The sequence below is a fragment of the Triticum urartu genome, chromosome 5A, assembly GCF_056163025.1.
Source record: "Triticum urartu cultivar PI428250 chromosome 5A, HENAU_Tu73, whole genome shotgun sequence".
Lineage (NCBI taxonomy): Eukaryota > Viridiplantae > Streptophyta > Magnoliopsida > Poales > Poaceae > Triticum > Triticum urartu.
The window spans coordinates 86,491,744-86,563,252 of NC_141877.1; the positions used below are offsets into that span (position 1 = coordinate 86,491,744).

Here is a 71,509-nt window from a genome sequence, read left to right on the forward strand (position 1 = left end):
ACTAAAGTGGCTCACTTTCTGCCTATCAAAGAGTCAATCACTGCAGCTCAATTGGCGGAGCTCTATACCTCTCGGATTGTCTCTCTGCATGGTATTCCACAGGTGATCTCTTCAGACCGTGGCAGCATCTTTACCTCCAAGTTTTGGGAGTCTTTTCAGAAGGCCATGGGCACCAACATCCGCTTCAGCACAGCTTTCCATCCTCAAACTAGCGGTCAAGTCGAGCGTGTCAATCAGATTCTTGAAGATATGCTCAGGGCTTGTGTGATCTCCTTCGGCATGAAGTGGGAAGATTGTCTTCCATATGCTGAATTCTCCTACAACAACAGTTTTCAAGCAAGTTCGGGCAAGGCCCCATTTGAAATTCTCTATGGCAGGAAGTGCCGTACCCCTCTCAACTGGTCTGAAACCAGCGAACGTAAACTTTTTGGAAATGACTTAATCACAGAGGCAGAGGAAATGTGCAAAGTCATTCGTGATAACCTCAAAGCAGCGCAATCGCACCAGAAGAGCTACTATGATAGTAAGCACCGTGATTTGGCTTTCGAGATCGGAGATCATGTGTACCTCCGCGTCTCTCCAATGAAAGGTACTCGTCGCTTTGGTATCAAAGGGAAGCTTGCCCCTAGATACGTGGGTCCTTTCAAGATCGTCAGCAAGAGAGGCGATCTCGTCTATCAACTCGAGCTTCCTTCAAACTTTGCAAATGTGCACGACGTGTTCCATGTCTCTCAGCTCCGCAAGTGCTTCAAGACTCCTGACCGCACCGTCAACTTTGAAGACATTGAGCTCCAAGAAGATCTCTCTTATCATGAGCACCCCGTTGCTATTCTTGAAGAGACTGAACGCAAGACTCATAATAAGTCAATCAAATTCCTCAAAGTCAAGTGGTCACACCATTCCGACCGTGAAGCCACCTGGGAACGCGAGGATCACCTCCGTTCTGAGTACCCGGCGTTGTTCCAGTCCTAGATCTCGGGACGAGATCCTTTCGTAGTGGTGGAGTGTTGTAACACCCCGGATATGATTTACCTAATATGTAATCCAACTCTTGCCGTTTCCGGCGTTAAGTTATTTTATTTTCTCGGGTTCGGGTTTTTGTCTCCGTGTGTTGTTGTTGTTGTCATGCATCTCATATCATGTCATCATGTGCATTACATTTGCATACGTGTTCGTCTCATGCATCCGAGCATTTTCCCCGTTGTCCGTTTTGCATTCCGGCGCTTCGTTCTCCTCCGGTGGTCTTTTCTACCTTTCTTTCGTGTGTGGGGATTAAACATTTCCGGATTGGACCGAGACTTGCCAAGCGGCCTTGGTTTACTACCGGTAGACCGTCTGTCAAGTTTCGTACCATTTGGACTTCATTTGAGGCTCCAACGGTTAACCGAGGGACCGAGAAGGCCTCGTGTGTGTTGCATCCCAATACCCTTCCATTTTGGCTCAAAACCCACCAAAACCCTCCCCATCATCTAGAGCGTTCGATCACGATCGCGTGGCCGAAAACCGCACCTTATTTGGACTCTCCTAGCTCCTCCTATGCCTATATATAGTACCCCCTCCGAAATTCCCGGTGAAACCCTAACCCCCCTTCTCCCACCGCGCGTCGGACAACGTCCGCCGGCGCCGGACGTGTCCGACCCGCCCGCCAGCGCCACATGGCGTCTCCCCATTCACCGAACCGCCGCGCCCACATCGCCGCGGATCCCGCCGGCCCGCGGAGCCCGTCCCGCGCCGCCCCCGCGCCCTCGCCTCCATCTCCGGCGCGCCCCACCGCCGCGCGTAGTTCTCCGGCGAGCTCCGACGCTTCCTCCGGCCGGCGCCGCACCAAGCCGCCGCGGCCATCGCCGACCCGCGCCGCGGACGCCACCGCCGCCACAGTCCTCGCCCGGGGCCCGGCGAGCCCTTCCCCTCCTCCGGCGAGCTCCGGCAGCCGCTTCCCCGACGGACTCCGGCGAGGCCCCCGGTGAACCTCGATCCACGCGCCGGATCCAGATCTGGGAATTAGGGTTGACCTAATTTTTTTCCCTAAGTCTGCAGATTATATTGCCATGTTCATCGCATCGTAACTTTGCATCCGTAGATCCGTTTTGGGCATATAGCATATCAAAATGTTCATCTCAGAGAGCACATCATTTCATCTCATTGCATCATTTTCATTTGAGTTCATCTTGATGCCCGAAATGCTGTTGGAAAAGTGCTATTTGAGATAATTGTCAGATCTGCTGCTCCAAATAGCTATTTGTCATTTTTGCCATGATTATTGTGTGCATGATATGCCCCTGAGCTCTACATGAGTTTTGTTATATGCTTTTTCATCTTTCCAGAGGTGTTATCCATGTATTTTTGTGTTATGTGTGGTGACTAGCACAAGCTTGCAAAGTGGTGCATTTGTTAATGCCGATTTCAGGGACTTAGCAATTCCACTAAGTCCTTGATCTGTTTTTATCAATATGCCATATGTTCATGTTGTTTCCTAGTGATCTGTGCCTCTTTTGAGGATGATCAGTAAGGGTGATTTGTTAATCTTGTAGTGCTCTATCCATCCATGTCTTTGTTTGCAATTATGGAGCAACCTAGCTTGAGTCAATCGAGCTCTACTTTTGCTATTTCGTGAATCTGGGCAGATTGTCTACTTGTTAGCGATTTTGCCGAGGATGTTGTAGTTGATCCGTGCATGATATGTTATTGTTCTTGTCATGTCTAGCTTTTATAATGTGTATTCTTGATGGGTGTATGCTTAGATTGTCATGACATGCTCTGTAGTGAGTGCATCGAGCTCGTAAATATGCCTACTTGATATCTGATTTGCATGCTCCAGTTTTTCACTAAGTCTGAGATCTGATTATGTTTTTGCCATGTTCACATGCTTTCAATTGTATTTTCTGATCCCTTTTGGCTCAAGGTCACTAAGGGACTTTTGTTAAGCTCTTTGAGTAGCTGCATGTTATGTCTTGCTTTGACATGTTAAGTTCCTGTAGCATCTAGTTTTCATGCTCCAAAGTGTGCTACCTGATCTGAAATTCCAGACAAGTGTTAATTTCACTAAGTCTGAAATCTGTTTACCAATTGCACTTTTGCCATGCTTGTTTGAACCTGTTAATGGATGATTTGGCCGTAGCTCAGTGTTCATATTTTGTTAAGCATTATGAATGGATCCCCGCCATGTATTTTTTTGTCATGTTTGGGTGCTGTAGCATGCTTAACTTGTTGCATTTAGATGGCTACTTGCTGTATATCGCAGACCGGTGCCATATTTGAATTGCTTGCCATTTCCAAACCGTGTCTCCGATTCCGGTGTTCTTTATATCGGTTTCAACCGAAATCACCTCACCTTTCCAGTGGCACACTTGGATTTCCAAGTTGAGTCCAGGTTCAATTATTCCTTGTCAAATCTTGTATATGCATCACATATCGCATCCCGCATAGCATACCATGTTTGCATCTTGTTGCTTGGGTTGTGCACGTGGTTGATTGTGTTCTTTTTGCTTGTTTTTCTTGTTTGGGTAGAGCCGGGAGACGAGTTTGCTAACGAGGATCCCGTTGAGTTTGCTTTCGAGGATCTAGTCAACTCTGACAACTTTGCAGGCAAGATGATCATACCCTCGAAATCACTTCTATCTTTGCTTTGCTAGATGCTCGCTCTTTTGCTATGCCTATTCTACGATGCCTACCACTTGCTTATCATGCCTCCCAGATTGCCATGTCAAACCTCTAACCCACCATGTCCTAGCAAACCGTTGATTGACTATGTTGCCGCTTTGCTCAGCCCCTCTTATAGCGTTGCTAGTTGCAGGTGAAGATTGGAGACCGTTCCTTGTTGGAACATTATTTACTTGTTGGGATATCACTATATTATCTTGTTATCTTAATGCATCTATATACTTGGTAAAGGGTGGAAGGCTCGGCCTTTTTCCTAGTGTTTTGTTCCACTCTTGCTGCCCTAGTTTCCGTCATATCGGTGTTATGTTCCCGGATTTTGCGTTCCTTACGCAGTTGGGTGATAATGGGAACCCCTTGACAGTTCGCCTTGAATAAAGCTTTTTCAGCAATGCCCAACCTTGGTTTTACCATTTGCCACCTAGCCTCTTTTTCCCTTGGGTTTCCGGAGCCCAAGGGTCATCTTATTTAAACCCCCCCCCCCCGGGCCAGTGCTCCTCTGAGTGTTGGTCCACCTCGTCAGCCGCTGGTGGCCACCAGGGGCAACTCTGGGCTGGCCTACCGGAAGTTTGGACAATCTGAGTGTGCCCTGAGAACGAGATATGTGCAGCTCCTATCGGGATTTGTCGGCACATTCGGGCGGTGTTGCTGGATTTGTTTTAACTTGTCGAAGTGTCTTGTAGAACCGGGATACCGAGTCTGATCGGAATGTCTCGGGAGAAGGTATATCCTTCGTTGACCGTGAGAGCTTGTCATGGGCTAAGTTGGGACTCCCCTGCAGGGATTTGAACTTTCAAAAGCCATGCCCGCGGTTATGGGCAGATGGGAATTTGTTAATGTCCGGTTGTAGATAACTTGAACCTGAACTTAATTAAAATGAATCAACTGTGTGAGTTACCGTGATGGTCTCTTCTCGGCGGAGTCCGGGAAGTGAACACGGTGTTGGAGTAATGCTTGCCACAGGTTGTTATCTAGTTATTCGTTCGCGCTTTGCCTTCTCTTCTCACTCTCTCTTGCGTACTGGTTAGCCACCATATATGCTAGTCGCTTGCTGCAGCTCCACCTATTACCTTGCCTTACCTATAAGCTTAAATAGTTTTGATCGCGAGGGTGCGAGATTGCTGAGTCCCTGTGGCTCACAGATTACTTCCAAACCAGATGCAGGGCCTGATGACTCCGTACCAGATGACGCGCTTGAGCTCAAGTGGGAGTTCGACGAGGACTCACGCCGTTACTACGTGTCTTTCCCTGATGATCAGTAGTGGTGCCCAGTTGGGACGATCGGGACCGTGTCGCATGTTGGGTTGATCTTTTATTTTGGTACCGTAGTCGGACCATGAGTGATTGGATGGTGTAATGCTATTTATGTACTTTGTTTGACGTGGCGAGTGTAAGCCAACTATGTACCTTCCCTTTTATTATCTATTTACATGGGATGTTGTGAAGATTGCCTTACTTGCGACATTGCTTTTAATGCGGTTATGCCTCTAAGTCGTGCTTCGACACATGGGAGATATAGCCGCATCGAGGGCGTTACACAACACCCCCGGTACTAATACGAGGTTTGATACAAAGAGTGAACACAAGAGATGAACTAGGGTTTTATAGATGAGAGGGTGATGGTGAAGATGTTGATAAAGATGATACATCCCACGATGAAAGGGTCATTGGTGATGGTGAGGGCTTCGATTCCCCCCTCCTGGAGGAAAGTTTCCCCAGCATAATCGCTCCGCCGAAGGCAGTTGAATAAAGCCTGCATTTTCTGAGTGGACGTGTCTGAAAGGTTATGGTGCAACTGAATATCCCATTATCCATCAACAAACAGTGTAGCCACGGTGCATGATTTATCTTTAGTGAAGGTATAAAGTGCAGGAAAAAATGGAGAAGTCTGCCTCTACCTAACCAACCATCAAGCCAAAAGGAGGTCCTGCTGCCATCATCTACACTAAATTTGCTTGCTTGGATGAGCAAAGGGATTGTGCGTTTTATGCATCGCCATATATCGGTGTCATCAGTGCACGCTTTCAGAGGAATTGTCTGCTAGCAATAAAGATGGTTGTTTGCCGCTAGTTTGACATTGCACAATTATGTTTGCTTCCATGATGGAGAAGATATTTACTTTGTCGACATGGACCTGGACTACGTGCCAACAATTCTGGAAAGATAAAGGAAATATGTTGCTCCTTCACATGCAACTATAATAGGTAATGGTCATGACATGGATGCATTTAGGCAATAATTAGCTACCACCATTGCTCTAAGTTGGTACGTCATTGTTGATGTTAGAGACATGCATGTGCCCTTTTGGTGGGATGTCTGTTTTGGCTCTAGAAGCGTACGCTCCCAAATAAATAGTAAATTTAAAACATAGCAAATACAATTTTTTTAGATGTTTATGTTAGTGTAACAAGTATGTTTAAAAATTTCCATGCAAAACGGGAGAGCATGCTTCATTGGTAAAAAAAGATTAAGTGTAACATTTAGAGGTAACATTTGGCGTTTGACTTGTTGTTGTTTTTTTTTGCATAGGTGAAAATATTTAAGCTTTCCCCTTAAAAATTTGCAGGTAACATTTTGATGTGACACATATTTTTTTGTCATTTGGAAAATCTATATTTGGTGCACAAGAGCATATGGTTCCAAGAGCTGAATTGGATTTGCGCCTTTTGGTTTGCAAACTTATGCAAATGCGAGGATTGGTTGGTGGTACACATACGAGGCTTTTATTCTGCGCAAAATGTCCAAAATTTGACCTAAATCATGCTATATATTTTTCATGTTACTTTCTAATTTAGATCATTCTAAATTTATGCCGTAACTATTTTCTGTGCAAGAACACAAAATTTTCACAGAAAACGCTCTCTGTACACTGCTAAATCGGAGAAGAAAAGAAAAGCAAATACATAGTTTTTTTTAGTCTGCATCCTCTCTCCCAGCTGGCTTCCCACGGGCTGCAACGGTCGCTTCACCAGCTGAATGGGCTGAGACAAAAAAAAAAGGATTGCGCGGCCCGTCCAGCGACCTGGGCGAGAAGCGAGGCTGCCGAACGAAAAGCCAGAAGGTGAGTCCCTCCTCCCGCTCCCTGGTGGTCATCGACGGCGGCGGCTGCATCCCGGCCAGGAGGTGAGTCCCTCTCTCCCGCTCCCCTCTCCGACCACCTAGGATTTTAGGGGTTACCAGCGCGCGGAGCGGCGGCGACTTGCTCTGCCGCCGGCTAGTCTGTGCCTGTGATGGTCGCTGACCCAGCTGCTGTGTGCTGCCGCCGACGCCGCTGCGTGGTGTTGATCCACCTGAAGGCCTGCTGTTGTGGCTGCTATTTGACTGTTGCTTGCTGCTGGAGATCTGATGATTGTTTGCTTGATTGCTTGCTGTTGCAGACCGAACACGCCCAAGTCTCCTAACCCTAAACGGATAAACCTCTCGTCCCTCCCCATGGCGTCACCACCACCGAAGCTTCCGATCCCCGGCCGCCGCAACATACTCATCACCAGCGCGTTGCCCTATGTCAACAACGTCCCACACCTGGGGAACATCATCGGATGTGAGCACCCCCTTCTGCTGTGCTATCTCCTCCCCCAATTTTGTTGCCTCGAATTCTCGCTGTTCCCCGCCCTTTTGTTTTTCTGATGGTTTCGGTTTTGGTCGTCACCTGCAGGCGTGCTCAGCGCCGACGTGTTCGCGCGGTACTGTCGGCTGCGAGGGTACAACGCGATCTACATATGCGGCACCGACGAGTACGGGACGGCCACCGAGACCAAGGCCTTGGAGGAGAAGTGCTCGCCCAAGGAGATCTGTGACAAGTGAGAGAGCCTTTACTTCTCGATGCTTTTTTAGTTAAGTTTTGGTTTGTTTGTTACAGGATTCGGAAATTGACTGTTATGAAATCTATCCAACACTGCTTTGAATTGCGCTACACACACATATGCACAAAAGTTTCAGTTATCAACCTGTGATATGCTTACACACCTGGCTAGTAAATTTTTGATAGTAAATATGAATAATGAAAGCATTTTATTCATAGTAAGCTTTCCCGGCTGAAAATGTAGGTACCATGTTATCCATGACGAGGTTTACAAGTGGTTTGACATAAAGTTTGACAAGTTTGGGCGGACATCCGCTCCTGAACAGACAGAAGTCTGCCAGGCAATTTTCCATAAACTGATGGAGAACAAATGGCTCACGGAGAATACCATGCAGCAGGTGCAGCTAATTCCTAGCCTGGTCTTGCATATATTCATCTCTGCATGCTGTTTCTGTTATATAATATCTTCTGCTTTGCAGCTTTATTGTGACACGTGTGAACGATTCTTAGCCGATAGGCTCGTGGAGGGGAAATGTCCGACTGAGGGCTGTAACTATGAAGCGGCAAGAGGCGATCAATGTGAAAACTGCAGCAAATTGTTGAACCCAACCGAGTTAATTGATCCAAAGTGCAAGGTAAGCATGCACAATACTTATTGTAATATATTTAGTTGTGTTCAGCGTACCATTATGATTTACCTGAGCGCACAAGGTGTGTACTCGTGAAACTGCGTATGATAACCTTCCTGTTCTGTTTCTGTTTTTTAGGTCTGTAAGAATGCTCCACGTATTCGTGACACAGATCACTTATTTTTGGAGCTTCCTCTATTGAGTGATAAGCTGGTAAACTATATTAACAACACTTCAGTAGCTGGTATGTGGAGTCAAAATGCTATTCAAGCAACAAACGCATGGTTGAAGGAAGGGTTAAAGCAACGTTGTATCACCAGAGATCTTAAATGGGGAGTTCCTGTTCCACATGAGAAGTATAAAGACAAGGTTTGGGCATATCAGATATCAAGATATTCTGCTGTTATGCATTTATCTTATTTCTCATTTATGATTGTTTGCAGGTGTTCTATGTCTGGTTTGATGCACCAATTGGGTACATATCTATCACAGCATCATATACGCCTGATTGGGAGAAGTGGTGGAAGGATCCTGATAATGTAGAGTTGTTCCAGTTCATGGGTAAAGATAATGTGCCATTTCACACGGTATGATGTCTATGATATGGTGAACACCTTCTTTAGTTATTCAAGCTTGTTTTGGCATGAATTTAGTAGTTATTTGGCTTCATTTCGCTAGCCAAAATTTTGGTCAATATGGCAAGAAAGATGAACTAGAGTTGCCAAAGAGGCATTGGCAAGCCAAAAATCCCGTCAACCATCCAACAAAATAACAAAATTTTGGACACGACCAAATATTTGTAGGGTGAGTTTTGGATACCATCCAAACATACCTATGTTAGCGCATATATTTGTAAATTAAGTTTTGTTCAACTGGTAATTCAGGACAATAGTATTCCCAGCCAGTGGGTTTGTTTTCACCACAAAATAGGACTGTAAAAAAATGCAAATTATGATTTCTTGCTGAATATTTGACCCTCTATTCAGTGGAGTACTGTGATTGTTCGGCATTATTTTTATAAGGATTTTTTTATAATATTGATTTTTTTTATAAGTAATAGTTAAATCACGCAAAAGCTGCAAACACACAAACAGTATTCAAGGGTCAGTTGCATTTGGTGTGCTTTAGCCAATTCTGGCATGAATTTTCTGTTATAGCTCGAAAAAGTTTGCTTTCGTTGCAAGTAATTAGTACTTTTAGAAATTGAAAAATTATCCTTTAAGAAGCCAGTCTAATGCGAGCTGTATTGAAATGTATGGATAGCATGTGTATACTGGCTTTTCGTTTAATGCCTGTACTTCTTTTCCATGAGTTACTTATTTGTTAAAATGTAATTTTCAGGTCATGTTCCCTTCAACACTACTGGGAACTGGTGAAAACTGGACAATGATGAAAACCATAAGCGTTACTGAATATTTGAACTATGAAGCAGGTACGTTCCACATTTTTGTTTGAACCTAACACTTGATTGTCGCACACAGTTCATGCTAGTCATTCATATTTGGTTAACACTTTCCTGTTTACCTGAGCTGAAAGTCCTATTGACTTTCAAGAGATTTATCAGTCAAGCTGTTATGACCGGTTTACAATACAACCGGAGGAGGCCCGCTAGGCAGTAGATTAAGGGCTTGGCCCACAAGTTATCTTAGGCTAGTCGTTTTTAGGTTATAAATATTAGATTGTAAGATACCTTTTGGAATTAAGCAATAAAGATAGTTCTATCCTATTGCCCGGCTCCAGAGGAGTCGGAAACCCTAGCCGCACCTTGCCCTAGCCGCGCCGCCCTCTTCTTCCTCGCGACGGCGCCCACGCGCCGGAGCCGCCGCCCTCGCCCCCAACCCTCGCTGTTCTGCCCGTATAACCTACGGAGTAGAGCCGGTAGGAACCCTAGCCCTACCAATTTGGTATCAGGTAACCGGGTTTCGACCATGTCTCCGCCAATTCCACCGCCCCCACCACCGCTGCCCGCCAACTCCTCCACCACCGCCGCCTCTGCGCCGGGCGTCATGGCCTTGCTCTCGGCGGGCACCACGACGTTGCTCTCAGCGCCGGCCCTAACGGCACCCGGCACCACGCCGGGCCAAGGGCAGCCACCGGCCCTCATCCAACACTCGCCGCCGCCGTCACCTCCCTCGCAGCCGCAACAGTTCACGCCGGAGGCCATGGCGGGCGTCCTCAACGACCTCGTCACCGCGGTTCAAGGGATCCGCCTCTACCTGGCAGGTCCGTACGGGCCTCCCCCACCACTCCATCCAGCCATGGCCGCGGGTCAGCAGGCGCTTCCGTGGTACTCGGCACCGGGGGCCATCACCGGAGGCTACCCGGCGCTTCCCGCCCCAGCGGCCGCACCGCCGCCTTGGCCGCAGTGGCCGCCGCAGATCGCGTCGGCAGCCCCGCCACTCGTCGCCACCACGGGGCCGCAGTGGCCCACCTGGACCGCGTCGGCCGCGCCGTCCTTCGTCGCGCCCTACCTTCCAGCGGCCTCGGAGCAGGGTCCTCCACCGGCCCCGCCCAGCCCTAACCTGGGCAGGTCTTCGCCGAGCGGGCTCCCAATACAGGAGGTCCGCTTTCCGCCGTCCCCATCGTCACTCCTCGGCTGGCTCAACGGGCAGCCATCGGCCTACCTGGAGGCCCGTCCATCGTCCGGTTTTCCGCTGCAGCCCGCGGTGTCGGGCGCCGCTGGGAACTACGCCGGGCCTTCCACCATGGCCTGTGCGCCATCATCCGCCCTCCGCACCGCCGAGGCAGTGGGCCAGGGCGCGCCACACCAGCAGCCACCCCGGTTCGCCAAGATCGACTTCGCCACGTACGACGGCTTCGACGACCCGCTTAACTGGCTCAACCAGTGTGACCAGTTCTTTCATGGCCAGCGCACGCCCGCGTCGGAACGGACCTGGCTGGCATCCTACCATCTCCGCGGGGCCGCCCAGACATGGTACTACGCCCTCGAACAGGACGAGGGCGGCATGCCCCCGTGGGATCGTTTCCGAGAGCTGTGCCTTCTGCATTTTGGGCCACCGGCACGCGGGAGCCGCTTGGCCGAGTTGGGCCGTCTGCCGTTCACCTCCACGGTGCAGGACTTCGCCGATCGCTTCCAGGCCCTGGCGTGCCACGCACCCGGTGTGACGGCCTTACAGCGGGCGGAACTTTTCATCGGCGGTCTCCCCGACCACATCCGCGTGGACGTCGAGATGAAGGGGCCCCAAGACCTTCAGACGGCCATGTACTATGCCCGGGCGTTCGAGCAGCGCGCCCAGGCCGTGACGCGTCCATCTGCGCCACGTGGGGGCCGACAGCTTCCCCGGCCGTCTCCGGCGGCACCGGCGTCCCCTGCAGCTGTTCCGGCAGCCGCCCCGGCACCGACGCGGCCATTCAGGCGCCTCACCCAGGCGGAACAGTTGGAACGCCAGCGACTGGGCTTGTGCTTAAACTGTGATGCGCCCTATGCACCAGGTCATGTCTGTCCCTGCCTCTTCTACTTGGAGACGACAGACGAGTCTGAGGAGGAGCCACTGGAGGATGGCCTCGGCGCCCCAGCCCTTGCGGAGCCCGCAGCGGCACCCGCACCCGCGCCCGCCCCGGCCACCGCCCTTGTGGTGTCCCTACACGCGCTGGCCGGCATTCGTGATGAACGGACGATGCTCTTACTGGTCATGATCCAGGGTGAGCGCCTGGTGGCCCTAGTGGACACAGGGTCCACACATAACTTCCTGCCGGAGACCACCATGCGGTGCCTGGCATTACAGCCGACGGGCGGTGAACAGTTGTGAGTCACCGTCGCTAATGGTGACCGTCTCCGCTGCCACGGGCTCGCCTGCGACGTGCCCATCACTATTGGCGATGAGCAATTCTCCATCACCTGCGCCGGCATCGACTTGGGCTGCTTCGACTTCATCCTCGGCGTCGACTTCTTGCGCACTCTTGGTCCTATTCTCTGGGATTTCGACGCGCTGACGATGACCTTCTGGCAGTTAGGCCGCCGCATTCGGTGGGCCGGCATTGGGGGTGCCGCACCCACCCCTCCACTCCAGCTCGCCGCGACCACGGCCGAGCACCCACTATTGGAGAGCCTCCTACAGCAGCACGGCGACATCTTCACCGAGCCACAGGGGCTGCCGCCCGCCCGCGCGTACGATCACCGTATACATCTTCTGCCAGGCTCTGCACCGGTGGCGGTACGGCCTTACCGCTATCCGCAGTTGCAGAAGGATGAGTTGGAGCGGCAATGTGCACTCATGCTCGCGGCGGGCATCATCCGGCTATCCACTTCGCCGTTTACCGCACCGGTGCTTCTCATCCGCAAGTCAGACGGCACATGGCGTTTCTACATCGACTACCGTGCCCTTAATGCTGTCACACTCAAGGATAAGTTCCCTATTCCGGTGGTTGACGAGCTCTTCGATGAGCTCCACGGGGCGCGCTTCTTCACCAAACTCGACCTCCGGTCGGGGTACCACCAGGTGCGCATGCACCCTGATGACATCGCCAAGACGGCGTTTCGGGCTCATCACGGCCACTTCGAGTTCTTAGTGATGCCCTTTGGCCTCACCAACGCCCCGGCAACTTTCCAGGCTCTGATGAACGACGTCCTCCGACCCTACTTACGCCGGTTTGTGCTCGTTTTCTTTGATGATATTCTGATCTACAGTGCATCTTGGGCAGAGCACCTACAGCACGTCACCATCGTCTTCAACGAGCTTCGGGCGCACCATCTCCATCTTAAGCGCTCGAAGTGCTCGTTCGGGACGCCTTCGGTGGCCTACTTGGGCCACGTCATCTCGGCCGACGGGGTCGCTATGGACGCCGACAAGGTGGCCGCCGTCGCTGCCTGGCCGACGCCCCAGTCTCCGCGGGCTCTTCGCGGGTTTCTCGGCCTTGCGGGCTACTACCGGAAGTTCATCCGGGAGTTTGGTGTCATCGCTTCTCCACTCACGTGGTTGTTGCGCCGTGACGCGTTCGCCTGGGATGCGGAGGCGACGACAGCCTTCGAGGCCCTCAAGGGGGCCCTCACGACGGGGCCCGTTCTTCAGATGCCGGACTTCGACCGGCCGTTCATTGTGGACTGTGACGCCTCAGGTGTGGGGTTCGGCGCTGTGCTTCATCAGGGCGACGGGCCTCTTGCTTTCTTCAGCCGGCCCTTCGCCCCGCGCCATCTCAAGCTCGCGGCGTACGAGCGGGAGCTCATTGGCTTGGTGCAGGCGGTGCGCCATTGGCGGCCCTATCTGTGGGGCCGGTCTTTTCAGATTCGCACGGACCACTACAGCCTCAAGTTCTTGCTAGATCAGAGGCTCTCCACCGTGCCCCAGCATCAGTGGATTAGCAAGCTCTTCGGCTTCGATTTCTCCGTCGAGTATCGCCCGGGTCGTCTTAACACCGTGGCCGATGCCTTATCCCGCCGCGATGCTGACCTCGACTCCGTCACCGGTGACTCCGAGGGGCAGGCCCTCTGCATCCGCTCAGGGCTGACTTTCGGCCTCTTCGATGACATTCGCCGGGCCACCGCGACCGCCGCCGATGCGGTTCTCCTGCAGCAGCAGCTGGCGGCCGGCGACCTGGAGGAGCCATGGCGCCTCTCCGACGGCCTGCTGGTCCATGGGCGCCGTGTCTTCGTTCCCGCTCATGATGATCTCCGTCACCAGGTCTTGCTGCTAGCCCACTCGGCTGGCCATGAGGGTGTGCAGAAAACCCTCCATCGTCTCCGTGCCGACTTCTACATTCCTGGTGATCGTGCCCTCGTTCGCGATTGGGTGCGATCTTGTGCGACGTGTCAGCGCAACAAGACGGAGACGCTACGGCCAGCTGGTCTTCTTCAACCCCTGGATGTGCCTTCTCAGGTTTGGGCCGATATCTCCATGGACTTCATCGAGGGGCTTCCCAAGGTAGGAGGCAAGTCGGTCATTCTCACGGTGGTCGACCGCTTTTCTAAATATGCTCACTTCATCGCGCTGGGGCATCCTTACACCGCCGCGTCCGTGGCTCGTGCCTTCTTCGACGGTATTGTCCGTCTGCACGGATTTCCTGCTTCGATCGTCAGTGATCGCGACACGGTGTTCACAGGCCATGTCTGGCGCGATCTCTTCAGGATGGCGGGCGTTAAGCTCCGCTTCAGCACGGCCTTCCACCCCCAGACGGACGGCCAATCAGAGGTGGTTAACAAGGTGATCGCCATGTATTTACGCTGTGTTACAGGTGATCGGCCTCGTGCTTTTGGGTGGATTGGCTCGCATGGGCGGAGTACTGCTACAACACCTCCTACCACTCTGCCTGCGTGCGACACCATTTGAGGTGGTCTACGGGCGGCCACCTCCGCCGATCTTGCCGATGGACCCGGCTACGGCGAGGACGGAGGCCGCGGGCGACCTTATTCGCACCCGTGACGAGATGCTTGCGGAGGTCCGTCAGCGTCTCCTTCAGGCTCAGCAGCTGGCGCAACATTACTACAACAACCACCATCGCGAGGCGGAGTTCGCGGTGGGTGATTGGGTGTGGCTGCGTCTTCTTCACCGCTCTACGCAGTCACTCGACCCGCGCGCGAAGCGCAAGCTCGGGCCTCGCTACGCGGGACCCTTTGCCATCTTGGAGCGCATTGGGCAGGTGGCCTATCGTCTTCAGCTGCCGGCCGGCGCTCGCATCCACGATGTGTTTCATGTGGGGCTGCTCAAGCCTTTTCATGGAGAGCCACCGGCGGCTCCACCAGCGCTTCCCCCGACCGTCAATGGACGTCTTCTTCCGGAGCCAGAGAAGGTGTTGAAGGCGCAACTTCGTCGCGGGGTATGGTTCATCTTGATCCAGTGGGCGGGTCTTCCTGTGGAGGAAGCTACTTGGGAGCCACGTGAGGATTTCCGCCAACACTATCCAGACTTTCAGCTCGAGGACGAGCTGTTTGTGCAGGCGGGGAGAGATGTTATGACCGGTTTACAATACAACCGGAGGAGGCCCGCTGGGCAGTAGATTAAGGGCTTGGCCCACAAGTTATCTTAGGCTAGTCGTTTTCAGGTTATAAATATTAGATTGTAAGATACCTTTTGGAATTAAGCAATAAAGATAGTTCTATCCTATTGCCCGGCTCCAGAGGAGCCGGAAACCCTAGCCGCACCTTGCCCTAGCCGCGCCGCCCTCTTCTTCCTCGCGACGGCGCCCACGCGCCGGAGCCGCCGCCCTCGCCCCCAACCCTCGCTGTTCTGCCCGTATAACCTACGGAGTAGAGCCGGTAGGAACCCTAGCCCTACCACAAGCATATCCAGCTGCATTTGTTTACACCATAGAAATACATGTTCCGTTTACTCCCCTGCAATTGCAGAGGCTCTTGGACCTGGGCTTCCCGAAGCGCAATTTCTTTTTCCAGAGCATATTGCCCGGTACTTGGCCCATGTTTGCACTGTGAGCTGTGGTGCATTGTGATGCACTTCATGCTGCAGAAGTAATCGACACCTTCCTCAACCTAAACATGCCTCTTTCTTTTCCGGTCCCAGAATGACTAGCTGTATAGGTTTGTGTACTTATATTGTTGCTTGGTATTATTAAGCAGTGGGCCATGTTTTCATTACGGGTCATGCTTCACGACCGCTCCCTTGTTCTCCTGCCACCAGAGTATTATCATGAAATTGGATGAATGGTTTGAAGACATCGGGTTATGCCGTTATGGCATCTCTTATCCTTTTTGTTTGGCTAAACAGCATATATGGACTAAGATATGGTCCAGCATGATCGAGACACTGTTTTGCATGGACCTGATTCAAAAATTACCCCGAAGTAGATTCATATATAATATGGCACATTATGTATGTTTATTCCCTTGATAATAGCTAAATATTCCTCACATCTATAGGAAAATTTTCCAAGAGTCATGGTATTGGTGTCTTTGGCAACGATGCGAAGGTTACTAATATTCCGTCTGAAGTATGGCGATACTACTTGCTTATGAACCGCCCTGAGGTTTGTATAGACATTTTGTTTAATGGATTTGAAATATCTAATAATGACTTTCATTGCAATATTTTAATTTGACTTCTGTTTTGGGTGTTCAGGTATCAGATACACTGTTCACTTGGGCTGATTTACAAGCTAAATTGAACAGCGAGTTGCTGAACAACCTGGGAAACTTCATCAACCGTGTGTTAAGCTTTGTTGCAAAACCAGCTGGTTAGTCATGGGAGAATCTTGCACCTGCCATCTAACTGTCTAGAAGTATTATCAGTTGATTTTTGTATTTTCTCTTCCAATTTATCTTGATTATCTGTGATTTACTACCATACTACATCCTCATCCGGTTATCCCCTTTCTGTGGCACTTCCGTTAAGTTGATTTTTGATCTTCTTTTCTGGTAGGAGCTGGATACGACTCCATCATACCTGATGCTCCTAATGCCGAGTCACATACATTGACCAACGCGCTTGCAGAAAAAACTAATAAATGGGTTGAACAATATCTTGAAGCAATGGAGAAGGTCATTAATTTACTTGAACCATGTGAAATGGCACAATTTCCTGCTTCCTGTCTAGTTTTGTGTTGTTTCATTGTGCCAGCTACTAGGATCTGAAACAGAATGCTCACTCCTTTTGCTACAGGTTAAATTGAAACAAGGACTTAAGAGTGCAATGGCGATTTCTAGTGATGGAAATGCATATTTGCAAGTAAATACATTTCTTTGTCTTGGTTTCCATTTGTGTTTCTAAATAGCACTGTTATATCTTTGACTTGCTAATTGTTGAATACAGGAGAGCCAATTTTGGAGGCTTTATAAGGAAGATCCAGCAGCCTGTGCCATCGTAATGAAAACTTCAGTTGGTGTTGTCTATCTCCTTGCCTGTCTGCTGGAGCCTTTTATGCCTTCCTTTTCTAGAGAAGTATAATCCTCTTTTTCATGTTTAAGAGTTTCTGTTAATAGACCCCCTTTGCCTGAACTCACTCTTATGTTTGTTTCTTTATAAGGTGCTGCGACAATTAAATATGTCCCCAGATGAAGATCTGTCATTCTGTGATGATAAAGGAGAAACTGCCAAGGCTAAAAGACCCTGGGATTTTATATCAGCAGGACACAAAATAGGAAAGCCAGTTCCTCTATTTAAGGAACTGGTGCGTATTTGCATTTTTTTAAAAGAAATTTATTAGTTGGCCCTGCTTTTATATCTCGTAACTTGAAATAATGCAGAAAGATGAAGAAGTTGAGGCGTTTAGGATCAAATTCGCTGGCAGCCAAGCTGAAAGGATCTCAAAGGCACAATCTGACGCCGAGGCCAAGAAAGTTGCTGATAAGCTCAAGGGCACAAAATTATCTGGTACTTGTGAAATTCTTACTATATGTTTTTTTGTGTGTGAATTACATGGGAGAACAGTTTTCTCCTGTGGCAATCTAGAAACAGGATTTTCTTTGTGGCTCACTTTTATGCAATTTGTATGTTCTCTTGAAAACACCGGTGCATAGTGCGGCATTTTTCTTACGCTTGAAGTGCTCTTGAGTTATCTTCTGCTGAACCAATTTCATAATTCGAGAAATTCATTCTCAAATTTCCTTGTCTCGCTTTCGTATCCAGAGGGAAGTTCAAAGAAGAAACAATCTGGTGGTTCGAAATCAAAGACAGCAGAGGATGCCTCAGTTGCCAAGCTGGATATTCGGGTAGGGCTTATCAGAAAAGCAGAGAAGCATCCAGATGCCGATTCACTTTACGTAGAAGAGATCGATGTTGGAGAAGAGGCACCAAGAACAGTGGTTAGCGGCCTTGTCAAATTCATCCCTCTTGAGGAAATGCAGGTCTGTCTTTCTGAGAATCATTTCTAGTCACGACATTGGTCTATGCCATGGTGGTCTTGCCTCCCTAATTTTGCAATTTCTGGTACGAATGAGCAGAACCGGAAAGTGTGTGTGCTCTGCAATCTTAAACCGGTGGCAATGCGTGGTATAAAGTCACTTGCTATGGTTTTGGCTGCATCAAGCGAGGACCACTCAAAGGTAAGGAACGTTTGCCTCTCATGCGCTCTCTGTTTGATAAAGCATCATGAAAGTACAGTGGCAGCAGCCAGTTTGGTTGGTGGAAACTGAAATTTGAAAGTTTAGGTTGAGTTGGTTGAGCCTCCAGAATCCGCTGTTGTCGGGGAGAAGGTGACCTTTGCCGGGTTCTCTGGTGAACCTGAGGCTTCTCTTAACGCCAAAAGCAAAACCTGGGAGAAGTTATCCGCTGATCTGCACAGCAACGGTGAGCTTGTGGCGTGCTACAAAGATGTTCCGTTCACAACTTCGGCTGGGGTATGCAAGGTCAAGACCATAGTGAATGGGGACATCCGCTAGGCATAGTGTCCAATCTGCAGTCTGACTGAGTCGCTGTCTGATTTCATTGAAAGTCAATATTGCTGATTTACTCTTTTTGGGGGAATTTTTGATGTGTCTTTCGGGTACTGCTCTGCACACGATTGTGATTGAAAACATACATTTTTTTGGTATGTTTGTCTCAGTCTCTCTTTCCTCTTGTTCTTTTGCTTTTTTTCTTTTCTTTTTCTGAGTGTATGTTTGGCTCAATCTCAGGAGCAATCTCTTATATAGGTACGTTTCCAGCTGAACTTAAAAGCCCCCAGCTGTTGGGAGGCCCATACTCCCTCCGTTCCTAAATATAAGTCTTTTTAGACATTTCAATATGGACTTCGTATGTATGTATATAGACACTTTTAAGAGTTTAGATTCACTCATTCTGCTCCGTATGTAGTTCATATTGGAATCTCTAAAAATACTTATATTTAGGAACGGAGGGAGTACAAGTCTAGCTCTAGCATATCTCTCTGGTCTCTGGAGCCCATTTGAGCTTGGGATCAGAATAGGACTTTTGTCTCTGGAGCCCATTTAAGCAGAATGGGACTTTCGGCTCTGGAGCTTTGCTTTCTCTAGAAAAAAAAAGTCTTATCTTTGCTGCTTAGAAGGCCAGGTTAGATGAGCAGTAGCCGTTTGGCTCTAATCCATTTTCCATGGAACCGTGCAGCCATATACTGTGTGGTACTGTGGTTCTACCCTATTAACCCTATATGGAAAAGACATGATTGGTTGGTACCGCCTCCCTCCCGTAATAGATGACCTTTTTTGACACTACAGTAGCTTCAAAAAGCTACATTATGGGACGGAGGGAGTGGTTGCATGTTGCTCGTACTGTAAAGCTGCAGAGGTTGCGATGTTTACAGTGCAGTGCGTAGTGTTGGGTACTCCCTCTACGCTGGTGCTGTGGTGCACTAGATGTTAACAGTCAACCCTCGTCTCCCTTGCCTCCGTGCTAAACACTGCAATCTCGCTCTACCAGGGAAGTACGATGCTAGGAAATGGATGTAACAATTGTTTTTTTTTTTTTTGAAATGGAGGCAAAAGCTTTTCCTTTCATTAACTAAGAAGAAGATAGTTGCTCGATTACCTATACATTGATAATACATGATACTAGTAGCAAAAATCAGCTTTTAGTCATTTTTGCGTCCTTCACTGATGATCCTTTTACTAGAAAAAAGCAAATCACCTTTTATACTCCCTTCATTTTGTATACAAGGCCACAAACTTATATTACAGGTACCAAGGTAGAAATTAATGCCTACTTAAGCCCATATTGCAAGCTACTTGTCTTTTTTTCTCGCTTGACGTGTTAATTAATGTGCATTTTCTCTTCAACACACAACAAGACAACCCTCGCACTTCTCATTGGTTGATTAATGTGATACATGAAAACCAATCTTCTCACTCCCACATGCATGCAGGGGATATTAATGTCCTCGGTTGCTAGTACGAGGCAAACTTCATCAATTTTACCTCGATTGATGTTAGTGACCTTGTATAGATGCTAATTGTAATTTTGATAGTGGCCTTATATAAAAAATGAAGGGAGTATTTATGATGATGAAGAAAAAACATTACGCGACGCACCACGAAAAACCTGATGCGTGAGACGTAGGTGCCGGTAGTTTATTTCGCAAAAAAAATATTAAAAGGTACCAGTAATTTGATCCCCGGTTCCAGCTCGAGACATTTTCCCGCCTTTCCCCACCATCTTCTTCTCCACACGCTACAGACACGTGATACCGACGCTTGTGCCCCACCATGACAGCCCGCGTCCGGGCCCGCGCTCCAGTTACCTTGCCAATTCAAAGCCGCGAGTGGATTTCCTGGACCGCTTCAATGATATAGGTGGGTCCCCCAGTCAGGTGAGCCTATGATAGAATGTCAAAGGGAAAAAAAGGTGAGCCTCGGATAAGCACGCCCCATGACGTCATCCCCCTCTCTTCTTGTATTCGTAGACAGTGGCGGCAATAAGAATTAAGAAGAAAAGCGCGCGGCCAGAGAGTTAGGAAGAAAGGTTCGGCAGCGAGCGCGCGAGCGAGAGAGATAAGGAGAGAGGGCGCGCGCGGGGATCTCCGTGTCTTGGTCGGCGGTGAAGTCGTCGGCGCGGGGGCGATGGAGAGGGGGCCGGCGGGGACGCTGAGTGATGTGCCGGTGATGCTGGACGGCGACCGGTACGAGCTGGTCCGCAGCATCGGGTCCGGCAACTTCGGCGTCGCCCGCCTCATGCGCAACCGCGCCTCCGGCGAGCTCGTCGCCGTCAAGTACATCGACCGCGGCGAGAAGGTACCACCACCCGCGCCACCACACTTCGATTGTTTATTCATTCCCGGTTTCCCACGCGCACACTTGGCACCAGACCAGAGCCACGGCCTTTGGTATTTACAAGTTTGATGATGCGTGCGTGTGCGCGCGCGCGCAGATCGATGAGAACGTGCAGAGGGAGATCATCAACCACAGGTCGCTGCGGCACCCCAACATCATCCGCTTCAAGGAGGTGAGTGAAAATTACTACGAATGAAGACACGATCTTTTTGCTTGCAGTATCGCCGTCTTCGATGGTTATGTCGTGGAATGATGCAAAGAACGAGTTCTGCCTTGCCTTTTGTTTGCGGTTCTTCAGGTTATTCTGACGCCGACGCATCTCGCCATCGTCATGGAGTACGCCTCCGGCGGGGAGCTCTTCGAGCGCATCTGCACCGCCGGTCGATTCAGCGTCGACGAGGTATATCTCTTGACTCATAGTTCTGCCGTATAGTCTTTTTTTTTTCTTATCAAGAGTTGTACGATTGTGCAATTTGGTTAACTCAGTCACTAACTCAGTTTATATGTGTGTTCATTTTTCAGGCTCGGTTCTTTTTCCAGCAGCTGATATCTGGAGTCAGCTACTGCCACTCCATGGTATCAATCTGTTATCTGCTCCCCAAATTATACTGCTACTACTTGATTTTACCTTTCAATGTAGTTTCCTATGCAATTGACAACATGAGTTTGTTGTATTCGTCAAGCAAGTATGCCATCGTGACTTAAAGCTCGAGAACACTCTGCTGGATGGAAGCACCACCCCTCGCCTCAAGATATGCGACTTTGGTTATTCCAAGGTATTCTGTGCTATTAATCTGCTTATATGTCAACTATCTTACACCAGAAACTTGTGCTGGATACCAGATTTTTAAATGATCTGCACACACGTTCTTCTCTAATTTACAGTCATCGGTTCTTCACTCTCAACCCAAGTCAACTGTTGGAACGCCGGCATATATTGCCCCTGAAGTTCTGCTCAAGAAGGAATACGATGGCAAGGTATGCATCCACCTTGGCGCTTTCAAGTTTAAACCGTCTCATGCATACTCTGCCACCATCTGCTGCCTAATTTGAATCATTTTGCTCGGCCATAAAAGCTTTACTTGCTTTATGAATATTCCATCCACCTTTCGTTGGCATGAGTGGTGCATGGTATTGAGGAGCAACCATTTAAAGTACTTCTCTCTAAAAAAACATCTAAAGTATTTCATGTTTTTTGCTCAAGCACTAATAATTTATCTCTGAATGGAGATTGCCGATGTGTGGTCATGTGGCGTAACGCTTTACGTGATGTTGGTCGGCGCCTACCCTTTCGAGGATCCGGAAAATCCCAAGAATTTCAAAATGACAATCCAGGTATGCCGCCAGCCGTTCAGCTTAGCAATTCCACAAGTTGCAGTTATAGCCAAACATCTAAATACCGAGCTCAACTTTTTCAGAAAATATTAGGTGTTCAGTACTCGATTCCGGACTACATTCACATACCAATGGACTGCCGAAACCTTCTCTCAAGGATCTTTGTTGCCAACCCAGCTACGGTGAGTACTCACTCCATCGACACACGCACGGTTTCGCTTGTTCGGCCCTCAGGATAACGCCTGTGCCATTTGAGCTTGCAGAGGATCACCATACCTGAGATAAAGAACCACCCATGGTTCCTCAAGAACCTCCCAGCCGACCTCATGGACGGTCCCACAGTGAGCAACCAGTATGAGGAGCCTGACCAGCCGATGCAGAACATGAACGAGATCATGCAGATAATGGCAGAGGCGACCATACCGGCGGCCGGCGCCCTCGGAATCAACAAGTTCCTGCCTGACGGCCTTGACCTCGACGACGACATGGATGACCTGGACTCGGACCTCGACATCGACATGGACAGCAGCGGGGAGATAGTATACGCCATGTAGTGAACCTGTGAATATCTGTATGTGCATGCAGAAGCGGTGTTTGTGGTCTTCCACCTTGTTTGCTTCTTGAACACGAACCAGATTGAGTGCCGTTTTGTGTTCAGAAGAAGAGTGTAGAAATGTACATCGAGAGGATTGTATTCAGGCTACTCTTGAGTCTGAAATTGGTGTTGCTGCTGATAGTGTAGCGTGTGTTGTCTAACAAAATACAGTATGTTGGAGTTTTCTGATGATGTTGATAAAAGGAGTGTTTACCCGAAATCGCTGGATGAACAATGTTGTATTATGTGTGTATCATGTAGGCGCAAAGCTGGTTTGTGATGCAACGCCAGCTCTGCCTGCGGCCCCTGAGACTGCACTCCACCTATTCAATGCAAGGACTACCCTACCACGGCCCGACACCTGGTCCTTTGTTGATCAATTGCTAACAACCGAACAGAGTATCGACCGCTGTTCGAGGTGATGTGTATCAGTGTATGCGATTAGAGGGGTGGCTGGAAAGGTTGATCGGTCTACCTCTTCATAGTTTTGGTCTCATATGGCTTTACTGTTGCCAAGACGTCGTTTTTATACTTTGTAAAAAAAAATCAATTGCGAACAATCCCTGAAAGAAGGGATCGACATGTTGTGGAGGTGGTCGGTGATGTCGGGGAAGTAGCCGTGTCATATGTTGTAGCCTGACTTGGCTCGCTCACGAAACACGGGCGATGGAGGTGTGTGTGTGCGCCCTCTCTTCAAAATTTTAGTAGTGTGTGGAAGAGCCAACCTTATATGTTGGTACAATACATCCTTCACTACCAGGGTGGGATTAAACTTTCCATGCCCCCTTGTCATGAATGGAGCATATGAGCCTCTAGGATTCAAGAATTATTGGAAATAATAAATGGGCTAAAAGCCTAATAATTTCAACAATCCCCTATAAGATCCCAAAGGCAGATAAAGTTTGCTTATGGTTCCATAACATTGTTTATATAATGATATTTTGGTGAAGACTGTGAAGTTGAACTTTCACCTAGAGCTTCACACTACACTCATTCACAACTTGAACAAAGGACTATGACTTGAACTGCAAGTGATGTGCAAATAAGTTTCTGGTAAAGCCTTGACTGATATTAGGCTGCCGAATGACTTTCCGGTAGATAGGAGATTATACGTCATACTCTGAGGCCTCTTCATAGTTTACTAGAAAGCACTCAACTCTTATAGGATACAACATTTAATTGTCTAACTCATTAGGTGTGTTCATAAAGATGTTATGTAGGACCTTGGCTTACGTCATAATGGAGTTTGTCTTTATTAAATAAACACTCCTCCCTCAGTTAACCATGTCTGACTCATCAATTCTACTTCACGAGATCTCTGGTCACATAGAGTGGGTTCTACTTCGTGGATAACTTATGCAGTGGGTCTCAAGCCCATTTCACACGATGCACTGCCTATCACGTTTCGTGATAAACTTTTTTGTGAAGGGATCTTTCAGATTCTTGAAATCAAGTATGTATGACAAAAATACCATGTCTAGCTTAAGGGATCTTCCAGATTCTTCAAATCAGGTATGTATGATAAAAATACCATGTCTAGCTTAATTTCCAGTATTACATATCCAGAAACAATCCATGGCGGAAGGGATAAGAGAACTAATGGTGCGAAGAACCTAATCGCTCCTCTCATGTACACGATCAGAATAGGTGGAGTTTCAGAGGTCTGTTGTCTCACTTCACTGTGTACGTCGAGAAGCAAGATTGGAAAGCCATAAGCGGCACAAACTCACTCACGAAATATGATGCACATGGCGAGGCGGGTAACGGAGGGGAGCATGCATGTATGTGCCCTCTTCTCAAGCTTCTAGTGACGTGCAAAGAAGCCAATCTTATATGTTGGTTCAGCGCACCCTCCACAGCCGGAGTGCGACTAAACTTTCTACACTCCGTTGTCACGCATGAATGGGCCTACGTGAGTTTCAATAAACATTAAAATTATAAAATGAGCTAAAAGCCCAATAATTCGTACACTTTCTTGGATGGATGACCACGTCCCTCCAAACGAAGCTTTCACCAACCCTAAAACGAGGCATGTATAAGAACCACAAGTGGAGGCGTAGCGGACACCTGATCTACATCATGTGAAATGCCCAAAAAGAAAGAGAAGAGCCGCCGGATTTTTAATGGCACGAGGCTAACATACATGAGTAATTTATGACCGCATGCATCTCCCCCAAGAGTTAACCACAACCATGAGTAATTTGCATGATGTGTTGGAGCTCCGACATATGCCTGTTTTTCCAGTCATGTTCATTTTGTACATACTCTGCTCCTTAATAAAAAGGCAGCTTTCCTGCCGGTTGTTCGGAGAGAAAAATGGTCTGTGCCAATAGAAATTCTCTGTTAGCTTGCCCAATATAAACTCTTGTGTGCATTTCTACTCGAAAGACCATGACTTCAAGATAAGTCAGCTACTGGAGTCAACTACATGAACACTGAACATGTCAAAACTGAACAGTGTATTGACTACCCATCCTGCATTCGAACAGGGAAACATATACACATCATTTGTACATGGTGAGCCCGGAGTGCAGAGAGCATCCAGAACATCAGTCTACAAGCCAGTCCAGGTTGTAACACTCTTCTGCTACCTGCACACGGAGGTCCGGGATGACCTGCTCGGCCTCCCTCCACAGCATCGCCGTCTCCTCGTCGCACACGACGTGCCCGAGGGACTTCAGCGACGAGGAGGACCTCGGGAGGCTCCTCAACCGCGAGCATTCCCGCATGTCGATCTTCTCTAGGTTTGTCAGGTGGCCAAGCTCTTCTGGAAGGTCTGTGAGGTTAATGCACTGCGATATGTCCAGGTATTTCAGCCTCTTCAGGCTGCATACCGACGGCGGAAGCTTCCACAGCGCCGGGCAGGCGTACACCCGCAGGATGCTCAGGCAGTGCAGCTTGCCCAGCTCATATGGCAGCTCTGTGAGGTCATGGCAGTTTGACAAGGAGATGCTCTCCAGCGAGCTGATTTCACACACACTAGGTGGCAGCTCCTTCAGATCTACGCAATGGTCGATGGTGAGGTTGGATAGGCGCGGAAACGTCATGGAGAGATCCATCGTCGATCCTCTTAGGCTGTTGTTCAGCTCACAAAGGACGAGGGAGATCTTGCGCAGGTTCTTCAGTGGGATTGTGCTTTTCGGCAGTGGCGGGAGCGTAATCTTTTCAAGCCAAAGACTCCTCAGGTCACTTAGTGTGGTGAAGGCAGACAAATTATCAAGGGCTGCACTGGTGGTACCATAGTTGATCAGCACCAGGGCCTTCAGGTTCTGCATTGTTGCAATGAACGACGGGAGGTAGTATACACTCGAGGCGAAGTTGAGGATAAGAACTTCTGCCTTGGGGAAGCTCATCTGGAACCAGTCAGATTCTTTCATCTCACCTGAAATTTGAAATCAATTGATCAGACCATTTTGTACTTCTAGAGAGAACTCAATGAGGGCAATATTCGACAAGATATTGCGAATGCATGTTACTGTAAGGCTTGCTGAAACAAATTATTTTCCGTGAAGAAATAATACTGAAGTAAAATTGTGTTATACAGTACTAATTAAGTTCAGTTTGCTAAAGAACTAAAGATCAGTTTAGTACAATAGCAGGTGATTTAATAAAGGAGTTAAAGATCTGAAGTTCCAAGTCAAAACCATGCAATTTCATTTGAGGAAGACCACTACACTATTCAACATTTTTTCTTCAATTACATCTCAAATTCTGCAAGAGCAGCTTTCAGACTGGACTCGCAGAAGATACTGCACGGCAAATAACATGCAAGAAAAAACCAAGTTCATGAACAGATAATCACCTGTATGAATAGAAACAATCTGAGCTTCAAAAGGAAGGTCCTTATTCCTCTGCCAATCTCTCGGAAGCGATTCTTCTCTTCTTGGCATCACTAACCGCCTCCGTTTGTTCAGAGAATCACGGCCACTCATGTGAAGTGCCAGATCACGCAACACATCATGTTGCGTCACTGAGTAGTCATGATAGTTACTGTATAAATCTCCAGCTTTATTCCTGCATAAAGAGCAACAAAGAGTCAAAGCTGTTTCTTACAGTATATGAATTCTCAGATGATTTGAAGAAAAAATGTGCAATACGTACTGTGCATCATTAACTAGGGTAAGCAGGTTCTTGTTCGATAGCTCCATGAGGATGGCAAAAGCATCTGGCTTGTCAAGATCATGTATCTCCATCCAAATATTGATCAACACATCAAGAGGGATCTTCTTATCCTCTGGGAAGCAGCCCAGGTCAAGGAAACATTCCCTGACCTTTCCCGACAAGCACTCGACACTTGCTGCCATTCTCTCGAGGAGTTTGGTCTCATGTGAGTCCGATATAGACTCTCCTCGTGATAAGCGGTTCTTCGCGCTCAACCATATCATAGGAGGCTGATCACGCAAGGATGCGCCGATAACCTTGAGAGCTAGAGGAAGCCCTCTGCACTCGGCAGCAACCTGCTTAACCAGTTTCTTGTCAGCAGTCTGAGGAACAGACTCCTGATTGAAGGCAGCACTGCAGAAGACAGACAAAGCCTCCTCATCGCCGAGTAATTTCATTTCGTATGTCCGGGAGACTAACGTAGGGAACTTCAACCTTGATACGACAAGAGTCTTGCAGCCAGGGAACTTGAAGACCAGCTCCTCGAGCTGTGAGAGAGACCACACATCATCAAGTATAACAAGAACTGGTCCTCGGTCCCTCGGCCCTAACTTGAGCTGCCATTCCGGGATCTGGTTATATGCACCAAGCACAATATTGCTGCTGATCTGCTCCCACAGCTTCATCTTGATGGTCTCCAGATTTGCGGACTGCGAGACCGTCTCAAAGAAGACCCTGTTGTTGAAGTAGCCTAAACAAAGAAAGAAACATATATTAGCACTATGTAGAGAAGAAAGATCGCTACGTTTAGAGACCAATTATGAAACAAGATTAAATGGAAATCGACTTTTGGCATATGCCTAATCTTGAGAACAGATCTTGATGAGATGATGCTGAAGTAGTGAGATTCGAATCAATTTACATGTATAGCACCCCTAAAAGGATTAGCTTCACAAGCATCACTAATTCCAAGTGCCTTTGTAACTACTAACGACAGATCTGTATACCAAATTATTTTGGATTGGCAATCGGTGTTAAACTATTCATCAAACGATAAGTGTGTGTGCTAGTATCATTCATTCAGTTGTTTAGGGGTCACCACTAATTAACTCAATAGTTATTAAGTGGTGCAATCATGTCTTGATTCAAAACAAAAGTGTTGCCATCATGAACAAAATTTTCAGTGTCTGCTAAGTTAGGCAGGCGGGAGTTGGTGTGCTCCCATCAGCAACCCAATCCCACCAGAGCCATACGCACGCTCCGCACTAAGCTGGTCAAAGCGCCAATTTTGACCAAACAAGTGGTGATGAGCTAAACGTAAGCATCAGCCTCGACTTTAAGTATAAGTAATTAAATCATATGATGACACGCAAATCAACCGCCAAAGATTCCCCAAATTTTCAATCTTTGTTCGTGGTAGCGCCCCATATAATTCAATAAGAGACGGTGCGATTTTCGCACCCAGAGAAAGGATGATTATGAACACAGATGTGATTAATTTCTGCAGATGATTCGGAGAACGGGATAAAAGGTTTAAGAAAGAATACGTGTGAGACGAGATGGTTGGGATCTGATCCTTTGTTACCTTGGATCTTTTGATCCTTATAGATCTCCATGGCGAGCGTGGTCTTGCCGCTGCCGCCCATGCCGCAGATGCCGACGACCTCCCAGCCGCCGCCGCTGCTCATCACCATCTCCTTCACTCTCTCCTTGCCCACCTTGACGCCGCTTCCCACCAAGCCGCCGCCCTTGCTCTCCTCCTCGCACGGGAGGTCGAAATCCATCGGAATCCCCATGCCCTTGGTCGGCGGCGCCACCTCCATCGGCATGCCCATGCCCTTGGTCGGCGGCGCCACCTCCACCGCCATCGCCATGCCCTTGGAGGGCGGCGGCGGTAGCGCGACGGGGAGGGACATGGCGGGCGGGATCGTGGGGGGCGCCTGCATCGCGGCGACCTCCTCGACGCGGCGCTCCAGGCGGCCGATGCGCGCCTCGGCCTCGTCGCGGAGGCGGCGCACGCCGTCGAGCACGTGCGCGGGTGCGTGGCGCGCCAGCCAGCGCTCGATGCCCTTGTCGGCGGCCTCCATCCTGCGCGCCAGCTGCGCGGTGCGGTAGACGTTCCAGCGCGGGGCGGCGGCGGCGCGGCGCGCGAGGTCGAGCGCCTCCCTGAGCTGCACGGCGAGCTCGCCCAGCTCGGCGTTGCTGCGGAGCGCGTGGCGGCCGTTCTGCTGCACGAGGGGCAGCAGCGGCTCGACGTTCCGGCGCAGGCGCTCGGCGGTGGAGCGGCACAGGAAGGTGCCCTGCACCGCGCGCAGCAGCTCCCGCACGGCGTCCCCGGCCAGCTCCTCGAACAGGAACTTCTCCATGGTCGACCCCGGGGTGCCGGACGGCTGGCCGGCGGCTCTCGGCGCGCTCTTCCTTGTCTTCTTGACCGCTTTGTCCGGGCTCTCAGTGGGCTCTGGGTGCGCGCTTGCGTGAGCTTTGCTTGTTTGCTTAGTCGGGCAAGTGAGAGGTCGCCATCGCCATGGAGGTCTGGGGGAGGGGGAGAGGGTGGAGGAGGGGGGCGGCGTTTGGTCGGGGAGACGGAGGAGGAGGAGGAGAGTTTATAGCCGGCGGGAGAGTGCGGCACGGCAGCTTTTGAGTGGAGGGGAGGGGAGGGGAGGGTCAACCGTTTGCGGTGAGGGGTCGCCGGTTATCTCAGTGACACGGCCGGGGGCAAGGTGGGACCCAGGGAGGGACTGTGCCGTGTTTACACGAACACGGTGGATGACAGCAAAAGCGAGTCGCCACCGGAGTAGACCTCACCCAATTAAGAGCAACTTTAGCAGAATTGATTGATATATCGGCTCCATCGCCGTAATAATCATCATTACATTGGTTTTGATTAAAAAGTTTTCGGCCCTATTTGAAAATGGTCTGCTCCTAGAATCTGCAGAGTGGCTAAATAGCAATTCCACTATTTTAAACTACAGCTCCGCCAATTCTGTTCCCGGAGTTGGGGAGCGTTGCCGAACAGCCCTTCATGTCAGATTTTTGGCAATTCAGAGCGAACGTCCCACGTACGTAGGATCCTCGCGCATGAATCCTAAAGCATTCGCTCCCACACACCTCTTCAAGGGAACTACAGGCGACGATAGTATACGGTTTGCTCGGATGGCAATCTAAACAAGCATACTTTGGATGGCAAATTATGCTGTTGGAGCATCGCAATTTTCATCATTTTTCTTTCTTTTTTAGGCTGCCAATTCTTCATGGGAATCACTCTCGTGCAACATGTCAATCTTCTGAGCTTTTTATATACAACATGAGAATTTTTATTTCAGAACATAGCAAATTTTTAAAGAAGTTGACGAATTTATCTGTTTTCGCACGGTAAATTTGGAGTGTTCCCTGGCCTGATTATTTGAACGAACGAAAACATTCATTTCTTCATCGGGGAACGATCGTTGGCTTGGATTACCTTCATGAGGGAACGTCATATGTATATTGGGTTCGCGAACTGAGCGTATCTCATATGGTTAGATTCCTTGTGGTGGAATTAGTCCGCCAAGGTTCAAGTCTAGGCTTGGCATTGGTGTTCGTATTTTTCTAGATTTATTTCAGATTTTTTCAACAATGTTCACTCAGTGCAAGAGACCAGCCTGACAATAAATAAAGTAGTATCATAATAAATGCTATACTGCTATATATCTTGCATGACAATAAATAAAGTTGCATAAGATACTAATAATCTATGATATTATGCATTATAGACGTAGTATCATATGTATGATATTAAGTTATGATATTAACTTACGATACTTCTCACTACACGCGGCCTTAGGCACTCAGCCTACCTCTCGAGTAATAAAGTTACCCAACCGGCTTGCTGAAATTACCTAGCAGCGTTCTAGCAGAGTAGATGTAGCAGGCAGAGGCGGGATGTTATGGGCGGGAGAGGCCGAAGTAGGGTCGGCGAGGCGGCGCCCGACTGAAGTAACAGTGCAGCACCACCCTAAGAAAGTGAGCACGAAGGCCACCGCTTGGGCCCGAGGCTAGGCAGAATTGCGCTCGTGATCCGAGAAGGGGAAGGTGCGTGCGTGCAAGCTCGATTAGGTCCTGCCTGGGCATTAGGAGTAGTGAAGTTAGGTCGGTGTTGTGTGTGCTGGGGTAAACCCATGACTCATACCGAAATATAGTTAGGTGATAGCTAAAAATCCCTCAAAAAAGGTGATAGCTAAAAAGAAAGGTCACGCCCTAGGCCCGGGCCCAACATCGACCCGAGTCTGTGGGTGGGGATTGCGGGCGCCCGAGTATGTCTAGACGGCAGGCTGGGAAGTACAATGGTGGCATGTGGAGAGGAGGATGCATAGGCAAAAATAAAGTGAAGCAGGGACAGAGTGAAAGAAAATGGATCAAACGAGGATTTGAGTGGGCCGGGAGTGTTGGAGTTCTACAAGACGGTGTTCTGAACTCCTGTAAAGGCCCTCCCTCCCCCAGTTTTTGTCAGGCCTGTGGGAATTCGAACAACCAGACTGATTCATGGATCAATGAGTATTGTGTTGATTGTAAATTGTGTTTAGATAGCTTCTCAAAATAGGCTTTTCGCCCTGCTATATTAATATAGAGTAAAATGCATCACAAGTCCTAAAACTATCATAGGTGTGTCAGTTTAGTCCTATAACTTTCAAACTGCACTTTTGGGTCCTAAAACTATCGGAAGTATGTCAGTTTAGTCCTATAACTTCGAAACTGCACTTTTGGGTCCTAAAACTATTGGAGGTGTGTCATTTTTAGTCCCATAACTTCAAAATTGCAGTTTTGGGTCTCAAAACTATGTATGTTTGTTCATCTGAGGTCCTAATCTTGCATGGCCACCATCCATGGTGCATTTTTTCAAATGAGCCCTTTGTATGTGTTTATATCCCCCAAAGTGGTACATACGCTTCCACGTTGCAGTGTGTCCTGCAACCTGCATGCCCACCATCTGCATGGCCATGAGCTGCACGGTAGCCTCCCTGAGAGGTTTGGCGTGACCGTCGGGGAGACCCCGAGCTAGTCGGCATGAAGGACGACATCCCTCTCCCTCGGCGAGGCCGCTGGGGAGATCCCGAGCCAATTGGGATGGAGTACGCCATCCCACCTCTCTCTCTCTCTCTCTGTTTGATGATATCTTCGTTGCCCCGACACCCTTGCCATAGAGTTGGCCGTGCAGGCTGTTGTTTGGGCACGAGCATGGTCATAGGTGGTGAGCTGTCGGGCGACACAGAGGAGTGCGCGAAAACTGCAAAGCTGGCGTAGAGGTCGTCGAGAGTGACACAACCCTAGCAGTAGCCATAGGTGGGTAGCAATTGGACGTTGTGCGACATGTCGTTCTGCTGCTGTTGGGGGAGGCTGAGATGACCGGTCTACTCTCCTCGCTGGAGCTCAAACCATCATTCCACTGATGGCCTATGTCCCGTCGCCTCTGAGCATTCTGTGCATGGGAGAAGACGAGTGCGTGAGAATGAGGCGAGACAACGCTCTAGTTTTTTTTGCATATTTACCTGGTGGGCCCATTGGGTCAGGTCAACGTGGCTACAATCCAAGCATTTCCAAGTGACTCGTTGGTGGGTCAATGCTAACCATGCAAGCTTAGGACCTAAGAGGAAGAAACTTACATAGTTTTGGGACCCACAACTACTGTTTCAAAGTTATAGGACTAAACTGACACACCTTTGATAGTTTTAGGACCCAAAAGTGTAGTTTTGAAGTTATAGGACTAAACTGACACACCTCTGATAGTTTTAGGACCCAAAAGTGCAGTTTCAAAGTTATAGGACTAAACTGACACACCTCCGATAGTTTTAGGACTTATGATGCATTTTACTCTATAATATAGCAGTCACATGATACAACATGAGAACCATTGCTGGGGAAAACAACACATCCATGCCCAAAAGAAAAGAAAGAGAAAACAATGTCGACACCGACGGATCAACAAAAACGAAAATGACTCGTAGTCGCTGCGTCCTCTCCTAAGTATTCCCACCACGATCCTAGCACTCTGATTCGCCACGTACCAAGCAGCACCTCCAAGAAGGACAGTGACGACGACGACACTGCTGCCCGGATAGGTCCTAGGGTTTCCCCCGGTACCCTCCGAGGAGTGGGAAGAGGTACACCGACGTCCTTCGGGAAGGAGTGATGACAGTCTCAAGTGTCATCGTGTCTGTGTCAAAATGACAAGGATTTCTCCCGACCCCCAAAACCCACCTCCCGGATAATCAGAGGTGCTCCACCAGTCATGGTATCCACCGACATACGCCACCACGGTCTTGTAGTCACCATCGTCGTTTCACCATGACCAACGTAGCAAGGTCGGCCAGCCCGAGACGTAGTAGTCATAGACAAGATCCGACTGGATCACGACCACGCGGAGGGAACAACCTCCACCATCATAGACAGTAGCCGTCTAGACGCGACCACAAGAGCACACCGATCCATTGGAACTGGAGGGCGATAGCAGCGCCGCCACCTGGAGGACGTCTGTAAGTGCATCTAGTGCCACCCCTAGTTGGTTTTGGAGTATTGAAGACAAACCTGGTTGAGGAACTAATGTGTTTGTGAGAATTGCAGGATAACACAGGTAGTAGTCCCTCATTGATTCAGTTTAACTACCAGAGATGACCCCTAAAAATGTGTGAAGACATTGAAGACGATGGTGGTCTGTGAAGAGTTTCACATTGAAGACTATGACATGAGAAGACACCGTATGAAGACTATGGATTGCGAAGACATAGTTGTTTCGTAGTTTCCTTTTCTTCTTTGTTGAGTCATAGGAACCACCGAACTGTTAAGTGGAGTCTAAGTGAACAAAGTCAGAGTGACTGAAGTGATGCTCAACCAAATCGTATGTCTTCGAGCAAAGACAATGAGAGCGAATCTTATCCAGAGCTGGATAAGTCATCTTTACTTGTAGCCCAAGTCAAGCTGCCGCGTGTGTTTGTAATCTGACCGTTGGACACGTGTCAGTTCCTTAGTGACCCAAGGTCACTTCGGACAAATCAGGTCGGGTTGCCTCATGGCTATAAATAGCCCACCCCTACACCATAAATTGGTGGTTGCTCAGAGTTAGTGCACGGCTTTTGTCGTTTGAGAGCAACCCACCTCGAAGCCTTTGAGAGAGAAATCCTTGCGAGGACAAAGCCCTAAACACCCAGAGCCAAAGAGTGTTAGGCATCACTGAAGTCTTTCTGTCTGCGTGATCTAAAGACTTATTACACTTGAGGACTATGAATCCTCCAGCCGGTTAGGCGTCGCGTTCTGAGCATCCAAGAGTCATTGTGGATCGCTAGTGAACGAAGTCTGTGAAGGTTTGGAAGTCTACCTTGAAGACTTACCAGAGTGATTGGACGAGGACTGTGTGCCCTTAGCTCAAGGGGAATAAGGTGAAGACGTGATCTTCTGAGTTAAATCTCAGCCTCCCTAACCAGACATATAGTTTTCATGGCAACTGGAACTGGTCCAACAAATACCTGTCCTCACCGAGCTACCGGTTCTATCTTTTACCTCTTTTTACTTACTGTTTGTCTTCGTGAAGTCATTGCTTGCTTGCATGATATGATTGACTTCACTGAGTGGAGGTTGTTGTTGTTTGGCTTCATACTATCTTCCATCTTGATTCTACTACTTAGCTGCTGATAGTCTTCATGCTTTCACTTCATTGCTTACTTGACTATGGCTTGTCTAGTGTAGTCTACCTTCCGCTGCATATTTATAGGATCATCGCTACTGTTTGTCTTCAAAGCCCCTATGTTTTGAAGACTTCCATAAAAATCGTCTATTCACCCCCCCTTTAGTCGATAACTAGCACTTTTAATTGGTATCAGAGCAAGGTGCTTCCTTGTTCTGTGTGATTCGGTTTAACCACCTGGAGTTTTAGCTATGTCGACTGCAGGGATAATCAAAGTCTCCGCTGTGTGCCGTGTCTTCGATGGCACTGATTACCCCTACTGGAAGAATAAGATGTGCATGCATCTTGAAGCCATTGATGTCGACCTCTAGTATGTCGTCAAGAAAGACGTTCCCAAGGCCGGTGAAGGCGTCACCCCAGCTGATGTCAAGAAGTTTATTCAACTGGATTCTACTGCCAAGAACATCATTTGTGGTCATCTGACCAAAGGACAATATGGCCGTGTGAGTGCTCTGGAAACTGCGAAGCTAGTCTGGGACTAGCTCTCCAAGGTCAATGAAGGCGTATCAACCCAGAGAGACTCAAGGATCAATGTTCTTCGCAATCTCTTCAACCGCTTCAAGAGAAATGACAATGAGAATGTTTAGCTAACGTTTGATCGCCTCACTGACATCACAAATGAGCTTCATGCACTCGACGCCACTGAGATCACCAAGCATGAAATTGTCAAGACACTCTTGAGATCACTCGACAGCTCATTTGACACCCTAGCCCTGATGATTGAAGAACACCCTGACTTCAAGACCCTCGATCCATCTGACATACTTGAAAGGCTCAACACACATGAGTTCCAGCTATTTGAGAAAAGAGATATCTATGGTCCCAACTATGGTCGAGCTCGCACTTTGAAGGCAAAGGTCGTTTCCTCATCTGAAGAAGAATCTGACTGCAGTTCTGAGGATCCTGAAGACATCGGAAAGGAACTTGCCATGCTCATGAAGAAGTTCCAAAGGTTCACCAGGAAGAAAGGCTCCAGACAGTCTTCAAGATCCAGCTCAAGAAATGATGAAGCTTCCTCCCGTGACTACAAGAAGAGAACGTGCCACAAGTGCAACAAACCTGGTCACTACATCTCTGAATGTCCTCAATGGGACAATGAGAACAACAAGAAGAAGAAGACGAAGAAGAAGAAGAGCAAGGAATATGAGTATGATGACAAGAAGTAGAAGAAATCCTCAAAGTCTTCTTCCAAGTCTTCGTCGAAGTCTTCATCACACAAGAAGAGCTCATCTAGCAAGGGTCGTGCGTTTGTTGGCAAGGAAATGGATTCAGAGGTGGAGTCTGCATCTGAGGAGGTGGAGATGGAGTCTAAAGAGGAATCTGATTCAGGCGTGGCAAGCCTGGCTTTAGCTTCAGCATACATCGCCAAGTCCATCTTTGATACTGAAGACGATGGCCTCTTCACCAACGCTGATGCTAACGAGGATGACTCTGCTCCCACCTACTGCTTCATGGCACGTGGTTCCAAGGTAAACTCACGCGATGCTCACTATAAAACATCTAGTGAAGATGACTCTGAATGTAAATCTAAACCTAGCTACAAAACACTTGCTAAAATTGCAACACAGCAACATACTGCTATGGAACATATTCAAAAACTGTTAGACAAAAGCGATGACCTGTTGGACGCAGAAATGAATCGAACTCAGTCCTTAATTGAAGACATTAAAAATCTTCATGTTAAGTACGAGGAACTTGAAAGTCATCATGAAACGCTCTCAACAACTCATGAAAAGATTTCCTATGATTATCTTCAAAGGAAGCAAGAACTTGAGAAATTGAGAGCGGCTCATGAAGATGTTCAAAAGGAGAACGAGTCACTTGGCACTCAACAGATCAATCCCGCTCAGGAAGGATTTGAACCACCATGTCTAAAATGCCTTAGCATGATAACGCTACTTTTGTTGCTGGATTTTCTAATGCTACTATTGTTGCAGTATCTTCAACTGCTGATGTGGTAACTAACCCCTTTGATGAGGATACGACTACTATTGCTGATGAGAATGCCAGGTTGAAGACATTCTTTGAGACAGGAATGTACAAAAGTCTTAAAGGGCATCAGACACTACGTGATGTCCTCAAGAAACAGATTCTGAACCGAAACCCTAGGAAAGAGGGTGTTGGGTTCGAAAGGAAAATGAACGTTGATGGTTCTTACTGGAAGCCTGAGCAGTACCCCAAAACCACATGGGTTGCTGCAAGGGGACATTTAGTGGATCCACCTACCTTATCTGGCTTCACTTGTGCTAACTTGATTATCATTGATGAATCCTTTGATGCAAACTATAAACTGTTCAAGAATCAGAATGGTGAAGTGTTTGCCAGGTATATTGGTACTAACCGCAGGAATGGACCACCTTTGAAGAAGATCTGGGTGCCCAAGAGTTGTCTTGAAAATCTTTAGGTGAATGTCATCATGACACCACCTGGGATGAAGACAAACCCCAGACCAAAGGCTTCACATGGTCCAAAGGCTTCATACAGACAGAGGGCTCACCAGAGTCACCCTAACACAAATGTTTTGTAGGGAAACCATACTAAGGCCTATGAATATGAGCGTGTTTCATCAAACCGCCATGTTCATAAGACCAAGAACTATTCTCCTTATTCTTATGAGTATTATTCACCTCCTGCAAGACTATTTGCTAGGGCTCCAAAGCCAAAGTTCTCAGATGCTGCACTTAGACTCATTGCTTCGAAGCCACCCCTGAAGATGTGGGTGGTGAAGAAAACTTAACTCTCTTTTGCAAGGAAAGGTCTCCGGCCGGAAATCAAAGGCATCAGATGCTATTGCCGGAGACCTAAAACATCTTGTGGGGCACACGATAAAATTCCCAAATGGTCTTATTATGTATTTCGTTCCTGAATCGCTTGCCATTCATCCTATCAGTCCTAACTTGGATCCGAGCTTTCATAATCCACTTGCTCGTCAAATGTTTATGCTTCACAATACTCTTCGTGAAGCCTACCCCCCTAACTGCACTATAGGGTATGACACCAGCTGCTTCAAAATGGATTATTGATAGTGGAAGCACTAACCACATGACTGGCGATCGAAGTCTTCTCATGGACTCAACCTTACGTCCATCTGACAAGAGTCATATCACATTTGCTGACACTGGTAAAAGCAATGTATTGGGTCTAGGTAGAGTTGCAATCTCAAAGGATCAGCACATGGATAAAGTGATGCTTGTTGAATCCCTTGGTTTCAACTTAATGTTTGTCTCAATGCTTTGTGACTTGAACATGATTGTGATATTTGGAAAATTCGTTGCCTTGTTCTAATGGAATTTGACAAGTCTCTAGCCTTTGAAGGGTACCGAAAAGGTGATCTGTACATGGTAGATTTCTCAGCAGGACCACAGTTGACAGTATGTCTTCTAGCAAAAGCTTCATAGTGTTGGCTTTGGCATCGGAGGCCAGGGCATGCTGGCATGAGAAACTTGTACACTCTCGCGAAGAAGAAGCATGTCGTAGGCATCGAGGGCGTCAAGTTCAAAAAGGATCATCTATGTGGTGCATGTGAAGCCGGGAAGATGACTAGGGCCAAGCATCCTTCGAAGACAATCATGACGACATCACGTCCCTTCGAGCTGCTTCACATGGACCTATTCGGCCCTACTCATTACTCCACCCTTACTACCACCGCTTGTCTCTATGGCTTCGTTATTGTTGACGATTACTCTAGATATACCTGGGTGCATATAATTCTCTACAAGACTGAAGTGCAGGATGTCTTCAGAAGATTCGCAAATCATGCCATGACGAATTATGGCATCAAGATCAAGCACATAAGAAGTGACAATGGCATAGAGTTCAAGAACACCGGCCTCGACACTTATCTTGATACATTGGGCATCACTCATGAATTCTCAGCTCCATACACACCTTAGCAGAATGGCATCGTGGAGCGCAAGAATAGAACACTCATTGAGATGGCTCGGACGATGCTTGATGAGTACAAGACTCCAAGGAAGTTCTGGCCTGAAGCCATTGATATCGTGTGCCATGTCATCAACCGTGTTTATCTTCACAAGCTTATAAAGAAGACATCATATGAACTACTAACTGGTAAGAAGCCAAATGTAAGCTACTTCAGAGTATTTGGTGCCAGGTGCTGGATCAAGGATCCACATCACACGTCAAAATTCGCACCGAAAGCCCATGAAGGTTTTATGCTTGGTTACGGAAAGGATTCGCACTCCTACAGAGTCTTCAACCTCTTTCACTATAAAGTGGTTGAAACTGTGGATGTGCGGTTCGATGAAACTAATGGCTCGCAAAGAGAGCACCTGCCAAATGTGCTAGATGAAGTCCCTCCTAGTGAATCAATCAAGCTTATGGGTACTGGAGAAATCATACCTTCAAAGGCACATGCTGAAGAGGAAATTATCATCTCTGCACCAAATCAGCATGAAGACTCTGCTCAGCCTGAAGCCAATGCTGAAGATGAAGACAATGATCAGCAAGAGAAAAATCTTCGTCCAGTTCATCCTCATGTTGCAAATGAAGTACATATTGAGAAGATAATTGATAGCATCAATGCACCCGGTCCCCTTACTCGTTCAAGAGCTACACAACTAGCGAATTTCTGTGGGCACTTTGCATTTGTGTCCATCTCTGAACCCAAGAAAGTTGCTGAAGCCTTCATGGAACCTGAATGGATTCAAGCTATGCAAGAAGAGCTTCAGCAGTTCGAGCTAAACAATGTATGAGAACTGGTCAAGCGTCCTGATACTCGCAAGCACAATATCATTGGCACAAAATGGATCTATCGCAACAAACAAGATGAGCATGGTTAAGTTGTAAGAAACAAGGCTCGTCTCATTGCTCAAGGATATACTCGAGTTGAAGGAATTGACTTCGATGAAACATTCACTCCGGTGGCTAGGCTTGAAGCCATTCGCGTTCTGCTAGCCTATGCCAACCATCACAACATCCCTCTGTATAAAATGGATGTGAAGAGTGCTTTTCTCAATGGCAAGATTGAAGAAGAAGTGTATGTTGCACAACCACCTGGCTTTGAAGATCCAAAACATCCTGATATGATTTACAAGCTCAACAAGGCACTGTATGGCCTCAAACAAGCCCCTTGTGCTTGGTATGACACACTCAAAGACTTCCTGAAGAACAAAGGCTTCAAACATGGTTCCCTGGATCCCACTCTCTTCACGAAGACATATGATGGTGAACTATTTGTGTGCCAGATCTATGTGGATGACATTATCTTCGGCTGCACTGACAAAAGATACAGTGATGAGTTTGGACACATGATGCAAGAGCAATATCAGATGTCCATGATGGGTGAGCTGAAGTTCTTCCTTGGTCTTCAAATCCGTCAGTAAAGGAATGGCATCTTCATATCTCAAGAGAAATACCTCAAAGACTGCCTGAAGAAGTTTGGAATGCAAGACTGCAAGGGATACACAACGCCAATGCCAACCAAAAGTCATCTGGGCCCCGACGACAATGGTAAAGAGTTCGATCAAAAGGTATACCGCTCCATGATTGGTTCTTTACTCTATTTGTGTGCATCTAGGCCAGATATCATGCTTAGCATTTGTATGTGTGCCCGATTCCAAGCGGCACCAAAGGAATCGCATCACTTAGCTGTGAAGCGAATTCTTCGATATTTGGCTTACACCCCACACTAGGATTATGGTATCCAAAGGGCTCAGAGTTCCTTCTATAAAGATAAGGTACGCCTTTGGCATACTCTCGAAAAAAAGGGCTCAGAGTTTGATCTAGTTGGATTCTCAGATGATGATTATGCTGGTGACAAGGTTGATCGCAAGTCTTACATCAGGCACATGTCACTTTCTTGGACGATCTCTTGTCTGTTGGTCTTCAAAGAAGCAGAACTGTGTCTCTCTCTCCACTGCTGAATCTGAATACATTGCTGCTGGATCTTGCTGCGCTCAGCTTCTGTGGATGAAGCAAACTCTCATGGACTATGGCATCCATCTGAAGCATGTGCCACTCTACTGCGACAATGAAAGTGCCATCAAGATTGCCAACAACCCAGTTCAGCATTCGAAGACAAAGCACATTCAGATCCATCATCACTTTCTCAGAGATCATGTCATGAAGGAAGATATTGATATCATTCACGTCAACACTGAAGAGCAATTGGCAGATATCTTCACAAAGCCCTTGGATGACAAAAGGTTTTGCAGGTTGCGGTGTGAGCTAAATATCTTAGAATGCTCGAATGTCCTGTAATTGGACACATATCCTAACGCTTATGCATGTGATGACTTAGATGTGCAACACACGAAGTAACGTATATCTTCAAATAATGAAGACATACACTCTAAGTGTGAATACATTAATGCGGAAATTGACTTCAGAGCGCCACGATAATTGTTCGCCGTGTCTAGGTCTAATACTTCCTATACGGTGGGTAACGCCACCACCAAACTCTTATTTGAAGTGTTTTTATTGGCATCACATTTTCATAGTCTTCGCATTTGGTTTGTCTTCAACATTGATTCAACTTCATGCTTATCTTCACAATGTTGATTTGGTATCATATTGGTATATACATTGGTGTTCTGTCATCTACAACATTCACTTATAGCTATGTTTTCATGTTTGAATCTTTTGATCTAAGTGAATGTGATCGGACCCTAACCCCCTCTATGCTTCTACCTCAGATTCTATCTATCCAAATCATATGCATTCTATTGAAACTATCGATTGTCTTCTCTGAGTCCTTGTCAGCAGAAGACACAGAGACAAAAATTGAATCTGTTTTAATGCTATATCTCTTTTGCCTGAAAACCGGAGAAGCGGGAACGACCACCCGAGAATCCAGGCGTGCGTGGGAACATGGAACAACTTCCAAGGTGTTGCATGCACGCCACGTGTCCCTCAGATGTGAACCGCCAGGGGCACCTACATAATATCGCTGTCTCGTCCCTGTCTCTATAAATATACACCTCACCGCGGTCATTATCCCTTCTTCCACCTCTCCACCTCGCACAAACCCTAACGCCACCGCTAGCTCTCGACGACGCCGGCGACGAAGCGCTTAGCTGCCGCGACCTCACCGACGCCGTCCTCACGCCGGCCGCGGACCTCGTCTCCTCCGCCGTCGCCGTAGGTGTCTTCCGTCACCAAGTTAGGGCACAGAAGATTGAATTGCTCGGCCTCCAACTCCACTCCGTCTAGCAGTCCTTCGTGTGGTAATTAAGACTTACTTTACTGTCTTTTTGATCCGATAGATCCATTCTTCTTCACCAAAAGTGGTTTCTAAACCTACAAAATTGGATCTATCATGTTCTGCATCTCATCTCATGCCTAGAATATTCACTTATGATTCACTACTAGTTAGATTCCTCACTTGTACCTATTCTTGGATTCGTACAAATCTGGAACCAACTCTCAACAAATAAGTGAATGTCTTCGCGTCATGAGGTCAATGTCTTCAAACTGATTTATCTTCAAAATCTTCTGAGAATGCATATGACCTCTTCCCCTTCCCTCACATCTCTAATGATTTCACAGGTACATGTACGTGGGAGAATCCCTTGGTTCTCATAGTCTGCATTCATTTGCAGTGTTCTTACAGCGTCACATTAGTTCTCCCGAAGCCAGTTCCTGTCTGACCAGCAAACGGAAGCCTTTGCAAGTTCTGAAGCCATTTAGTCTGAACTTCATGGCGACAGAAAAGTCAGCAAGAAAGGGCGGCAGACAACATCGTGGGGACACAGCCAAGGACCTTCCACCAGATCTCTTTGAACTATACAAGTCAGACCCTGAAGAGACCTATGGGGAACACAAGAACCGAATCCAATGGATTCGAAGATATTGTGCAGAGGAATGGTTCAAGTACAAGTTTTTCACTGCCGAATATGCTGAAAAGAATGCCATCAAGGGCCCCTGGGGAGATATTGTATACAAAGGTCTTCATCCCAAGTCCAAGTCTGAAGCCATAGCTCAAGGTTTCTATCCTTGCATGGTCCGAGGACCACAGCCTGAAAATGCCAACCCATCCAGTCTGCTATGGTGTCGTGAAGACAATCTCTTCAAGCGCAACTTCCAGTTTGCCAAAGAGTCTACCAAGAAGAACAAGAAGGACCTTGGACTCGACTTCAACCCCGGTCCATCTGCTCCTCGGGCTGATGGCACTCGTGATGCTGAACCCAATATCATCGGGCCTTTCTACAACCTTGACGGTCTACTCACTCACATTGCTGTTCAGGGGGCAGCCGTGGAACACTCTGAGAATGACGCTGACACTGATGAAGCGCCAGCTCCACCACAGCCACAGAAGCAGAAGAAGTCGAAGGCTTCAATGCCCCCGGCTGCACCTAAAGCTTCACATGCGAAGCCACTAGCCACTACACCACCTGAAGCAAGTGTGCAGTCTGAAGATCTTTCTCGCATCTCTAAGAAGACCGAGAAGTCTTCAAAGCAGATGAAGCTCATCCAGCGCTCTGGGCAAGAGCTGACCCTAGCTAATATCTTGCGGAATGAAGAAGCCACCATTGATCTGTCCAGCGACGAGGATCTTGGTGATGATGCTCTTGAGATGCTCATCAAGAGCAAGGAGGAAGCAGAGATCTTCAATGATCTACCCCTGTTTGATGTGGATATCTTGAACAACTTCATTGATGAATGGTTTGAAAACCCCAGCATCAACATTGATGACCTTGAGCTTCCAATTGGCATCAGTGTCTCTTTCCACAGTGCCATTGCTACTGAGCTGGCTCTGGCTCAGGAGATAGTTCAACTGAAGAACAAGATTGATCATGAGAAAGCTCAGTTCAAGAGGAACATGGCCAATCTCAGCATGGCAGATGTTCAAAGCTTCAAGCAGATGTTGCATGAGCTCAAGGAGCAGTTTCACCAAAAACGTGAGGAAGATAAAGGTTCCAGAGAGAGAATGAAATACTTTGCTGGGAAGAGTGTGCAAGCGCACAATGAGGCTGAGAAGTGCAAGGCACTTGGGCGCCCTGGCATCGACCCCAGAATGGCTGCCAAGAAGAAGAAGTCTGCTGCGGGACGCACCGAAGAAGTAAGGCAGGAAGCACCTATCATTGTCTTCCCTGCCAGCATGTCAGGCTCGAAGCCTAAGGTCCCCACAGCTACTTCAGAACTGAAGAAGACAAGGGCAGCTGAGGCCGAAGCTAGAAAGCGCAAGAACAAGAATGCCATAGATGATACCCCACAGCCTAAGAAGCGGAAGACAAAGTCTTCGAAGAAAGATCGGGCTGCTCCCTCAGAGCCCCTCCTTGTCGAACCCATCTCAGTTGCTCATCCAGTGTCAGAAAACCAAGAGTGTTAGTTAATTGTTCATGAGCCTGCTTCCACAGAGGCTCCTAAAGCTGAAGATATTCCAGCTGCCGATCCCATCACAGCTAAAGACATTGGTCATCATGACAATGTAGATGATGATGAAGTCCTTCCTCAGATCGAGCGCCAACTGATAACCCACTAGGGGATCAATTGTAGCCTCTTTCGATAAGTAAGAGTGTCGAACCCAACGAGGAGCTAAAGGTAGAACAAATATTCCATCAAGTTCTATCGACCACCGATACAACTCTACGCACGCTTAACGTTCGCTTTACATAGAACAAGTATGAAACTAGAAGTACTTCGTAGGTGTAACGGGATAGGTTTGCAAGAATATAAAGTGCAAGTAAATAAAAACTAGGGGTTGTTTTAGGTAAAGAAACAATAAAGTTAGTATAGCAAGTGTCGAAAAGTGGTGGTAGGAGTTGTGACATTGTCCCTAAGCAATTGACTACTTTACTAGACCGATAGCAAGTTTTATGTGGGAGAGGCTGAAAGGATCGATAGGGTTGACTAGAGGGGGGGGGGTGAATAGGCAACTAACAATTTTTAGCTTTTCTTTACCAAATTAAACTTTGCATCAAAGTAGGTTGTCTAGATGTGCAACTAGGTGAGCAACCTATATGATGCAACAACAACGAACATACAAGCAAGCAAGAGAAGTAACACTAATAAGCTTGCACAAGTAAAGGTAAAAGATAACCAAGAGTGGACCCGGTGAAGACGAGGATGTGTTACCGAAGTTCCTTCCTTTTGAGGGGAAGTACGTCTCCGTTAGAGCGGTGTGGAGGCACAATGCTCCCCAAGAAGCCACTAGGGCCACCGTATTCTCCTCACGCCCTCACACAATGTGAGATGCCGTGATTCCACTATTGGTGCCCTTGGAGGCGGCGACCGGACCTTTACAAACAAGGTTGGGGGAATCTCCACAACTCAATCGGAGGCTCCCAACAACACCATGAAGCTTCACCACAATGGACTATGGCTCCATGGTGACCTCAACCATCTAGGGTGCTCAAACACCCAAGAGTAATAAGATCCTCTAGGGATTGGTGGTGGAATCAAATTTCTCTTGGTGGAAGTGTAGATCGGAGCCTTCTCAACCACTCCCAAGCAAATCAACAAGTATGATTGGCTAGGGAGAGAGATCGGGCAAAAATGGAGCTTGGAGCATTAATGGAGCTTATGGGGAAGAGGTAGGTCAACGAGGAAGAAGGGGACCCCCTTTTATACAAAAGGACCCCATCCAACCGTTACCCCCAAAACAGCCCCGTAGAGGGCGGTACTACCGCATGGGGCAGCGGTACTACCACTGGACCTAGCGGTACTACCGCTCCCCCTTGCGGTACTACCGCCCAGCCTGGGAGGGCTTGAAGATAGAGGAGGGACCGGCCCATCGCGGTACTGCCGCGGTGGTAGGGTGGTACTACCGCTCTCGAGCGGTACTACCGCACCTACTACCGCTGCAAGTGCCGCTCAACCCGACACGGGAAGCGCCCCCCCTCGAGTCGAGGCGGTAGTGGCCCGGTAGTGTAGCAGTACTGCCGCTGAGGACCCTCAAGCGGTACTACCGCTGGGCACCGCGGTACTACCGCTGGGGCCAAGGACTGCTCAAACAGCAGGGAAACAAACCTCCAACGATGCAGGAAGGCCCAGAGGGTGTGAAGCAGAAGTGTACGTGATGATTCCACCCTAGCCTTACTAAAGCAGACCCCCTCTTGATAGTACGGTGACTCCTACGAAACTAGTCCACCAACAAGAAACGAAAGAGCTACACCGTCTTGAAAAACACTCCGAGGGGAAAGAAATTGTCTCGAGCCAAAGGATGAATCTCAGAAATGCTCAAAGCACATGGTTAGTCCACAAATATGTTGTCATCAATCACCAAAACTACATCGAGAGAGATATGCCTTAAATCTCCCCCTTTTTGGTGGATTGATGACAACCAGGGATTTGCACAGGGAAAAGACATGAAAGTCAAGATACTTAGAACTACAAAATATAGGCGGGCTTCCCCTGAATGTGTGCACCTAGTTAGTAGTGCCTTTGGAATGCAAGACACACACATTAGGATCAACACTCCCCCTATATTTTATAGTTCAACAATTCTAAGCATAGGATACATGAGAGCAGGGTATAAAACAGGATAAGCATGCAACTCAAGATACTACAGTACTGGATAGACATAGATAATAAAGGTAAAGATAAGGTAGCATATGTCTCACACCATATGTCTAGAACTTAGGTCTCACTGGCACCAAACCAAACCAAGCAAAACGACGAGAAAACACAAGGCACCACAAACCACAAAGACACACTCGCAACACGGCAACAACACAAATCCCTAAACTCTCTCCCCTTTGGCAGCGAGACACCAAAAGGGCAAAGAGTGTTGCTACGGCTCCAGGTGATAGCAAGCTGAGGATCTCGAACATCACATCTCAGCGGGATCGTCTACACCGCCATCGTTGGTCGGAAACTGCTCGGCGTCTGAATCGGTCCATGGGCAATGCTGCTGAACCCACTCCTCCTCGTCAGTGATCCTCTCCTTAGATCCGCTGTTAACAGTGGCACCCAACTGGTGCATGAGCTCCTTGTGACATCTGCGGGCCTTCTTCTCAGAGACATGAGACATGTACTGGCCATGAGACTCCATGCAGAAAAGTTTCTTCATCTTGCGCTTAATTCTCTTAGCCCATGAGGGCTCCACACCGGAGGGATCATAGTCCTCATCCTTGTCGGCCTCAGCATCGTCCTCGGACTCCATATCAGCCTCAGAAGGTGGAGCATCAGATCGAGGGGCCTGGGTGCCCCAGTTGTCCTTCTTCCTCATACGTTTGATATCATGAGAAATCAACTCTCCAGTTTCCAGCGCAGCCCTGGGATAGTGATGTGCCCAGGCCTTCTCAATGAGCAGCATGATGAAAGGACCATAGATCGGGCACTTGCGCTCAGAAATGGCAGACAGAAGTTCAGACCACATAACATGAGAAATGTCCAGGGTCTCTCCAGTGGTTTCTTCCTTCTCATGCTGGCAGAAGAGAAGCATGTCCACAAGATAGGAGTGGACCATATCCAGATTCCCAATGCGCGGGAAAAGAGTCTCGCGGAAGACACGGTGAAGGATGTCCAGATAGGTAGACAGCTCATAGGTTACCTTCTTTGTCTTGGGGTTAACCTTCTGAGAGCAGTAAGGCCAAAGAGCTTGCTTGTGAGTGGAGGTGACATTGCGGTGAGGACAGAAGCCGACTGGATGCTCAAGCCCGTGATCTTCCACCCCAAGTAACTCCATGAAGGCCTTCCATGTTACAGAGAGAAACTTGCCATTCGTCATCCAAGTCAAAGTCCTTTCTGCATCAGTTCCAAGATGGACAGTGGCATAGAATTGGCATATGATGTCGGCATCAAAGTCCTTGTTGAACTGCATGATTCTGAGAATGTTCAACTGAGTGCACATCTAAAGGGCTTCGCCAAAGTACTCAGGGTCCTTTTTCATTGGATCGGTGTCGATGGAACGGACATCAACAAAGTGATTCTTCTTAGCCTTGACCACATCAAAGAAGATGGGGAACTGAAAGCGGTTCCAAAACGGGTGGTTGACCAAAGAGGGATCTTGGTCTTCCTCATAGGGGTTGCGGTGACGCCTTGCCCAAAACTCCTTGGCAGTCATCTCAGTCACAGTCTTTCCCTTTGGCTTGCTTGCATATTTCTTCGTGTGCTGAGGTGGCGGTGGAGTACTTGAGGTTGCGCCTACTGGCGGCGGTTGAGCACTAGATGAACAACCGGCTGACTCAGAAGTGCGGTAACGCTTTGACATGGCACGACCGGGGTTGACACGGCGGGCCTGCTGCTCAGGATGATCACCACCTGGAACCAAACACACGAGCAGAAGAAACACACAAAAGAGAAGAGCATAAGACACCAAAGAACACAACAGGATCAAAGCTTGGTAGGAAAAGATGGAATTAGGCATCTAGCTTGCGCGGTAGTACCGCTCGAAGAGGGCGGTAGTACCGCGCCAGATGGGGAACGGTAGTACCGTGACCCATAAGCGGCAGTACCGCTCGAGGAGGGTGGTAGTACCGCGCCAGATGGGGAACAGCGGTTCCCTACTGCCGTGGACGGATCCGGCACTACCGGAGATGCCAAATTCAAAAATAAACCTACCACACTTCAATCCACAGGGCCTAGAAGCCATCTCCATCCTACTCAAGCCTCTCCTTAGCCAAAAGACGAGAAGAACAATGCCTATTGCCCCTAAAAACTAGATGCAAGATCTAGGAAAAGAGAGAACGTGAACGGGGGCAATACCGGCATCCATGGCTAGAGGACGTGGTGGGGATCGACTCCACCAGAGGAAATGGAGAGGGACGACACGAAAACGGCGGCCGGCCGGGCGCCTCCTGCGGCGAGAGGATGTGGGAGCGACGAGGAAGACGAGTGGGGGCGAATGGGTATGCGGGAGAAGCAACTCCCCCCTGCCCGTCATAACCCCCATCGCCCGCCCCGCAGCGGTAGTACCGCTGGGGTGGGCGATAGTACCTCTTGACCCTTGTCAGCAGTAGTACCGTGCACGCATCGGTAGTACCGCTCTGCCGCAAAAAGGACTGACCAAAAAGGGCTATGCTCAAGGAAAAGGAAAAAAATGAGACAAACATGAGAACACACACACACAGAACCGACAAAAGGAACGAAGACACACACCTCTCCAAGAGAGGGCGGTGGCCGAGGCCACCTATGTTTGAGTTCAGAGGTATGGCGCCGCGAAGATTTTAACCTTGGGCCCATGACCAACACTCATCTTTGAAGCACAAGTACCATCAAAAATAGCTAAAGTGAAAGAATTTGATTAGTTTATGCATTGTGGGGAGAGGGAAAGTTCATTGAGAGAATAACACTCCCCCTATGTCCATGCCTACACCTAAACTAGACAACAAGTTGAGTGTGGTGGGGTGTACAGGGGTTCAAGTCACATTGCTCGAGTCAATGATATTTAACTCATGCCTTAACTCACAGAATCTTGCTTCATCCAAAGGCTTCGTGAAGATATATGCAAGGTTATCATGAGTGTTGACATAGTTGAGCTCGATCTCCCCTTGCCTAATGTGATCTCGGATGAAGTGATACCTAATCTCAATATGCTTTGTCTTGAAGTGTTGCACCGGGTGGAGAGAGATCTTGATGGAACTTTCATTGTCACACCAAAGAGGCACTTTGTCACAAGTGACACCGTAATCCTTTAAAGTTTGCCTCATCCATAAAAGTTGTGCACAACAACTACCGGCAGCCACATACTCCGCTTCCGTGGACGAGAGTGACACACAACTTTGCTTCTTGGAAGACCAACTTACCAAAGAGCAACCAAGAAATTGGCACCCTCCGGAAGTGGACTTCCTATCCACTTTGTCTCACGCCCAATCCGAGTCCGAATAACCTACAAGCTTGAAGTTTGCTCCTCTTGGGTACCATAAGCCAAAGTTTGGGGTATGAGCCAAATATCAAAAGATTCGCTTGACCGCCACAAAGTGACTTTCCTTAGGTGTGGCTTGAAACCATGCACAAATTCCCACACTCAACATGATATCCGGTCTAGATGCACAAAGGTAAAGCAAGGAGCCAATCATGGAGCGATATACCTTTTGATCCACCGCTTTACCATTGGGATCAATGTCAAGTTGGCAGTCGGTGGGCATGGGAGTGGAAGCTGACTTGACATCACTTAGCTTGAATCTATTTAGCATATCTTGCTTGTATTTGGCTTGATTGATGAAGGTTCCTTCTCTCCTTTGCTTCACTTCGAACCCGAGAAAGAACTTCAACTCTCCCATGGAAGACATCTCGAACTTTGAGGTCATGAGAGCGGCAAATTCCTCATTGAAAGCTTTGTTAGGGGAACCAAAGATAATATCATCAACATATAATTGGCACACAAACAACTCCTCATTGACCTTCTTAGTAAAAAGAGTGGGGTTGATTAGCCCAACTTCAAAACCACGGTCTTGTAACAACTCGGTAAGGTGGTCATACCACGCACGTGGGGCTTGTTTAAGGCCATAGAGTGCCTTATCAAGTTGATACACATGATCGGGAAAGTAGGATCCTCGAACCCGGGGGGTCGCTTGACATATACCAATTCATTAATCGGGCCATTAAGGAAAGAACTCTTCACATCCATTTTTTGTAACTTAAAGTTATGATGAGAAGCATATGCAATCAACATGCGAATGGATTCAAGACCAGCAATGGGGGCAAAGGTTTCACCGTAGTCGATACCCTCGACTTGGGAGTAGCCTTGTGCTACCAAACGAGCCTTGTTGCGAATGATAATCCCATGAGCATCTTGCTTGTTCTTGAATATCCGCTTGGTTCCAATGACATTGTGGTTCACCATTGGCCTTGGCACCAATCTCCACACTTTGTTGCACTCGAAGTTGTTGAGTTCTTCATGCATGCATTGAGCCAATCCGGATCTTCGAGCGCCTCATAGACCTTTTGGGGTTCAACACAAGAGACAAACACGTGATGTTCACAATAGTTTGCTAATTGTCTATGAGTGCTTACCCCCTTTCTTAAGCTTCCAAGCACATTTGTCATGAGATGATCCTTGGTGGAGAGCTTGGAAGCAACCTTGGTGGCACGACACTCCAATTCCTCCTCGGGGGTGAGACAAGGAGTGGTCACTTGATCATCTCGAGCGTCGTCTTGAGCTTGTTCTTGATCTCGTGGAAGCTCTTGATCATGAACTTGCTCGGAGGAGGGAGCTTGACCTTGGGCATAACTTGATGTTACAACACCATCTTGAGATTTATCTTGCCCTTGGTCTTGTTCTTGAGGTTGAGGGGCCTCACTTTGTTCTTCGGAAGTGTGTGGGTCTTGTGTTGGTGAAGGTTCCACTTGAGTAGAACATTGTCCTTCTCCTTCGGCCACAAGGGGTTCCTCAATGGGTAGGATATGACCAACACCCATTCTTCTTATGGCTTGGGGAGGAATTTCATCACCTACATCACAAGTACCACTTTGCTCCACTTGGGAGCCGTTATTCTCATCAAACTCCACGTTACACATTTCCTCAATAAGTCCCGTGGACTTATTGAGAACACGGTAAGCATGAGAGTTTGTAGCATAACCAACAAATATGCCCTCATAAGCTCTAGCCTCAAATTTAGACAAACGGACACCTTTCTTGAGAATGAAACACTTACACCCGAACACCCGGAAGTACTTGAGGTTGGGCTTGTTACCGGTGAGTATCTCATATGGAGTCTTGTTCAAGCCTTTGCGGAGGTAGAGCCGATTAGATGCATGGCACGCGGTGTTGATAGCTTCGGCCCAAAAGTTGTAGGGAGACTTGAACTCCGCCATCATGGTCCTTGCTGCATCCATCAACGTCCGGTTCTTCCTCTCCGCTACACAATTTTGTTGAGGGGTATAAGGTGCGGAATATTGATGCTTGATTCCCTCATCGCTCAAAAACTCATCCAAGGTGTAGTTCTTGAACTCGGAGCCGTTGTCACTTCTTATTGTCAAGATCTTTGCATTGTGTTGTCGTTGAGCTTCATTTGCAAAGTCGATGACGGTTTGTTGGGTCTCGCTCTTCCTCTTGAAGAAATATATATACCCAAGTGTATCTTGAATAGTCATCTACAATCACCAAGCAATACTTTCTACCCCCAAGACTATCAAAGGATGGAGGTCCAAAGAGATCCAAATGAAGGAGCTCCAAAGGCCTCTTCGAGTAGATGATAGTCGTGGGAGGGTGAGCCTTCTCATGTAGCTTTCCTTCGATGCAAGCACTGCAAGCACGATCTTTGGCAAAACTAACATTTGTTAGTCCACGTACATGGTCCCCCTTGAGAAGACTTTGCAAAGATCTCATATTGATGTGGGCTAGACGGTGATGCCAAAGCCATCCCACGTCAACTTTAGCCATTAGGCATGCCACGGTCTTAGTGGGTCGCTCCGAAAAGTTAATCACATAGAGACCATTCTCGACATGCCCAACAAAGGCTACTTTAAGAGTCTTGCTCCACAAGAGGGCCACGGTATCAATATCAAAGAAAATGGCAAAGCCCATGGGTGCTATTTGACGAACAGAAAGTAAATTGTATGCAAGGGACTCAACAAGCATGACCTTCTTGATCGTAAGATCATGAGAAATGACAACTTTGCCGAGTCCCAATACCTTAGAGGAAGAGGCATCACCCCACTAGACATTGGTGGGCATGGATGGAATCTTTTTCACGTCCACCACCAAGTCCTTGCTTCCGGTCATATGATTAGTAGTTCCACTATCGAGCAACCATGATCCCCCACCGGAAGAAAACACGTACAAGATATCAATGCTTGGTTTTAGGTACCCATTTTGTAATGGGTCCTTTGATGTTAGTAACAAGGGTCTTAGGAACCCAAATAGACCATTCAATGTACTCATAAGGAGAACCAACAAATTTGGCATAAACATGCCCATCTCTAGCACGACACAATACATAAGAAGGGTTAAAGTCGCCGGCTTTGTTGGGAATGGAAGCGTTGCCCTTCTTGGCATCACTACCCCTCAAGGAGTTCTCCTCCTTCTCCTTAGTAGCACGCTCTCCCTCCTTCACAAAAGTTTGCTTGAGAGGAGGAGGTCGTTTGGCCTTGTCATTCTTCGTCTTGTTCTTGGACTTGGGCACGTACCCAATCCCTTCCTTGGCCACAACTCCCTTTTGGTTGGTCAAAAGGTCGCTGAGATTCTTCTCGCCTTGTATGCAAGACACAAGACCTTTCTCAAGTTGCACCTTTAGCTTAGCGTTCTCCTCAACAAGATGCACATGCTCACAACATGGGTTAGTAGCATTTGCATTATCAATTAACATCATACGAGGAAAAGCGGCTTTCTCCTTGGTTAGCTTTACTTAAAGTTGATCATGAGACTCTTTGAGGCTAGCATGAGCACCCTTCAAGACCTTGTGAGCCTTGTCAAGTAGGTCAAACTCCTCTTTGAGTCTAGCAAGATCAACCCCAAGCTTGGCCTTCTCGAAGTTTAGCACACGAGAGACAACAAGAGCATGATCAAAATATTTCTTTAACTTAGCGTGATCAACGTTGTGTGACTCCTCAAGAGCCAAACGGAGACCACACTCTTCCTCAAGAGCATTGGAAAGATCTGAAATCTCATCGGCATAGTCACGACTATGCCCCTCCATCTTGGAGATAGTATCTTCATGAGCCTCGATCATGTCATTGGCTTCACCAAGTTGTTCCAAGAGAGCAACAAAATGCTTCTTGGATTTACCCTTGAGTTTACCCATAAAGGACTCACACTCATTTTCCTCCACATTGGATCCCTCATATTAATCAATGCAATCCGTCAAGGAAGGATTATTAATGATGGTAGTTTTGATGTTGGGGGTTACCTTGTTGGTGGCCTTAGCCATGAGGCACTTGGCGGTGATGTTCTCATTGGGTGAGTCGAAGAGAGACACCCATGGAGCTTTTGCAATGGCAACGGAGGCCATGGAAACCGACCGACCATCTTCATCATCATCATCCTCATCGTACTCTTCTTGAACCACCAAAACCTTGTGAGGGGTCTTCTTGGTGAAGTTGCTCTTGTTAGGGAAAGACTTGGCTTTGTCCTTTTGGATGAGCTTGCCACCATTGTCTTCCCTCTTCTCATACGGACATTCCGCAATGAAATGGCTCACATTGCCACAATTGTAGCAAGTCCTCACACGTTGCTTGCTCTTCATGCCACTTGAGTTGTTCTTGTTGAAGTTTGGCCTTGAGTTCTTCTTGCTCCAAAATTGCCTTGAAGCAAGTGCCATGTGTTCATGATAGGCATACTTTGTATCTTTGGGGTTGCTTTCCTCTTCTTCCTCTTCTTCTACTTCTTCAACACAAACCTTGGCCTTCAATGCAAGGTTGGGCTTCTTTGCCCTTTGAGAGCGAAGTACTGCATTGTCGGCGGTCTTGTCCAAGATGTTCATAGCCACAAACTCATTCAACACTTCACTTGAGATCAAGGTGTGGAAGTCGGGTCTTTGAAGAATGACGGAGGACATGGCCTTGTGGTAAGGCATCATTGCCTTGAGGAATTTGCACTTGATCCAATTGTCATCCGTGTCCTTGCTCCCATGATCTCGGAGTGAGACCGCGAGTTTGGTTACTCTCCGATAAAGCTCACGAGGTTCTTCATCTTCTTTCATAGAAAACTCATCGGCTTCATCTTGCACTACTTCATAGTTGGAGCGTTGAATGCTTGCACTTCCCCGGTAGAGAGAGACAACACAAAGCCATGCATCTTTGGCCAAGGCGAGTGGCCGAAGATGAGGTAGATCTTCGGGTGGAATTGCATCTTGGATGATGAAGAGAGCATTCTCATTGAATTGATTATTCACGGGTTCTCGAGGAGTGAAGTTGCTTGGGTCATGCGGATAGAAACCTTCTTCAATGATTCTCCAAAGATTAGTATTCACATGATTTAAATGACGCTTAAAGCGATAAACCCAAGAATCAAAGTCCTCATTTTTCACAATCTTAGGGGGAGGACCGGCATGATTCAAATGAGTGGAAGGAATCGGTCCGCCATAAACAAGTGGTGGTTCCACATGGGCAAAGATGCCGGTGCCATTTTTACCACTAGAAGAAGGAGCCTTTTCACTACTAGCTTCCCCCTTGTCGGAGTTAGAATCCGTCACCTTGTCAGTGGAATCACCCACTTTCAACGGTGCGGTGGATAGTTTAAGCCCTTCAATGAATTTAGTAAACATGCTTTCAACCTCGGTCGTCATTGAGGTTTTCAATGTCTCCAAGGCTACATTGAATTCCTCATGGGAGACCGAGGTTCCCCCATCACCCGTAGATGAGATTGGATTCACACCGAAGTGCTCCTCCACACCGTCTACGGTGTCAACCATACTCTTCGGACGGCAAAGTCCTTAGAAAAGAGACGAGGCTCTGATACCAATTGAAAGGATCGATAGGGTTGACTAGAGGGGGGGGTGAAAAGGCAACTAACAATTTTTAGCTTTTCTTTACCAAATTAAACTTTGCATCAAAGTATGTTGTCTAGATGTGCAACTAGGTGAGCCACCTATATCATGCAACAACAACGAACATACAAGCAAGCAAGAGAAGTAACACTAATAAGCTTGCACAAGTAAAGGTAAGAGATAACCAAGAGTGGACCCGATGAAGACGAGGATGTGTTACCGAAGTTCCTTCCTTTTGAGGGGAAGTACGGCTCCGTTAGAGCGGTGTGGAGGCACAATGCTCCCCAAGAAGCCACTAGGGCCATCGTATTCTCCTCACGCCCTCAGACAATGCAAGATGCCATGATTCCACTATTGGTGCCCTTGGAGGCGGCGACCGGACCTTTACAAACAAGGTTGGGGCAATCTCCACAACTCAATCGGAGGCTCCCAACAACACCACGAAGCTTCACCACAATGGACTATGGCTCCGTGGTGACCTCAACCGTCTAGGGTGCTCAAACACCCAAGAGTAACAAGATCCGCTAGGGATTGGTGGTGGAATCAAATTTCTCTTGGTGGAAGTGTAGATCGGGGCCTTCTCAACCACTCCCGAGCAAATCAACAAGTATGATTGGCTAGGGAGAGAGATCGGGCAAAAATGGAGCTTGGACCATTAATGAAGCTTATGGGGGAAGAGGTAGGTCAACGAGGAAAAAGGGGACCCCCTTTTATACAAAAGGACCCCATCCAACCGTTACCCCTAAAACAGCCCCGCAGAGGGCGGTACTACCGCAGGGGGCAGCGGTACGACCGCTGGACCCAGCGGTACTATCGCTCCCCCTTGCGGTACTACCGCCCAGCCTGGGAGGGCTTGAAGATAGAGGAGGGACCGGCCCAGCGCGATACTGCCGCGGTGGTAGGGCGGTACAACCGCTCTCGAGCGGTACTACCGCACCTACTACCGCTGCAAGTGCCGCTCAACCCGACACGAGAAGCGCCCCCCTCGAGTCGAGGCGGTAGTGGCCCGGTACCGCAGAGGTACTGCCGCTGAGGACCCTCAAGCGGTACTACCGCTGGGCACCGCGGTACTACCGTTGGGGCCAAGGACTGCTCAAACAGCAGGGAAACAAACCTCTAACGACGCGGGAAGGCCCAGAGGGTGTGAAGCAGAAGTGTACGTGATGATTCCACCCTAGCCTTACCAAAGCGGACCCCCTCTTGATAGTACGGTGACTCCTACGAAACTAGTCCACCAACAAGAAACGAAAGAGCTACACCGTCTTGAAAAACACTCCGGGGGGAAAGAAATCGTCTCGAGCCAAAGGATGAATCTCTGAAATGCTCAAAGCACATGGTTAGTCCGCAAATATGTTGTCATCAATCACCAAAACTACATCGAGAGAGATATGCCTTAACAGAGGCCACTGCTAGCATGCCATCCCTGACTTGGAATTCTATGCACTTATGATTGGAACTATTAGCAAGCATCTGCAATTACTAACGTTCATTAAGGTAAAACCCAACCATAGCGTTAAGATATATTGGTCCCCCTTCAATCCCGTATGCATCAATTTCTATGCTAGGTTGAAGTTTCTGTCACTCTTGCCCTCCAATACATAGTCCTATCAACATACAACTAATCCTATGGTGTGATCCACGCACGCGCTCATATGATGGGCACCAAAGGACAGCAACATAACCACAAGCAAATTAAATCAATCATAGTAATTCACCAATCACCGATAGGACAACGAAAATCTACTCAGACATCATAAGATGGCAACACATCATTGGATAATAATATGAAGCATAAAGCACCATGTTCAAGTAGAGGGTATAGCGGGATGCGGGAGAGTGGACCGCTATAGATAGAGGGGGGAAGGTGATGGAGATGTTGGTGAAGATGGCGGAGGTGTTGGTGTAGATTGCGGTGATGATGTTGGCCCCCGGTGGCGTTCCGGCGCCACCGAAAGCGAGGGGGAGAGAGCCCCCCTTCTTCTTCTTCTTCTTCTTCTTCTTCTTCTTCTTCTTCTTCTTCTTCCTTGACCTTCTCCCTGGATGGGAGAAGGGTTTCCTCTCTGGTCCATGGCCTCCATGGCGGCGGAGAGGCGAGAGCCCCTCCGAGATTGGATCTGTCTCTCTGTCTATCTCCGTTTCTACGTTCTGGAATTCTGCCCTTTCACCGTTTCTTATATATCCGGTGATCCGTAACTCCGATTGGACTGAAACCTTCGCCCCGATTTTTTTTCTGAAAATTAGCTTTCTTGCGGCCAAAGAAGAGCAGTAACCGCCTTACGGGGGCCCCATGAGGGTCAGGGGCACGCCCCCTACCTCGTGCCCCCCTCGGGCACCGTCTCGCGTTGATTTTCTTCCCGTATCTCACAAATATTCGAAAAATATTCTCCATCTGTTTTTATTCCGTTTGGACTCTGTTTGATATGGATTTTCTGTGAAATAAAAAACATGCAACAAACAGGAACTGGCACTGGGCACTAGATCAATATGTTAGTCCCAAAAATAGTATAAAAAGTTGCGAAAAATATATTAAAGTTGTAGAATATTGGCATGGAACAATCAAAAATTATAGATATGACAGAGATGTATCAGCATCCCCAAGCTTAATTCCTGCTCGTCCTCGAGTAGGTAAATGATAAAAAAGATAATTTTTGATGTGGAATGCTACCTAGCATAATCTTGACCATGTATCTAATCATGGCATGAATATTAAGACACGAGTGATTCAAAGCAATAGTTTATCATTTGACATGAAGACAATAATACTTCAAGCAATACTAACCAAGAAATTATGTCTTATCAAAATAACATAGCCAAAGAAAGCTCATGCCTACAAAATCATATAGTCTAGCTATGCTCCATCTTTACCACACAAAGCATTCAAATCATGCACAACCCCGATGACAAGCCGAGCAATTGGTTCATACTTTTTAACGCGCTTCAACCTTTTCAACCCTCACGCAATATATGAGCGCAAGCCATGGACATAGCACTATGGGTGGAATAGAATATGATGATGGATGTTTTGTGTGAGAAGACAAAAAAGGAGAAAGTCTCACATCGACGCGGCTAATCAACGGGCTATGGAGATGCCCATCAATTGATGTCAATGTGAGGAGTAGGGATTGCCATGCAACGGATGCACTAAGAGCTATAAGTGTATGAAAGCTCAAACTGAAACTAAGTGGGTGTGCATCCAACTTGCTTGCTCATGAAGACCTCAGGCATTTGAGGAAGCCCATCATCGGAATATACAAGCCAAGTTCTATAATGAAAATTCCCACTAGTATATGAAAGTGATACCTCAAGAGACTTCCTATATGAAGAACATGGTGCTACTCTGAAGCATAAGTGTGGTAAAAGGATAGTAACATTGTCCCTTCTCTCCTTTTCTCTCATTTTTTTGGGCCTCCTCTTTTTTTGCCTTTCTTTTTTTTTAAATTTTTCTTTATTTTTATCTTTTGTTCGGAGTCTCATCCCGACCTGTGGGGGAATTATAGTCTCCATCATCCTTTCCTCACTGGGACAATGCTCTAATAATGATCATCATCACACTTTTATTTACTTACAACTCAATATTACAACTCGATACTAGAACAAAGATATGACTCTATATGAATGCCTCCAGCGGTGTACCGGGATGTGCAATGATCTAGCGTAGCAATGACATCAAAAAACGGACAAGCCATGAAAACATCATTCTAGCTATCTTACGATCATGCAAAGCAATATGACAATAAATGCTCAAGTCATGTATATGATGATGATGGAAGTTGCATGGCAATATATCTCGGAATGGCTATGGAAATGCCATGATAGGTAGGTATGGTGGCTGTTTTGAGGAAGATATAAGGAGGTTTATGTGTGATAGAGCGTATCGTATCATGGGGTTTGGATGCACTGGCGAAGTTTGCACCAACTCTCGAGGTGAGAAAGGGCAATGCGCGGTACCGAAGAGGCTAGCAATGATGGAAGGGTGAGAGTGCGTATAACCCATGGACTCACATTAGTCATAAAGAACTCTTATACTTATTGCAAAATTTTATTAGCCCTCGAAGCAAAGTACTACTACGCATGCCCCTAGGGGGATAGATTGGTAGGAAAAGACCATCGCTCATCCCCGACCGGCACTCATAAGGAAGACAATCAATAAATACCTCATGCTCCAACTTCATTACATAACGGTTCACCATACGTGCATGATACGGGACTTGCAAACCTCAACACAAGTATTTCTCAATTTCACAATTACTCAACTAGCACGACTCTAATATCACCACCTTTATATCGCAAAACTATTGCAAGGAATCAAACATATCATATTCAGTGATCTACAAGTTTTATGTAGGATTTTATGACTAACCATGTGAATGACCAATTCCTGTCAACTCTCTAAATAGATATAAGTGAAGCAAGAGAGTTTAATTCTTTCTACAAAAGATATGCCCACGCTCTAACAAATATAAGTGAAGCAAAAGAGCATTCTACAAATGGCGGTTTTCTATGTGAAGAGAAACAGGCAGTCCAAACTTCAAATGATATAAGCGAAGCACATGAAGCATTCTATAAAGCCATACTCAAAAGATTTAAGTGAAGTGCAAAGAGCATTCTATAAATCAACCAAGGACTATCTCATACCAGCATGGTGCATAAAAGAAAAATGAAAACTAAATGCCAAAGATGCTCCAAGATTTGCACATATCGCATGAACGAAACGAATCCGAAAACATACCGATACTTGTTGAAGAAAGATGGGATGCCTTCCGGGGCATCCCCAAGCTTAGATGCTTGAGTCTCCTTGAATATTTACTTGGGGTGCCTTGGGCATCCCCAAGCTTGAGCTCTTTGTTGGGGAACGAAGTAATTTCAAAAAAATTCCTACGCACACACAAGATCATGGTGATGCATAGCAACGAGAGGGGAGAGTGTCGTCCACATATCCTTGTAGACCATTAAGCGGAACCGTTATAACAATCCGGTTGATGTAGTCGTACCTCTTCACGATCGACCGATCCTCAGCACCGAACGTACGACACCTCCATGTTCAGCACACGTTCAGCTCAGTGACGTCCCGTGAACTCACGATCCAGTAGAGCTCAAGGGAGAGTTTCGTCAGCACGACGGCATGGTGACGATGTTGATGAAGCTACCGTCGCAGGGCTTCGCCTAAGCACCACTATGATATAACCGAGGTGGATTATGGTGGAGGGGGGCACTGCACACGGCTAAGAGATCAATAGATCAATTGTTGTGTCTCCAAGGGGTGCCCCCTCCCCGTATATAAAGGAGGGAGAGGAGGAGGGGGCGGCCAAGGAGGAGGAGGCGTGCCCAAGGGGGGCAATCCTACTCCAAGTAGGATTCCCCCCTCTTTCCTAGTCCTAGTAGGAGAGGGGAAGGAAGGGGAGGAGAAGAAGAAGGAAAGGGGGGCCGCCCCCCTAGTCCAATTTGGTTTGGGCTAGGGGGGCCGCACGCCCCTAGCTGGCCGCCTCTCCTCTTCCTCCACTTGGGCCCATAAGGCCCAATAACCCCCGGGAGGTTTCGGTAACCTCTCGGTTCTCCGGTATTTATCCGATAACCCCCGGAACACATCTGGTGTACGAATATAACCTTCCAATATATCGATCTTTACGCCTCGACCATTTCGAGAATCCTCGTCATGTCCGTGATCACATCCGGGACTCTGAACTACCTTCGGTACATCAAAACACAAAAACTCATAATACCGATCGTCACAGAACTTTAAGCATGCGGACCCTACGGGTTCGAGAACTATGTAGACATGACTGAGACACGTCTCCGGTCAATAACTAATAGTAGACCCTGGATGCTCATATTGGTTCCTACATATTCTACGAAGATCTTTATTGGTCAAACCGCAAAACAACATACGTTGTTCCCTTTGTCATCGGTATGTTACTTGCCCGAGATTCGATAGTTGGTATCTCAAAACCTAGTTCAATCTCGTTACTGGCAAGTCTCTTTACTCGTTCCGTAAAGCAACATCCCGCAACTAACTCATTAGTCACATTTCTTGCAAGGCTTATAGTGATGTGTATTACCGAGAGGGCCCAGAGATACCTCTCCGACAATCGGAGTGACAAATCCTATTCTTGATCTATGCCAACTCCACGAACACCATCGCAGACACCTATAGAGCACCTTTATAATCACCCAATTACTTTGTGACATTTGGTAGCACACAAAGTGTTCCTCCGGTATTCGGGAGTTGCATAATCTCATAGTCATAGGAACATGTATAAGTCATGAAGAAAGCAATAGCAGTAAACTTAAATGATCAAGTGCTAAGATAACGAAATGGGTTAAGTCAATCACATCATTCTCCTAATGACGTGATCCCGTTGATCAAATAACAACTAATGTCTATGGCTAGGAAACTTAACCATCTTTGATCAATGAGCTAGTCAAGTAGAGGCATACTGTTGGGGAACGTAGTAATTTCAAAAAAATTCCTACGCATACACAAGATCATGGTGATGCATAGCAACGAGAGGGGAGAGTGTGTCCAGGTACCCTTGTAGAACGAATGCGGAAGCGTTAGCACAACGCGGTTGATGTAGTCGCACGTCTTCACGATCCGACCGATCCAAGTACCGAACGCACGGCACCTTCGAGTTCTGCACACGTTCAACTCGATGACGTCCCGTGAGCTTCGATCCAGCAAAGCTTCATAGGGGAGTTTCTTCAGCACGACGACGTGGTGACGGTGATGATGATGCTACCGACGCAGGGCTTCGCCTAAGCACCGCTACGATATAACCGAGGTGGAATATGGTGGAGGGGTGCACCGCACATGGCTGGAATAGATCAACTGATCAACTTGTGTGTTCTAGGGTGTCCCCTGCCCCCGCATATAAAGGAGCAAGGGGGGAGGCGGCCGTCCAGGAGGAGGGCACGCCAGGGAGGGAGTCCTACTCCTACCGGGAGTAGGACTCCTTCTTTTCCTTGTTGGAGTAGGAGAGGGAAGGAGGGAGAGAGGGGAGAAGGAAAAAAGGGGGGCACCGCCCCCTCTCCTTGTCCTATTCGGACTAGAGGGAGAGGGGGTGTGCGACTGCCCTGGCCGCCCCTCCTCTTCTCCCACAAAGGCCCATGAGGCCCAATTAACTCCCCTGGGGTTCCGGTAACCCCTCGGTACTCTGGTTTATATCCGAAACCACTCAGAACACTTCCGGTGTCCGAATATAGTCGTCCAATATATCAATCTTTATGTCTCGACCATTTTGGGACTCCTCGTCATGTCTATGATCATATCCGGGACTCCGAACTACCTTCGGTACATCAAAACACAAAAACTCATAATACCGATCGTCACCGAACTTTAAGCGTGCGTACCCTACGGCTTCGAGAACTATGTAGACATGATCGAGACACGTCTCCGGTCAATAACCAATAACGGAACCTGGATGCTCATATTGGTTCCTATATATTCTACAAAGATCTTTATCGGTCAAACCGCATAACAACATATGTTGTTCCCTTTGTCATCGGTATGTTACTTGCCCGAGATTCGATCATCGGTATCTCAATACCTAGTTCAATCTCGTTACCGGCAAGTCTCTTTACTCATTCTATAATACATCACCCCACAACTAACTCATTAGTTACAATGCTTGCAAGGCTTATAGTGATGTGCATTACCGAGTGGGCCCAGAGATACCTCTCTGACAATTGGAGTGACAAATCCTAATCTCGAAATACGCCAACGCAACAAGTACCTTCAGAGACACCTGTAGAGCACCTTTATAATCACCCAGTTACGTTGTGACGTTTGGTAGCACACAAAGTGTTCCTCCGGTAAACGGGAGTTGCATAATCTCATAGTCATAGGAACATGTATAAGTCATGAAGAAAGCAATAGCAACAAACTAAACGATCAAGTGCTAAGCTAACAAAAAGGGTCAATTCAATCACATCATTCTCCTAATGATGTGATCCCGTTAATCAAATGACAACTCATGTCTATGGTTAGGAAACATAACCATCTTTGATCAACGAGCTAGTCAAGTAGAGGCATACTAGTGACACTATGTTTGTCTATGTATTCACACATGTATTATGTTTCCGGTTAATACAATTCTAGCATGAATAATAAACATTTATCATGATATAAGGAAATAAATAATAACTTTATTATTGCCTCTAGGGCATATTTCCTTCACATACTAGTGACACTATGTTTGTCTATGTATTCACACATGTATTATGTTTTCGGTTAATACAATTCTAACATGAATAATAAACATTTATAATGAAATAAGGAAATAAATAATAACTTTATTATTGCCTCTAGGGCATATTTCCTTCAGTCTCCCACTTGCACTCGAGTCAATAATCTAGATTACACAGTAATGATTCTAACACCCATGGAGTCTTGGTGCTGATCATGTTTTGCTCGTGGGAGAGGCTTAGTCAGCGGGTCTGCAACATTCAGATCCGTATGTATCTTGCATATCTCTATGTATCCCACCTGGACTTGATCCCGTATGGAATTGAAGCGTCTCTTGACGTGCTTGGTTCTCTTGTGAAATCTGGATTCCATTGCCAAGGCAATTGCACCAGTATTGTCACAAAAGATTTTCATTGGACCCGATGCACTAGGTATGACACCTAGATTGGATATGAACTCCTTCATCCAAACTCCTTCATTTGCTGCTTCCGAAGCAGCTATGTACTCCGCTTCACACGTAGATTCCGCCATGATGCTTTGTTTAGAACTGCTCCAACTGACAGCTCTACCGTTTAATATAAACACGTATCCGGTTTGCGATTTAGAATCGTCTGGATCAGTGTCAAAGATTGCATCGACGTAACCATTTACGACGAGCTCTTTGTCACCTCCATAAACGAGAAACATATCCTTAGTCCTTTTCAGGTATTTGAGGATGTTCTTGACCGCTGTCCAGTGATCCACTCCTGGATTACTTTGGTACCTCCCTGCTAAACTAATAGCAAGGCACACATCGGGTCTAGTACACAACATTGCATACATGATAGAGCCTATGGCTGAAGCATAGGGAACACTTTTCATTTTCTCTCTATCTTCTGCAGTGGTCGGGCATTGAGTCTTACTCAACTTCACACCTTGTAACACAGGCAAGAACCCTTTCTTAGCTGGATCCATTTTGAACTTCTTCAAAACTTTATCAAGGTATGTGCTTTGTGAAATTCCAATTAAGCGTCTTGATCTATCTCTATAAATCTTGATGCCCAATATATAAGCAGCTTCACCGAGGTCTTTCATTGAAAAACTCTTATTCAAGTATCCTTTTATGCTATCCAGAAATTTTATATCATTTCCAATCAACAGTATGTCATCCACATATAATATTAGAAATGTTACAGAGCTCCCACTCACTTTCTTGTAAATACAGGCTTCTCCAAAAGTCTGTATAAAACCATATGCTTTGACCACACTATCAAAACATTTATTCCAACTCCGAGAGGCTTGCACTAGTCCATAAATGTATCGCTGGAGCTTGCCACTTTGTTAGTACCCTTTGGATCGATAAAACCCTCAGGTTGCATCATATACAACTCTTCTTCCAGAAAACCATTCAGGAATGCAGTCTTTACATCCATTTGCCAAATTTCATAATCATAAAATGCGGCAATTGCTAACATGATTCGGACGGACTTAAGCATCGCTACGGGTGAGAAGGTCTCATCGTAGTCAACTCCTTGAACTTGTCGAAAACCTTTCGCAACAAGTCGAGCTTTGTAGACAGTAACGTTATCGTCAGCGTCAGTCTTCTTCTTGAAAATCCATTTATTCTCAATGGCTTGCTGATCATCGGGCAAGTCAACCAAAGTCCACACTTTGTTCTCATACACGGATCCCATCTCAGATTTCATGGCTTCAAGCCATTTTGCGGAATCTGGGCTCATCATGGTCAAGTAACATGACCTCTAGAACAGGATTACCGTACCACTCTGGCGCGGATCTTACTATGGTTGACCTACGAGGTTTAGTAGTAACTTGATCTGAAGCTTCCTCGCTAATTGGTGTAGGTGTCACAGGAACCAGTTTCTGTGATGAACTGCTCTCCAATAAGGGATCAGGTACAGTTACCTCATCAAGTTCTACTTTCCTCCCACTCACTTCTTTCGAGAGAAACTCCTTCTCTAGAAAGGATCCATTCTTAGCAACAAATGTCTTGCCTTCGGATCTGTGATAGAAGGTGTACCCAATAGTATCCTTTGGGTATCCTATGAAGACACATTTCTCCGATTTGGGTTCGAGCTTATCAGGTTGAAGCTTTTTCACATAAGCATCGCAGCCCCAAACTTTAAGAAATGACAACTTGGTTTCTTGCCAAACCACAGTTCATAAGGCGTCGTCTCAACGAATTTCGATGGTGCCCTATTTAACGTGAATGCAGCTGTCTCTAAAGCATAACCCCAAAACGATAGCGGTCAGTAAGATACATCATAGATCGCACCATATCTAGTAAAGTACGATTACGACGTTCGGACACACCATTACGCTGTGGTGTTTCGGGTGGCGTGAGTTGCGAAACTATTCCACATTGTTTCAAATGTAGACCAAACTCGTAACTCAAATATTCTCCTCCACGATCAGATCGTAGAAACTTTATTTTCTTGTTACGATGATTTTCCACTTCACTCTGAAATTCTTTGAACTTTTCAAATGTTTCAGACTTATGTTTCATTAAGTAGATATACCCATATCTGGTCAAATCATCTGTGAAGGTGAGAAAATAACGATACCCGCTGCGAGCCTCTACATTCATCGGACCACATACATCAGTATGTATGATTTCCAATAAGTTAGTTGCTCGCTGCATTGTTCCGGAGAACGGCGTTTTAGTCATGTTGCCCATGAGGCATGGTTTGCATGTACCAAGTGATTCATAATCAAGTGATTCCAGAAGTCCATCAGTATGGAGTTTCTTCATGCGCTTTACACCAATATGACCCAAACGGTAGTGCCACAAATAAGTTGCACTATCATTATCAACTCTGCATCTTTTGGCTTCAACATTATGAATATGTGTATAACTACTATCGAGATTTAACACAAATAGACCATTCTTCAAGGGTGCATGACCATAAAAGATATTACTCATATAAATAGAACAACCATTATTCTTAGATTTAAATGAATAACCGTCTCGCATCAAACAAGATCCAGATATAATGTTCATGCTTAACGTTGGCACCAAATAACAATTATTCAGGTCTAAAACTAATACCGAAGGTAGATGTAGAGGTAGCGTGCCGACGGTGATCACATCGACTTTGGAACCATTTCCTACGCGCATCGTCACCTCGTCCTTAGCCAGTCTTCGCTTAATCCGTAGTCCCTGTTTCGAGTTGCAAATATTAGCAACAGAACCAGTATCAAATACCCAAGTGCTACTGCGAGCTCTAGTAAGGTACACATCAATAACATGTATATCACATATACCTTTGTTCACCTTGACATCCTTCTTATCCGCTAAATACTTGGGGCAATTCCGCTTCCAGTGACCAGTCCCTTTGCAGTAGAAGCACTCAGTCTCAGGCTTAGGTCCAGACTTGGGTTTCTTCTCTTAAGCAGCAACTTGTTTTCCATTCTTCTTGAAGTTCCCTTTCTTCTTCCCTTTACCCTTTTTCTTGAAACCGGTGGTCTTGTTGACCATCAACACTTGATGCTCCTTCTTGATTTCTACCTCCGCAGCCTTTAGCATTGCGAAGAGCTCGGGAATCGTCTTATCCATCCCTTGCATATTATAGTTCATCACGAAGCTCTTGTAGCTTGGTGGCAGTGATTGAAGAACTCTGTCAATGACACTATCAGCCGGAAGATTAACTCCCAGCTGAGTCAAGTGATTATGGTACCCAGACATTCTGAGTATATGTTCACTCACAGAACTATTCTCTTTCGTCTTGCAACTGTAGAACTTATTGGAGACTTCATATCTCTCAATCCGGGCATTTGCTTGAAATATCAACTTCAACTCCTGGAACATCTCATATGCTCCATGATGTTCAAAACGTCGTTGAAGTCCTGGTTCTAAGCCGTAAAGCATGGCACGCTGAACTATTGAGTAGTCATCAGCTTTGCTCTGCCAGACGTTCATAACATCTGGTATTGCTCCTGCAGCGGGTTTGGCACCCAGCGGTGCTTCCAGGACGTAATTCTTCTGTGCAGCAATGAGGATAATCCTCAAGTTACAGACCCAGTCCGTGTAATTGCTACCATCATCTTTCAACTTTGCTTTCTCAAGGAATGCATTAAAATTCAACGGAACAACAACACGGGCCATCTATCTACAATAACATGGACAAGCAAAATACTATCAGGTACTAAGTTCATGATAAATTTAAGTTCAATTAATCATATTACTTAAGAACTCCCACTTAGATAGACATCCCTCTAATCATCTAAGTGATCACGTGATCCATATCAACTAAACCATAACCGATCATCACGTGAAATGGAGTAGTTTTCAATGGTGAACATCACTATGTTGATCATATCTACTATATGATTCACGCTCAACCTTTCGATCTCAGTGTTCCGAGGCCATATCTGCATATGCTAGGCTCATCAAGTTTAACCCGAGTATTCTGCGTGTGTAAAACTGTCTTACACCCGTTGTAGATGAACGTTGAGCTTATCACACCCGATCATCACGTGGTGTCTCGGCACGACGAACTTCGGCAACAGTGCATACTCATGGAGAACACTTTTACCTTGAAATTTAGTGGGAGATCATATTATAATTCTACCGTCAAACAAAGCAGAATAAGATGCATAAAGGATAAACATCACATGCAATCAATATAAGTGATATGATATGGCCATCATCATCTTGTGCCTTTGATCTCCATCTGCAAAGCACTGTCATGATCACCATCGTCACCGGCACGATACCTTGATCTCCATCGTAGCATCATTGTCGTCTCGCCAACTATTGCTTCTACGACTATCGCTACCGCTTAGTGATAAAGTAAAGCAATTACAGGGCGATTGCATGGCATACAATAAAGCGACAACCATATGGCTCCTGCCAGTTGCCGATAACTCTGTTAAAAAACATGATCATCTCATACAATAAATATAGCATCATGTCTTGACCATATCACACCACAACATGCCCTGCAAAAACCAGTTAGACGTCCTCTACTTTGTTGTTGCAAGTTTTACGTGACTGCTACGGGCTGAGCAAGAACCGTTCTTACCTACGCATCAAAACCACAATGATAGTTCATCATGTTAGTGTCGTTTTAACCTTCTCAAGGACCAGGCGTAGACACACTTGGTTCAACTAAAGTTGGAGAAACTGACACCCGCCAGCCACCTGTGTGCAAAGCACGTCGGTAGAACCAGTCTCGCGTAAGCGTACGCGAAATGTCGGTCTGGGCCGCTTCATCCAACAATACCGCCGAACCAAAGTATGACATGCTGGTAAGCATTATGAATTGTATCGCCCACAACTCACTTGTGTTCTACTCGTGCATATAACATCTACGCATAAAGCTGGCTCGGATGCCACTGTTGAGGAACGAAGTAATTTCAAAAAAATTCCTATGCACACGCAAGATCATGGTGATGCATAGCAACGAGAGGGGAGAGTGTCGTCCACGTACCCTCGTAGACCATTAAGCGGAAGCGTTATAATAATGTGGTTGATGTAGTCGTACGTCTTCATGATCGACCGATCCTCAGCACCGAACGTACGGCACCTCCGTGTTCAGCACACGTTCAGCTCGGTGACGTCCCGCGAACTCATGATCCAGTAGAGCTCAAGGGAGACTTTCATCAACACGACGGCGTGGTGATGATGTTGATGAAGCTACCATCGCAGAGCTTCGCCTAAGCACCGCTACGATATAACCGAGGTGGATTATGGTGGAGGGGGACACCGCACACGGCTAAGAGATCAATAGATCAATTGTTGTGTCTCCAAGGGGTGCCCCCTCCCCATATATAAAGGAGGGAGAGGAGGAGGGGGCGGCCAAGGAGGAGGAGGCGCACCCAAGGGGGGCAATCCTACTCCAAGTAGGATTCCCCCCTCTTTCCTAGTCCTAGTAGGAGAGGGGAAGGAAGGGGAGGAGAAGAAGAAGGAAAGGGGGGGGCGCCCCTAGTTCAATTCGGTTTGGGCTAGGGGGGCCGCGCGCTCCTAGCTGGCCGCCTCTCCTCTTCCTCCACTTGGGCCCATAAGGCCCAATAACCCCCCGGGAGGTCCCGGTAACCTCCCGGTTCTCCGGTATTTATCCGATAACCCCCAGAACACATCAGGTGTCCGAATATAACCTTCTAATATATCGTTGTTTACGTCTCGACCATTTTGAGACTCCTTGTCATGTTCGTGATCACATCCGAGACTCTGAACTACCTTCGGTACATCAAAACACAAAAACTCATAATACTGATCGTCACAGAACTTTAAGCGTGCGGATCCTACGAGTTCGAGAACTATGTAGACATGACCGAGACACGTCTCCGGTCAATAACAAATAGCGGAACCTGGATGCTCATATTGGTTCCTACATATTCTACGAAGATCTTTATCGGTCAAACCGCATAACAACATATGTTGTTCCCTTTGTCATCGGTATGTTACTTGCCCGAGATTCGATCGTCGGTATCTCAATACCTAGTTCAATCTCGTTACTGGCAAGTCTTCATAATGCAACATCCCGCAACTAACTCATTAGTCACATTGCTTGCAAGGCTTATAGTGATGTGCATTACTGAGAGGGCCCAAAGATACCTCTCCGACAATCGGAGTGACAAATCCTATTCTTGATCTATGCCAACTCCACGAACACCATCGGAGACACCTATAGATCACCTTTATAATCACCCAGTTACGTTTGGATGTTTGGTAGCACACAAAGTGTTCCTCCGGTATTCAGGAGTTGCATAATCTCATATCATAGGAACATGTATAAGTAATGAAGAAAGCAATAGCAGTAAACTTAAACGATCAAGTGCTAAGCTAACAAAATGGGTCAACTCATTCACATCATTCTCCTAATGATGTGATCCCGTTGATCAAATAACAACTCATGTCTACGGCTAGGAAACTTAACCATCTTTGATCAATGAGCTAGTCAAGTAGAGGCATACTAGTGACACTATGTTTGTCTATGTATTCACACATGTATTATGTTTCCGGTTAATACAATTCTAGCATGAATAACAAACATTTATCATGAAATAAGGAAATAAATAATAACTTTATTATTGCCTCTAGGGCATATTACCTTCACTCTTGCCTCTCCTTCTTCTCCTCACATCGAGACATCCTCGATCTTTGAACACTTCATCCACACAAAACTTAACAGAAAACTCGGTAAGATCCGTTAGTATAATAAAGAAAATCACTACTCTAAGTACTGTTGCGAACCAATTTTTTTTTTTCATAATATCTACTGTAATATAACTTTTCCATGGCTTAATCCACTGATAGGAATCGATAGTTTCATCAAAGCAAGCAAACTATGCATTAAAAACAGAATATGTCTAGAATAGAATAGTCTGTAATAATCTGAACATTCACCATACCTATGTTACTCCAACAATTCTACAAAAATTAGGAAAAATAAACAATTTGTATAGAAAGACAGTGCAAAAGGTTTCAGAACCGTTTGATGTTCCAGTAAAAAATGTAAAATCCCACACTACAGCCAAAGTTTCTGTCCCGCACTGTACAAACCAACAAGCATCTAAAACATCCTAAAGGCAAACCTTGGCACATTATTTTTATTTTTAAACCTTATAAAAGCACACAACAGAAATAAATGACTCTCTAAAACTTCCGGGTTGTCTCCCTGGCAGCACTTTCTTTAAAGCCATTAAGCTAGGCATATAGTGCTCAAGTAATTAATCCACCCGGATCCCAAGGTATATCAAAGCCAATTTGAATTAGCAATGATTTGGCATTTAGTAGTGAGCACAAAGTAACATATATCATGTAATGACGAAGTCTAACCCTCTTCCTATGCATCGGCATGTCATAAAAGAACAATTCATGCACACAAAGTAAAGGCCAATGCATAGTATAAACAATTTCTTGCAATTTTATCATGTTGGAAACATAGAGAGGTGGAGATATAGTTCCTCTCTCATAATAATTGCAAGTAGGAGCAGCAAGCACATGCATATTATATTCATCAAAATCATCATGTGCAACGGTAAAAGGCAACCCATCAATATAATCCTTAATAAGTGCAAACTTCTCCGATATAGTGTAGTCGGGAGAATTCAAAAGGATAATAGGACTATCATGCATGGGTGCAATAGCAACAATTTCATGTTTAACATAAGGAACTATTGCAAGTTCATCTCCATAAGCATAATTCATATTGGCATCTTGGCCACAAGAATAGCAAGCGTCATCAAAAAGGGATATTTCAAGAGAATCAACGAGATCATAACAGTCATCATAGCAATCATCCTTCGGTAAGCACGAAGGGAAATTAAAAATGTATGAGTTGAAGAGTTACTCTCATTAGAAGGTGGGCACGGGTGATCAATCCTCTCTTCCTCCTTTTGTTCTTCGCTCTCCTCCTCATCTTTTTCATCCAATGAGCTCACAGTTTCATCAATTTCTTCTTCCATAGACTCCTGCAAAATATTAGTCTCTTCTTGGACAGCGGAGACTCTCTCAATAAAATCATCAATATCAGAATTGAATTCATAATTCTCATAGCAATATTTTAGGATAGCTAAATTTTCAGGTCTATAAACTGAATCATCAAAATTTCACACTCTTTAAACAAAGATTCAATTTCATAAGCACCCATAA

At 46.9% G+C, this 71,509-nt stretch overlaps 3 protein-coding genes across 3 annotated transcripts; 2 read left to right on the forward strand and 1 right to left on the reverse strand.

The window, feature by feature from the left end:
- The first annotated feature begins 6,622 nt into the window (after positions 1-6,622).
- On the forward strand, positions 6,623-18,525 carry LOC125507992 (putative methionine--tRNA ligase). The gene is made up of 18 exons (XM_048672536.2): positions 6,623-6,780; positions 7,035-7,198; positions 7,313-7,457; positions 7,704-7,857; positions 7,939-8,094; positions 8,227-8,457; positions 8,532-8,675; positions 9,430-9,520; positions 15,917-16,023; positions 16,116-16,230; positions 16,416-16,534; positions 16,656-16,721; positions 16,806-16,934; positions 17,020-17,163; positions 17,240-17,366; positions 17,622-17,839; positions 17,936-18,037; positions 18,143-18,525. The coding sequence occupies exons 2-18, from the start codon at positions 7,090-7,092 to the stop codon at positions 18,371-18,373; spliced, it is 2,388 nt and encodes a 795-aa protein (XP_048528493.2). The 5' UTR covers positions 6,623-6,780; positions 7,035-7,089; the 3' UTR covers positions 18,374-18,525.
- Positions 18,526-20,346: 1,821 nt separating this feature from the next.
- Positions 20,347-22,863, forward strand: LOC125507993 (serine/threonine-protein kinase SAPK9). The gene is made up of 9 exons (XM_048672537.2): positions 20,347-20,674; positions 20,811-20,885; positions 21,012-21,113; positions 21,236-21,289; positions 21,397-21,489; positions 21,599-21,691; positions 21,944-22,048; positions 22,132-22,230; positions 22,312-22,863. Exons 1-9 carry the CDS (start codon positions 20,504-20,506, stop codon positions 22,600-22,602), a joined length of 1,083 nt encoding a protein of 360 aa, XP_048528494.1. The 5' UTR covers positions 20,347-20,503; the 3' UTR covers positions 22,603-22,863.
- A 2,102-nt stretch (positions 22,864-24,965) lies between these two features.
- On the reverse strand, positions 24,966-29,329 carry LOC125507991 (putative disease resistance protein At4g33300). The gene is made up of 4 exons (XM_048672535.2): positions 28,330-29,329; positions 26,745-27,495; positions 26,446-26,657; positions 24,966-26,025 (listed from the first exon to the last, which is right to left on the reverse strand). The coding sequence occupies exons 1-4, from the start codon at positions 29,108-29,110 to the stop codon at positions 25,193-25,195; spliced, it is 2,577 nt and encodes an 858-aa protein (XP_048528492.1). The 5' UTR covers positions 29,111-29,329; the 3' UTR covers positions 24,966-25,192.
- Between the last annotated feature and the right edge of the window lie 42,180 nt (positions 29,330-71,509).

What these genes read in the sequence shown, in the direction of transcription:
- LOC125507993 (XM_048672537.2), top strand. Translation starts at nt 20,504, where the DNA reads ATGGAGAGGGGGCCGGCGGGGACGCTGAGTGATGTGCCGGTGATGCTG. An exon ending in ACATCGACCGCGGCGAGAAG is followed by an intron (nt 20,675 to 20,810) that starts GTACCACCACCC and finishes GCGCGCGCGCAG; the next exon opens with ATCGATGAGAACGTGCAGAG. An exon ending in GCGACTTTGGTTATTCCAAG is followed by an intron (nt 21,490 to 21,598) that starts GTATTCTGTGCT and finishes TCTAATTTACAG; the next exon opens with TCATCGGTTCTTCACTCTCA.
- LOC125507992 (XM_048672536.2), top strand. Translation starts at nt 7,090, where the DNA reads ATGGCGTCACCACCACCGAAGCTTCCGATCCCCGGCCGCCGCAACATA. An exon ending in CGGAGAATACCATGCAGCAG is followed by an intron (nt 7,858 to 7,938) that starts GTGCAGCTAATT and finishes TCTGCTTTGCAG; the next exon opens with CTTTATTGTGACACGTGTGA. An exon ending in TGCTTATGAACCGCCCTGAG is followed by an intron (nt 16,024 to 16,115) that starts GTTTGTATAGAC and finishes TTGGGTGTTCAG; the next exon opens with GTATCAGATACACTGTTCAC.
- LOC125507991 (XM_048672535.2), bottom strand. Translation starts at nt 29,110, where the DNA reads ATGGAGAAGTTCCTGTTCGAGGAGCTGGCCGGGGACGCCGTGCGGGAG. An exon ending in TAAGGATCAAAAGATCCAAG is followed by an intron (nt 27,496 to 28,329) that starts GTAACAAAGGAT and finishes TTCTTTGTTTAG; the next exon opens with GCTACTTCAACAACAGGGTC. An exon ending in GATTGTTTCTATTCATACAG is followed by an intron (nt 26,026 to 26,445) that starts GTGATTATCTGT and finishes TTCAAATTTCAG; the next exon opens with GTGAGATGAAAGAATCTGAC.